At 36.1% G+C, this 72089-nt stretch overlaps 5 protein-coding genes, 1 long non-coding RNA gene and 4 pseudogenes across 10 annotated transcripts in view; 6 read left to right on the forward strand and 4 right to left on the reverse strand.

Moving 5' to 3' along the window:
* The first annotated feature begins 7909 nt into the window (after positions 1–7909).
* Positions 7910–9388, forward strand: LOC125217527 (E3 ubiquitin-protein ligase PUB24 pseudogene; annotated as a pseudogene).
* A 3327-nt stretch (positions 9389–12715) lies between these two features.
* On the reverse strand, positions 12716–14164 carry LOC125220048 (E3 ubiquitin-protein ligase PUB23 pseudogene; annotated as a pseudogene).
* A 4631-nt stretch (positions 14165–18795) lies between these two features.
* LOC125219776 (putative receptor-like protein kinase At1g49730) lies at positions 18796–20933 on the forward strand (annotated as a pseudogene). Its single transcript, XR_016137647.1, has 7 exons — positions 18796–18982; positions 19297–19550; positions 19792–19844; positions 19913–19980; positions 20138–20227; positions 20323–20383; positions 20449–20933. The product of XR_016137647.1 is annotated as a putative receptor-like protein kinase At1g49730 (transcript).
* A 12563-nt stretch (positions 20934–33496) lies between these two features.
* LOC148933291 (uncharacterized) lies at positions 33497–34753 on the forward strand. The gene is made up of 5 exons (XM_089059805.1): positions 33497–33576; positions 33655–33835; positions 33962–34084; positions 34160–34303; positions 34379–34753. Exons 1-5 carry the CDS (start codon positions 33497–33499, stop codon positions 34751–34753), a joined length of 903 nt encoding a protein of 300 aa, XP_088915931.1.
* A 927-nt stretch (positions 34754–35680) lies between these two features.
* Positions 35681–37096, reverse strand: LOC148933292 (protein FAR1-RELATED SEQUENCE 5-like). The gene has a single exon (XM_089059807.1). It carries the CDS (start codon positions 37094–37096, stop codon positions 35681–35683), a length of 1416 nt encoding a protein of 471 aa, XP_088915933.1.
* A 3514-nt stretch (positions 37097–40610) lies between these two features.
* On the forward strand, positions 40611–41597 carry LOC148933293 (uncharacterized). Its single transcript, XR_016134581.1, has 2 exons — positions 40611–40738; positions 41363–41597. It is a non-coding gene; the product is annotated as an uncharacterized LOC148933293 (long non-coding RNA).
* Positions 41598–42775: 1178 nt separating this feature from the next.
* LOC125219621 (glycosyltransferase BC10-like) lies at positions 42776–44800 on the reverse strand (annotated as a pseudogene). Its single transcript, XR_016137767.1, has 2 exons — positions 43643–44800; positions 42776–43167 (listed from the first exon to the last, which is right to left on the reverse strand). The product of XR_016137767.1 is annotated as a glycosyltransferase BC10-like (transcript).
* Positions 44801–47502: 2702 nt separating this feature from the next.
* On the reverse strand, positions 47503–50290 carry LOC125217935 (protein IQ-DOMAIN 5-like). Of its 2 annotated transcripts, none has more exons than XM_089062389.1 (8): positions 50153–50290; positions 49982–50057; positions 49256–49837; positions 49070–49165; positions 48744–48971; positions 48545–48676; positions 47917–48412; positions 47503–47809 (listed from the first exon to the last, which is right to left on the reverse strand). In XM_089062389.1, exons 2-8 carry the CDS (start codon positions 50045–50047, stop codon positions 47682–47684), a joined length of 1728 nt encoding a protein of 575 aa, XP_088918515.1. In that variant the 5' UTR covers positions 50048–50057; positions 50153–50290; the 3' UTR covers positions 47503–47681. The 2 variants fall into 2 exon arrangements, with proteins under 2 accessions (XP_088918515.1, XP_047975473.1); XM_048119516.2 differs by having other exon boundaries at positions 47917–48418.
* A 4706-nt stretch (positions 50291–54996) lies between these two features.
* Positions 54997–63410, forward strand: LOC125221884 (serine/threonine-protein phosphatase BSL3). Its single transcript, XM_048124196.2, has 21 exons — positions 54997–55658; positions 56273–56333; positions 56423–56501; positions 56597–56676; positions 56808–56902; positions 56984–57083; positions 57626–57695; positions 57839–57940; positions 58297–58378; positions 58468–58647; positions 59174–59441; positions 59528–59762; positions 59835–60005; positions 60365–60603; positions 60940–61024; positions 61170–61268; positions 61340–61539; positions 61618–61693; positions 62231–62366; positions 62478–62617; positions 62742–63410. Exons 1-21 carry the CDS (start codon positions 55268–55270, stop codon positions 62823–62825), a joined length of 2973 nt encoding a protein of 990 aa, XP_047980153.1. The 5' UTR covers positions 54997–55267; the 3' UTR covers positions 62826–63410.
* An 8590-nt stretch (positions 63411–72000) lies between these two features.
* Positions 72001–72089, forward strand: part of UBP8 (ubiquitin-specific protease 8) — a 15068-nt gene continuing 14979 nt past the window's right edge. For both annotated transcript variants that reach the window (XM_089067789.1, XM_089067788.1), the window contains exon 1: positions 72001–72089. This exon is cut by the window's right edge and continues 199 nt beyond it. The gene's annotated coding sequence lies outside the window, so the exon portion shown is untranslated.

Consider the following 72089-nt stretch of genomic DNA (forward strand, 5'->3'; position numbering starts at 1 on the left):
GAAGTGGGACAAACTATCTAGGACGGAGGGAGTACTACTACCCCTCCGTTGTATAGTAATAGAGTCATTTTGCCAATTTGGTACGTTCTATAATAATGGAATCATTTTTCTTTTTAGTAAAAGTAACACATATCTTCTCACCTACTTTTCCCCATCTCTTATTTTATTTTTTCTACTTTTTCCTCTCTCTACTTTATTATCTTTTTATTTAATACATTACACACGTTTTTCGTTTTTCTTAATCTTTGTGCCGAAAAGAAATGTCTCCACTACTATGGAACGGAGGGAGTACTTTTTTTGGTGCTAATTAGTACTTCCACTATCCCAATAAGTTGAGTCGTATTCCTTTTTAGGATGTCCCAACTAAGTTGGGTCATTTCCTTTTTGAAAAAAAACAAAACATTTAATCATTCTTACTTTATTTCATCACCTACTTTACTCTTCTTTATTTACTTTATTCATCTCTTTTACTACTTTTCAATATAATTTTTAATCTTCATGCCCAAAAAGTTTATCTCAACTAGACTTAATTGAGAGGAGGAGGAAGTACTGCAATGTTACTTTAATGTCGAGAAAATCGTCTTTTTGTCATTCTATTTTGAAACGTGGTCAAATGATTTTCGTGATCAAGTTTTATTTAATCAAGCTAGTTCAGTACATGGAAGCCATTTTTAGTAAAACAATGGAATGCCTGGTAATAGGACGAAACTAGGAAATTAGTGGAGTGGCAAAAATACTAGTAATATACAAATAAATATTAAACTAGGAAATTAGTGGAGTTCCATCGAAGATGTCTCACTTTTTTTTTTTACTTGTCCCAATTAAATGATCCTTTACTAAAAATGGAAACACCTTTCTCTCTACTTTATTCATTCTCTCTTACTTTACTCTCTCTACATTACACACAAAATAAAGTTGCTTAAATTCATATGTCGCCCAAGAAATGGGTCATCTTTCTTGAGACGAAGGGAGTAACAAAATAGACTAAAGTCCAATTTTAGTCCCTTACATTTTGCCCTAAAATTCTTTTTGGTCCTCCACATTAAGTTTGTAACTTTTTGGTCTTTAACATATTGTTTTGGTACATTTTGGTCCCAAACAAGGTCACAAACTTAATGTATGAGACCCGAAAAGAATTTTATGAAAAATATACGGATCAAAATTGGAGTTTAGTCCTAGATCATAATTAAGTTATTAAATTGATAAAACATTTGACTGTTAATTCTAACAAAAAATGATTATTTTAGACCAAAACAATATGTTTGAGACCAAAAAGAACTAAAACAATGTATTAGGGACCAAAAGATCGCAAACTTAATGTAAGGGACCAAAAAGAATTTTAGGACAAATATAAGGGACCAAAATTGAACTTTAGTCAACAAAATATAATACTCCCTCCGTCCACAAAAAATAGAGCACATTTACCATTTTTGGCTGTCCACAAAAAATAGAGCACATTCATTTATGGAAATTTTTTAACAAATAATAACTCTACACATCATTCCCACTAACACTACTTTTCACTTACTTTTTCTCATTCTCTCTCACTTTTTTCCCTTCTCTCTCTTACTTTACCAAAAACTCGTGTCATACATCAATTGCTCTATTTTTTGTGGACGGAGGGATTACTATATTATAAATATAAGAGTGAACTACATAAATGGTACCTGATCTTTCACTTTCGCACGTAAATAGTAACTGATCTTTATTTTATATCGTTTTTGGTACCTATAAATCACATTTTTGGTACCTGATGCAATTTTCTTCCCAAAATGCCCTTTAAACAAATATATTTTCTCATTTATGTCATAGAGGGTATTTGGGGCATACATAAAATTAGTACCAAAAGTGATATTATAATATCTTCTCTCATTCTCCTCATTCTTTATATTATTATTATTAATCAATATTAATATTATTATTTTGATGTTATTAATTAATAATTAATTCATTTTTAATATCATTCAAATATACTTAAATATAATTATATTTAATTATTATTTTTATAATACTAAAAATTTATAGTAATTAATAAATAATTGTAGTATAATTATATAAATTATGAATCACATAATATTATGTAATAATAATAATAATAATAATAATAATAATAATAATAATAATATGTAATAATAATAATAATAATAATAATAATATTATTATTATTATTATTATTTTACATTAAATTAGTAACTAATCAATATAGCCTTAATAAAAATTTAACATTGTGAATTGTATTCAATGATATAAAAATTTTAATATTTTTAGTTATGTGTTTCAACCTTAAAATGAGTATAAAATAATTTAATAAAAAAAATATTCAATTGATTTAATTATTTTAAATAATTAATTTAATTAGGTATTTTGTTTTTTATTTATATTATGAATGCAATTAGATGTATGTATAAAACACTAAAAAGAAAAAAGAAAAAGAAAAAAGAAAAAAGAAGAAGAAACATAAACTAAGAAGAAAAAAGAAAAAAGAAAGGAAGATAAAATACAAAAAAGAAAGGAGAAAATGAAGAAAAAAGAAAGAAGAAGAAACTAAAGAAGAAAAAGAGAAAAAAGAAAGGAAGAAAAAATAATCACATATTTGGTACTATTTAATTGAAATTTCTAAAAATATCCTCCATGAAAAAGAAATCACATATTTGGTATCTAGGGTTATTTTTGTCATTGGTTACCAAAAACGATATAAAATAAAGATCAGGTACCATTTATGTGCGAAAGTGAAAGATCAAGTACCAGTAGATAACTTTAAATATAATGGAAAAAATTTAGGCCTTGGGAATGAAGAGAGCCTCCACCTCCGCAGTTGTCTTAAAAAGGAAGACAAATTATATTCCATCAAGAAGTTTTTTCTATTTAACTAAGGTTTTAAGTATATTTTAATTTGGGCCTTTTGTTAAGTGGATTGGTGTAAGGCAGCATGCATATTTGTTTTCAATGTAGAGGTGCAAATTGGTGTGAAGAAATAGTACGTTAGAATAATATAAGTTGTATGGAAAATTGAGGTGGGCATTTGCCCAATCTAGTTATATCCGTCCCCGCCTGTTATATCATAAAAATATCACGAATTAATTAATTGCAGAATATATTTTTATTTAGTATATAATCCATATAAAAGCATTATAACAAGGTTTGGAATTTTTTCAAAAAACTGACGTCTCCTGAAGGTTTATAATATTAGAAATGAGTCACTTACCTCTTAAAAGGCCTCATAAGAGGGAGGGTTATCCACACTTATATAGAGAAGCAGGGTTACTTTTGCGCATTCGTTTTGTAAAAATGATAAATACTGTACTAGTTAAAATTGAAAAATGGTAAAGTAAGAGGGAGAATAATGTTGAGAAGGAGTATTCTCAACATTATTCTCCCTCTTCTCAACATTATTCTCCCACTTAATTTACCATTTCTCCACTTTACTCTTCTCAACATTATTCTCCCTCTTAATTTACCATTTCTCCACTTTAACTATTTATTATTATTTTTTACAAAACGAGTGCACAAAAGTGACCAAGACTTCTAATGGTGGACGGAGAGAGTATCTCTTAACGGACTAATAATGTATATATACCATGTTTCTATTGATTGCAGTTTTACCCCACAAATTTTTATTAGAAGTTTGTGGATTTTATAAAATCAACCCCAGTTCTTTAATTAGTATATACAGCACAAGACTTGAATTGTGGGGAAGTTTTCGAGGTCATTCAATTCCGAAAATAATGTGGTGGAAAATTCATAGTGTTGAATGATTTATGAAAATATGATAGTTGAAATCGGATCATTCCAAACTGACCCGCGAACAGGAAAGGTACAAAATTGGAAAATAGTAATATTAGTAAAGAGGAAAGAAATATGACTTTGAAAATAAAATCAGATCTAAAGTATTAGATGCTTTACGTGTCACATTGAAAATAAAAATCTGATCTAATAATAAAATCGGATCTAAATTATTAGATGCTTCCAGTAGTTATTATAATTATTTGTAGTAGTATTATTGATCTACATATTTTTCTAGAAAGATGGCAGCGATTCAAATCAGGCATAGTAGTTAATGGGAAGGTCATTATCATTTACCGTTACAAATATGTTAATGAAATACGAAATCATGTTTGTTGACTCGAGTCACTATACATGGTAATCCACGAATAATTCAAAATTAGTCTATTTTGGATCCATGCAGAAAATTTACAAAATTTGAAACATTAATTTTTCGCCTCAATGTGTTGGTTTGGCGTAAATTGTGGTCCAAATGTGTTGGGCAGCCTTGAAGACCAACGTGACAGCCATGAACTCCTTTTCCATCACATATTACAAATAATTTGTCAATTCAAATTACGTTACTCATCCACCATAAATGCTTGATTATCTTTTTTTATATATTGGAAATTGTTTAGGAAAATATTTGTTGTGCTCAACTAATTCAACTTAATCTTGTGCGACTAAGATGGAGATACTGATCAGACAAAGATTGTATGTTATTTGTAGAAGCTATTAAAAAAGATGCATGTTTATCACATTTAAATAAGCTAGTACTCCTCTGTCACAATTAAATTTGTCACAATTAAATTGAGTCGTATATCTTTTTTAGACGTCCCAATAAAATTGAGTCATTTCCTTTTTAATAAAAAACAAAAACATCTAATCACCTTTAATTTATTTCACCGTCTACTTTAGAGCATCTCCAATGGCAGACTTCCCGTCGCCCTTTGGATGGACTTCCGGGTAGAGGTCTCCACGGTTCAAGAACCGTCGGTTCCCGGTTTGGAAAAATTATGAACCTGAAACGGCCCGCCATAGCTTCCGGCGGTTCCGGTTCTTGAACCGGACAAACACGGTTCAATGCACGGTTCAAGACCGGTGGTTTCCAGCCGGTTCCGGATTGGACCACCGGTTCAGTTTTTGGTTTTTTTTTTTTTCTTCAAAAATTTATTCATTTATAGTACTAATTACAAATTACACCTTGTAGTCTTGTACTATTGAATAAATAAAACGAGAATGACAATTGACAAATGGAGTGGACATTGGACAATTGGAATTTTATTGATACAAATTTGAACGATATGTCGATATTACAAATACAAATGTTGAAAATTGAAATATACAAGTACAAGTTACAATTTATCTATGGACTTATTAGTTATATACAAATTGAAATTACAAAAGACTCAAAAGACTTAAACAATAATAATTAATAAATGAATGCTGAATGTAAATATACATGCTTGTATAACAATTTAAATAAAAAAACTTGAAGTAAAGAACAATAAATGTAAATAGATAGTATATATATATATATATATATATATATATATATATATACTCCTAGTCGGCGAAGGAGATGTTTCTAGATAACTAAATTGAGGATACCTTTAGCAATTCAACCTTAATTGTTGAGTTTAATTTAACCATCAACAATCATGGTAGAATTGTCAAAAGTCTCCCGGATTTAGTCTTATAGAGAAGTCTTATTCACCGATTAGAGTATATACAAATACAATTATATAATTGTATTTGTATATTTTAAAGTTGAAACAATTGAAAAAAAAAAAAAAGAAATAAAGGAAAAGGACCTGAACCGGTTTCTGACCGGAAAACCGGCGGTTCCGGCGGTAAACCGCCGATTTTCTGACCGTTCTGCACCCCTACGCCTGCCACCACCTGCCACTTGAAAAAGCTGCCGGAATCGGCAAACCGCCGGTTACGGTTCTTCATTTTTTGAAGACCTGAACCGGCCCGTCGGAACCGCCGAACCTTGTCCTGGTTCCGAACCGTCACCGCGGTTCCGGTTCACGGTTCCGAACCGCCGGTGACGGTTCCGGGCCGGTTCGGTTTGGTGACCTCTACTTCCGGGAAGTCCGTCGGGGAAGGGCGCCAGTGTGGCTCGGAGAGGAGGACGCGAACATCCCGTGAGGACACGGGAAAGGCGGGCGTAAGTCCGCCATTGTGGTGACACGCGGACGTCCGCCATTTTTAATTTTTTAAAAAAAAAAAAAAAAAAACTCTATATATATTTTGTGAATATTTGTGAATTTTTAAAAATTGAATATTTGTGAATTTTTTTTATTTAGGGAAGTCCGCGCGGGAAGGGCGGATTGTGCAGTGGGAAGTCCTTATGACGTGACAGTAGGTGTATTTCGGAAGGGCGACGGGAAGGGCGTCGGGGAAGTCCGTCCATTGGAGATGCTCTTACTCTCTCTTTATCTCTCCTACTTTGTTTTCTTTCCTATTTTATTTTACTTTCATTTAATCTATTCAACACAATTTCTTAATCTCCATACCCAAAAGTTTTATATCAACTTAATTGAGACTGATGGAGTACTACTTTTTAGGTTTATTAGAATTATTGATTTTGGAATTAATTCCTAAATACAATTATGAATAGCTGACACAACAAAAGCTAAAAGATAACCACATTATACACCAGAGAATTATTCATACAAAAATTATAGAAGTACTCTTCTTAACATTATTCTCTCTCTTACTTTACCATTTCTCCACTTTAACTATTTATTATCATTACGAGTGTACACAAGTGACCGAGACTCCTAATGGCGGACGGATGAAGTATTAATTTTATACTCCTTTTGTTCCATAGTAGTAGAGTTATTTCTTTTCGGCACAGAGATTAAGAAATATATACAGAGTATTAAAAATATATTAAGTGAAGAGGTAATAAAGTAGAAAAAAGGGAAAAGTAGAGATAGTAAAGTAAAGAGAGGAAATTTATTAAGTGAGGGAAAAAGTTACCTTTTGCTAAGTAGGGGAAATGATGGTGAAACGTCCTGAAATGGAAATGTCTCAATTACTATGGAACGAAAGGAATAATAAAATGTGAGTGAATTGAGTCAGTGGAACTTGAGTTCCATTACTAGAAATAGTAAAAAGTAATGTTGCTAATTAATAGGGGACGGATGAGAAAGAAAATTGGCGTTGATTAATTGAGGATGGAGGGAGTAATACATAAAATAAAACCTTCAAAAATCGCATGTCGTCCTTCAAATGTGACATCTTTTATGGAAAAAAGATACTACTAATTTTACTTCCGCTCAGCAATTTCACCAAACAAATTATTGTGCGCCGTCAGCGGCCATTGTTACCAATAGAAGATTGATACGTATTCATAAAGAATGTCAAACTCGACGTAATTTACACTGTTCTTCATGCGTTGACCAGAGAACAGGGCTAAATAAAAGTAAAAACGTAAAAATATATGTATGCTGTGCATTCTATTAATTGCATCATTCATTTATGGGAAATACTTACTCTAGAATTTCAAATGGGAATGCCTCTATCATATTCTGTAAATTATTTCGATCTTGTCAATTTAATTTAATATAGTAGTAATGTTACAATGTACTCCCTCCGTCCCACAAAGATTGTCCCATTTTTTTATTTCGGTCCGTCCCACAAAGATTGTCTCATTTCATTTTTTACCATTTTTGGTAGTGGACCCCATATTCCACTAACTCATTCCTACTCGCATTTTATTATAAAACTAATATATAAAAGTAGGACTCACATTCCACTAACTTTTTTAACTTACTTTTCATTACATTTTTTAAAATCCGTGTCCGGTCAAAATGGGACAATCTTTGTGGGACAGAGGGAGTATATACATAATTACATACATTAGTGTATGTGATATTTACCAACAATTTAATTATAGCACTAATTACTCCTATTTCTAGGATTAACTATCGTTAAGTCAGCATCGTAGATTCGTAATGAATCACATGTCGTGTATATATAATTATATATATACAAAATCAACGACAATACTGACAAGGCATGGTAGAATATTCATGCAATACATTTCTTCAAATTTCATCTAGTCTTTATTCCATTCAAAACCACCAATAAATAAAACAGCCGCTTTCTCTTACCACTTTTTGTAATACTAGAAAAACTCCTCATTATTTCATTCCATCCTCTCCCACACGTTTATATCAATATCTCTCCAATCTTGCTTTCTATATAAGTATAACATTCTGATTTCATTATTTCTTCTAAGATAAGAAAAATAAAAATGGATGAAATCGATATACCTCAATATTTCCTATGCCCAATTTCACTGCAAATCATGAGAGACCCCGTCACGACCGTCACCGGCATCACATACGACCGCGAAAGCATCGAGCAATGGCTCTCAACGGCGGAGAACTCCGTGTGTCCGGTGACGAAGCTGCCGATGTCGAAATCCGCCGGTTTGACGCCGAACCACATGCTCCGGCGGCTGATTCAGGCGTGGTGCATCGCCAATGCGAAGAGCGGGATCGACAGGATCCCCACTCCCAAGTCTCCTCTCCACCGCTCAGCCGTGCTCAAGCTCATCCGCGCCGTGGGCAGCCGCCGGAGCAGCGCCGAGAATATGGAGGCGCTGAGGAAACTAGACGGGCTCGCCAGCGACGTCGACGATGAGAATCAGCAGTGCTTGGCGGAGGCCGGCGCCGCGAAATCGATGATATCTTACGTGATGAGACGCTTCGACGACGGAAATCTCGCCGGCGTCGATCTCGCGCTGAGGATCCTGCGGCTGGTGTGGTCTCCGACGGCCGAGAACAAGCAGATCGTGGAGGAGAAACCCGACGTCCTTTTCCAATCGATTCTATGGATTTTGAATAGCAAATTGGAAGATTCACAAAAAACAGACGCGCTAATTCTGTTAAAAAACGCAGTAGAAATATCGAATTCGAGCTTTTTGGAGAAATTGAAGCCGGATTTCTTCAAAGAGATGGTGAGGATTTTGAGATTGAAATCGACAGCAGCGGCGGCGAAGAGAGCGGTTCTGAAAATCCTGATCGGGAGCTGCCCGGCGGGGAGGAACAGAGCGAAGATAGTGGAGGCGGGGGCGGTTTTCGAGGCGATCGAGATGGAGATGGGCGGCGGGGAGGAGAAGAAGACGACGGAGCTGATATTCAGCTTGCTGGCGCAGGTGTGCACGTGCGCGGAGGGGAGGCAGGAGTTTCTGAAGCACGCGGGGGGCGTGGGGATGGTGGCGAAGAGGCTGATGAGAGTGTCGGCGGCGACGGATGACAGAGGGATGTGTATATATGAGAGTATCGCGAGGTACTCGGGGACGAGGGCGGTGGTGGGGGAGATGCTGACGGTTGGAGGAGTCACCAAGCTGTGCATGATGATGCAGGCGGATTGTGATATGTATTTGAAGAAGAAAGCGAGGGAGATTTTGAAACTGCATTCTAAGGTGTGGAGTAATTCGCCTTGCATACAGCTTTATCTCTTCACAAGGTATTCTAGGTAGCTAAAAATCAAACTGTATATCTTCATCTCCAATAACTTTTTGATTTACTATATAATTTTCATCACTTTACTTTTGATTTTTGGATTTGTATGTTTAATTACTAGTACTACTCCATTCCCTCCATAGTAGTGGATGCATTTCTTTTCGGCACAAAAATTAAGAAAAAATGATGTGTAATGTATTTAGTGAGAGGAAAAAAGTAGAGAGAGAGAAAAGTAAGTAAAAGGAAAATGTATTGACTTTTACTAAAAGGGGAAATGACTCTAGTACTATAGAACATATCAAAATGGCAAAATGACTCCACTACTATCAAAATGGCAAAATGGCAAAATGACTTATTTGATGCGGCTAGAGATGGATTTGTAACTTCACCAATTTCCAGATATTGGTTATTTAGCCTTTTCAACTTCATTCATTACCAACTTTAATCATCTGAAATTTGGCTACAGTGAGTTCGAATAATTCAAATTATAAGATATTGAAACATTATAAATATTGTTAATGAAAAATGACACTGTCTCAATAATAAATAGTGTAATGTATGGTAAAAAAGTTTATAAAAATAATAATTAACTAAATTTGTGATACAGACTAAATAGTAAAAAAAATATTTATTTAGAGTATATCAATACAATTAATTAAATATGTCAACACAATTTAGTATTGACATTATATATGTATTATATTGACATAATATGATAGCTCCATTGACATTAAGGTGATTCTTGAAAAATATGAAAATTTAAGAATATTTTTCAAATTTTGACATCGGAACATATGCAAGTGAGATCTCGTTAGAATCCTTATAAAATTATCTTTAATTTGATATATGTTGTGTAAAAAAAATTAATTTAAATTGAGATAGTTGTAATCATTTAAAGTTTTCATATATTTTTTGAAAGTTAGTTAAAACAAACTTTTGGTCAATTGACATTAATACCCCTAATTGACATTTCTTGTGCATTACATTGATACTCATGGATGAATGATCTTGTGCATTGATTTCATGATCCAATGTCTATCATTTAGTTGTACTTAGCAATTTAGGACTGAGTTAGCAACATAACACACCCCGCTATAAGTATATGTCAAAAATTACTATTCGCATATATATTTCAAAACATATACGGAGTACAGGGCGTGATCAATTGCTAACTCAACCTTTAATTGCTAACTACAACTAATTTAAAATCATAAGATTTGTAGAGATCTAGTGGTGATAAGAAAACTACCAAATTAATGTTTTTGATCAAAATGTCAATATAGCGTATTAAACATGCCAATACGATTCATTGAATATGTCAACACAATTTAACATTGACATTGTATATGTGTTATATTGACATATTATGATAACTACATTGGCATTAAGCTGCTTCTCAAAAAATACATAAATTCAAGAATTTTTTTCAAATTTTGATATTGGAACATATGCAAGTGAGATCTCGTTAGAATCCTTATAAAATTATCTTTAATTTGATATATGTAGTGTAAAATAAAATTTAAATTGAGATAGATATAATTATTGAAAGTTTGGAGATATTTTTTAAAGTCAGTTATAACTAACTTTTGGTTAATTGACATTAATATCCTTAATTGATATTTTCAGTACATTGTATTGATATTTATGGATGAATGATCTTGTGCTTTGATTTTATGATCCAATGTCTATTATTTAGTTGTAGTTAGCAATTTAAGAGTGAATTAACAATATAACACACTCCTACATAGTACTATATAAAAAAATTACTCTGTGCGTATTAATTTTGTTTGGATGTATGTATTGAAGAATGTAAGATACTGATCATCTCTCTAATCTTATAAATTTTTTTCTGTAAAATAATTCATGCAGTAGAAAATAAAAATTAACAATTAATTAATAAAAAAGTTCGCAACAAATGAAGAGGAAAGGTTCATGAAATTATGCTGTGGATTCATCGTTTACTCACATTCAGGTCTTTTTTTCATATTGCAATTAACTCACAATTAATCTCTCACATTCAGGTCATAGTTTTGTCAAGTGTATATAGTCAACATTCCAAATATCACGCTTCCTCTTTTTGTTTATCAATTATCTTGATACTTAATAAGAATTGAATGTATTTCATAGCATAATAGGTATGCATTAGAAATTAAGTAAGTTCTAAAGGAATAGTCTTTGACGATGATGGCATTAACTGAAACTGAATAATTTTCTTCATCTGTCATTATGATGGCCCGTGGTGTTTTTAATATGACTAATTAAATTATTGAAAGTTCGATTGAGTTTTTCTTATGGTAGTACACAAAATGTGTCTATCCTATTGTGTAATATTTGTTGCGAACTCGCGACCCTTTACTATAGGAAAAACGAAAATAACATATGATGGATTTCCCATCTTAGACTTAATTTTAGTCTTTTATAATGAAAGCCAATATTTTAAAAATCCGACCGATATCAGTTCACGTTTCAACTGGTGCGACCGGTTAGGCAACAGGACACTAGGCTAGCTCAAAACCGAACTTTAGAGTTACGGTCGAATATTTATAACTGGATAAAAACCACAACCCGAGTAAGGTCCGAAATCCTCTGGGTTGATCTTTTACGTTGAGTGTGGCTTTTTTGTCTCACAACCATATCACATTTTGCGAAATTTGGGTCCATTTAATTGATCTTACTATTATATATGTCTCACTACAATGGGCTGATTTTAAAGCTACTAAATCACAAAGAACAACATTCAATCGAGGCTAATCTTTTACGTTGAGTGTGCGCTTTTTTGTTCCGATTTAACAACAGGGTGTTCAACTTCATTTTACTTTTAAATCTAAGTGAGTTTTCATATCACTGTATTTACGTTTCCGGAATTATATAGCCCAAATTTCATTACTCAATTTTAGGAAGCAAGGATTTTGTTGGATTTTGCAGTGTACAAACACACAATTTATGTTGTCCTTCAATAAGACTATGCTTGTTTACTTCACGCCCTCAAATGTTTATGGGCAATTACTTGGGCCGGATTGGACCTCTCCCATCGTTGTCTGGCCCCATTTCATGCCACCAATGTCCTCATATTTCAATTGCCATTTTGAAGGTTGGAGAGTGGAGACGATGTAAAGAGAACTTTCGGAGGAAAAAAAAATACAGTAATGTTACTTGTAATCAACATATATAGGCGGTGTTTGGTTTATAACTATATAAAATAGTAACAAGATATAATCTATGCTTAATTATGAGATTATTTAATATGAGGGGTTTGGCTATAACTGATTATCTCATGTTATTCAATTTCATGAACCAAACATAATAGTACAAAATTTAATCATATGATATAATCTTGCAAACCAAACACCCTCTGCTCTTTTAATAGAAGAGGTTAATTTATCATCATATGTTCGAAAATGACAAACTCATCATCAATCAGATAATTAGAAGACTTGAAGCGATCTAACTTGTTATAAGGGTATCGATTAGCACCAAATTCATAGTGCATATATGACGAAAAACATGCATATATTCATGTATCACCAACAAAATATAAATTTTTAATTACATTTGTTTACTTTAGCCGAAAGAAATGAAAAGGCAGAAGAAAAAAGAAGCTAAGAATTAGGATAAGAAGAGATCAAATGAGAAGGAATGCAAGAAGAATTCCTCCAAACCCTAGAATGCAATCTCAAAATGTCAGTAGCTCTCTCCTTGTTTCTATGAGTAGCCTCCAGCTGCAACACCAAGCACAGCTTGGCCACCACCCCAACCTCCAGCATCTCCTGCACAACCCTCCCACTCGCCCCATGCCTCGCAATCGACCCCAATATCTTCACCGCCCTCTCGCTCGCCGCGTTGGACACCCTCAGAATCTTCTTCGACACCACCGCCACCCCCGCCGCGTGCCTCACCACCTCCGCCCGCCCCTCCGCGCACCGGCAGATCTGCTCCAGCGCCGCCAGCGCCAGCTCGCACACCCTCCTCTCCCTCGTCTCCAGCAGCAGCTCGATCAGCACCCCCGCCGCGCCCCCCTCCACCGCCTTCACCCGGTTCCTCCCCCACGGGCAGACCTCCACCAGCAGCTTCAGCGCCGACCTCGTCGCCTCCGCCGAGATATCGTCGGCTATGATCCGCGACACGTGGCCGAACAGCTCGGGTCGGATCCCGATCAGGTGATCCGGATCCGCCACCGAGAATGCGGATTTCATTAAACTAACGGCATGGGAACGGGATTGGTAACTGCCGTTATCCATGACCTGCGTTAACGAATCTAAAAATCTGCCGTCGTTAAACGCCGTTAGTTTTTTCAAATCGGAATCGGACGGCTGGATCTTGTGTAGGATGTCGACGGCTTCGTCTCTGGCGGCGGCGTCGGAGTTTTCTCTGACGACGGCGGAGAGGAAGTCCACGGCGGCGGCCTGGAGGTGGAGGCGGCTGCTGTCGTCTCTGTAGGCGATGGATCGGAGGCGGCGCAGGCAGTGGAGCTTTGAATTAGGGGAGTTTTCAGCTTCGTCGAGGAGTTTGAGGATTTGGGGGCGGTCGACGGCGGGCTTGGGCGTGGGGATTCGGTCGACGGCGTTGAGAGTGCACCAGCCCTGGATGAGGCGGCGGAGCGTGTGGTTTGGGGTGAGGTCTGGGGAAGCAATGGGCTGTTTGGTGACGGGGCAAGTGACGTTTTTGCATATGAAGAGCCATTTCTCGATGTTTTCACGGTCGTAGGTTATGCCGCTTGGAATCGTCACCGGATCTTTCATCAGCTGCATTGAGATTGGACAAAGGAAGTAGCATGGGATATCGATCTCCATTTTCGGATTGAAGATTTTTGAAAATTGGATGAAGACACGAAGATGATAAGGTGGGTTATATATATATATATATATATGTGTGTGTGTGTGTGTGTGTGTGTGTGTGGAGAAGTGAGGTTCTGACCATCTCAAGTTGCGCTATGAGAGAAATTAATTTATGGGGATTAAGTCAATATTTAAATAGGAGAGAGACATATAGAGTTGATAATGGACTTTTTCCAAGAGAGTTGAAGAACTCAATGAAATTGAAAGAGGAGACTTTTTATTATCTTATGGGGTGTGAATTGTGATGAGTTAATGCATGATCGGTACATCGGTGTTGGTGTTTTTGCGTGGTTGGGCATGGAGGGATCTTCATTATGGGCCCTTTTTGACTTTCGAATTATTGTCTCACAATAATGATAAAGAAAAAAGATATAGAATAAACTAGCAATAAAATATAGTACTTGTAAATTTTAGTAAAACGAATATAACAATATTAATGATTTTATTTAATACTCAAATCACTTTACATTATAATTATTGGTATTTTAGTACTTATTCTAAAGAGAGATAATTATTTGATTAAAATGAAATGTACTCAATCTATTGATGATTTGACTCAAATTATACATAAGAAAAAAAAAATATTTTTTAGATAAATTCGTAAATGAATAAAATTTTATTTGAACGGACATCACTCAAAAAAATTATAGTCCTAGCATTATTTTCAGCACTTAAAGTAGCGTAGTTATTAAAAATCACGTGGTGGCAGCCGACACCCGCGGAAGTTCCGCGCCTTTCCCACCTTGGTTGCTTCGTTTTGGGTACCGGCTCGCGTTGACCTCTTGTGCTGCTCACATATTCTATTAAATATTTATAGAAATATGATTTATATTCTATATTTTACCTTCCTGTCAATATAGTATTCTTTATTAAATTCAAATACAAAGATGTCTATCCATGCACACGGAAAATCCTATATTATATTTATAACTTAAATTTTATTTTCTATATCTCATATATGCATGATCTAATTACTTACTGGCATCATAATTAATATGTACTCTAAAGTTTTATTCTGATTCTGTTATCAATTTAAGCAAAAATAAAATTGTTTTCTCAACAATATTTAATTGCTTTATTTGAACTGGTCGAACTCGATAAATTGAACTGGTGGCTGTCCCATTAAGATAAATCAATAGTATGATCATATAGTATATTCCAATGTTAAATCCATTAGATTATATACTCCCTCGGTCTATGATTAGGAATTTCATTTTTCCATTTTAGTTCGTCTATTAATAAATGTCTTATTTATTTTTAATATAAATAATAAATAAGTCCTATATCTAAGAGTATTAACCCTTTTCACTTACATTTTATAAAAAAGTGGGACTCGCATTCCACTATTTTTTTTTCTACATATATTCTTTTATAGAGTCTACACCGAATTAGAATGAGACTTCTAGACGGAGGTAGTATAAAATTATCAAGCTAAACAGTTTGTTTAACTAGTCTAAGTTTATTTACATGATGCACCAATGGCGTATCTAAAAATTGTGATTTTGAAAATGGTTCTAACTTAAAAAAATGTCTGCAAAAGTAGAAATAATTGGGACTCAATTACTTTATAGTTGGTGCATCTAAAATTTGTGATTTTGAAAATGGTTCAACTTAATAAAAAATTGTATGCAAAGGTAGAAATAATTGGGATTCATCATAGCTATAAAACTGCATTTCTTGATACACATATTCAAGGCTCTTGAGTCATGTGATATAGGACAAGGAGGTACTTATTTATTCGCAATTTTATGGATTATTATTGTATCAATGAAACTGAAATTAATCAAATTGCAACTTAATTGTAGGATCCTTCAAAATATGTTGATGTAACAAATAATTGAAGTGATCACCTTTTTTATGAGAAAGATTCAAGATTTCTAATAGAACTTTTTACCGGCTCCACATCTCGTTTGACTGCCGCGGGAGATGGACAGCAGTCATATTGATATGATATTAAACAACATAATTTATGACGGTATTGAAAGAGTGACCGACCAAGTAATTCATTGATCATATAAATAATTACTTGTGTTAACATATAATTCACCCACTTGCGAGATGTATTAAGAATATAGTAGACTTTGCCACATACAAGAGAGATCAATTTGAATCACTCCAAGTCTTATACGCTGACTTTTTTTAATTTGTATTTATATTTTGCATTTTTACATAGTAAAACACAAATAGCTTACAAGTTATGTTGCTAATACGGCCGGCAAAATAAATTATCACTACTAGTTCTCGTTCTCATTCTCGTTCACGTAATTAATTGTCAAAAACTGCTCAGGCCAAGGGAAAGGGACACAAATAGCTTACAAAACCGCATAAAATCAAGCCAACTTGTCCCCACATGGCCCTTTCCAGTAATCGATTTTATGCACAAGTTTTGGGTCGGGCTGGCTTGATTTTTGGTCCCTCGACTTGACTGGCGCCCTTTGGTGCCGATGGTCTCATTTTATAGTTGAGTCATTTTTCGAATATTCCACTCACAATGTATTTAGTACTACTAAGTTGTTGTTCATATTTTGAATTAGTCAGTAATTTGTTATCCAAAATTTATTGGATGATTTTTTTAAGGGGGTGGATGTTTAGAAAATGTCTTAAGTAGGTTTATTAGTCATAATTTAGATGTAGTTCTTCTTAGCTACGAATAATTCTTTGTGTACAAGAGCCAGAGCCTACTGCCCCGTCATTTTTATATGAACTATATATGATTATTTAGAGCATCTCCAACTGTGTTCTCCACGTGCTATTCATAGTTGTGGACCCGGCCCGGCCCACTTTTATTCATACTTTTATTATCTGCTCTTAGCTAAAGCAAACACCCACAACCCAAGCATTTATGGGTACCACTATTTTAAAATACAATTAATACAAACATTTCATTTATAATAAAACTTCGTCAAAAAACTCAAAAGTGGCATTACAAATTCTTAAAACATTAAAATTTATATAATTTAAATCCTAAAAATTTTAAAATATATAAAAAATTACACGATTTCAAATTGAGAAAAATGTTTTAGAGATAGTGTGAGTTTGATTTAAAATTTGGGGGATGAATGGAGGTATTTATAGATAATTTAAATGAATATGGGATAAAAATAAAAATTTTGAAAAAAGGGTCCTAAGCAATTCAATTTTTTGAAAAAAATTTCAAATTTTTTGAATTTTTTAATAAATTTAAAAAATTAAAAAATCCATTATATCGATACCCACTCGCGAAAGGGGCAAGTGGTCCATCGCAGATCGCGCTCTCCCCTGCAAGAGCACGTCTGTGCCGTCGGCACGAGTACAACAGCGAGTTCGCGCTTGGCTGTACCGTCGGCACGAGCATAGCTCTTAACTAAAGCTGCGTCGGAGATACTCTACTTATGTGATGCACTAATTTTCAGCCGAAATCGGAATATCTTCTTAACAGAGAGGTGGATTCTTATCTTAGGCTTAGTAAATTTGATTGAAATTACACTTTCGGCCGGACAATTACTTATAATAATAACACCACTATCACTCAAGAATGAAGAGTCAAATTACGCAGCTTAGCACACTTTTCATTTAACAGATAGTAGATCGAAATTGTGGATACGTTGAGATGTGATTTTAGAAGAAAAACTAATTACTGCCTGTCTTAATAAAAATGAATCGTTTTTTTTTTAAATTATCCTACTAAACATAAAATATTTCCTAAAATGTATATAACATCATCTCTATTTTTTCCTCTATCCATCGTATTTTACTCTTTTTTCATTAACCAAATGTTTAAACATTTATTAGGACGGAGAGAGTTTTTGATTGATGACACGGTTTTATCTTGCAATTGAAAAATATGAAATGGACCTAAAACGGATACTACTAAAATAGGAGTATGCTATTACTTCACACGGGGCCGGATAAAGACCGTTGTCTCCAGATTCTGCGGTATCTACAAGAACAACATCCGCTGATGGATGACGTCAAAGAATTGCCATTCTAGTAGTACTCCCAGAACGGTCTTTTCCTGGTTTTTAAGTACTGGGAGTCCTTTCTGGTCTTGAAGGATTCCACTAAGTTCTAGCAAAGGAGGGCTCGGATGAGGCTCGGTATCCAAGGCACCTAAAGTAGCAGCAGCGGTTTCATCGATCCCAGCGACGATGTCGATGAGGTGCCTCCCCCAGCTCCCCGCCACCGGCATTCGATGGGCCACAAAACGGTAGTGCGGATGTCGAGAGGAGCTTCCAGTGGGTCCATGGAAGTCCAATCGGGCGCCGCCAATTCGGATCTTTCCCAAAGCATCGAGATGCAAGCGTTGGAGCGACGCAACCAACCCCAAAGTAAAAAATGAGTTATTTATCATTGTTCAGACGATGAAGCACCTTATGGGGTTGCCAGTGGATGACGATGCTTAGGGTTCTAGGGATGCCGCTGGAGATGTTGTAGGGGATGATGGGGAGGACTCCGACGAGTGGGTCGGGTGGCATGTTGAAGCTTGAAGAATGTTGTTTTTTTCTTAAATTGTAGGGGAATTTTTTTTTATTTTTTTATTTTAATGAAATATGTTTAAGTTTTCCTCTTTTTTTGTTCAATTAATGTCATAATTGTTGCTTTAATTAAAATAAATAAAATGGGAGGCGTACAAACTTATCAATTGAAATTTCCAATTTTCTAACCGAACAAACGGAAAAGGTGACTGCTTACGACAAAGTAGAAACTTCCATCTCTTATCTTATTGCAACTACAAAAACTCAAAGCTGAAACCTTTGTATCCTGTGATCCACAGTCGTCACATTTAATTATTCTTCCCACCCTTCTCACTCCACCTTTAAAATTACAATACACAGTAAAACAACAAAATGGCCACCGCGAATATGATTCTCAAGATCAAGCTGCTGCTTCTCTCTCTCTTTCATCTCCGATCCCAACCCAGTGAGTCCACGTTTCTTCATTCTCGATAATTTTCTGGGCTTTTTTACGAGTTCAATTCTGACGGGTTTTAAGAAATTTGGCTAGTTTTAGGGTTGAATTTTGGAAATTTGATTAGTTTGAGCTTATAAAAGTTTGAATCTTGAGAAGTTTATTGAGAGCTACGAATGAACAAGGGCTTTAGATCATTTTAGGGAGTGGTTAATGTGTTTATTGGAGCATTAATGCTGCATCGTAGCAAAGAAATGTGTATGTTTAATCAATAATTTGAGCAATGAGTGAAGTGAATTGATCTCCACTTATTTGATCGAATTAAGGTCCGCCCTTTCTGCTGAAACGCTACTCGTATAAAGATATAAAGAAGGCGACAGATGGATTTAGGAGAGTTGTCGATAACTCCTCTCAAGAGGTCTTATAAGGCCAAGTTTCTAAATGGGCGTGTTGGAGTAGTGAGAGAGGTCAAGTTATTGGATGATGACCAACTTTCCTTTTCATATGAAGTCCAACTCTTGGGGCGTCTGCATCACCGCCACATTCTCGCGCTTTATGGCTTTTCGACTGGACCTAAGCGGTATTCACCTTCATCACATTATTGCTTGTATCTATTTAAGAGTAGCTGACTGTTGATTTTAAATGAATTTTTGAGTCTTAGTATGGAAAAATGTATGTATGTCTGTGTTGAGAGATTTAATCTTAGTTTTTGGTTGGATATGTATGGATGGAATGAGTTCTAGATTGTGAAGGCCTATATAGCTAATTGCTGATCTAAATGAAATTTTAGAGTCTTTCAGCATTACCTCGTATCGTTTCAGGTTCCTAGTGTTCGAAAACATAGAAAGTGGAAGCTTAAAGGAGCACCTCTCTGGTAATTTTGCAGCAAAATGATTCTGTTCTTCTCCAGTTCTCCCTTTTTCATTTTGTCATCCTTTTCAGATCCATTGAAGACTCCCTTGAACTGGCGAACGAGGCTCAAAATAGCGGTTGGCATAGCTGCTGCTGTGGTTTGTTCTCAAAATCACATCACCTTGTGTTACACCTTTTAAACCATGGTTAATCATCATAGACTGCTCGCAAAGAACTTGTCGTTCTCGACAAGAGCATCGTTCAAAAGTATTGGATCGCATAAACCTTATTGCATTATCTCACATCACTATGCAGGAATATCTGCAATTTTTCTGTGATCCACCAGTTTATCGCGTCTCTATAAGCTCAAGCACCATAATGTTGGATGAAAATTTCACACCAAAGGTAGCTAGCTACGCACACCTTCTTGATAGACGACTGCACGAGAGAAACTAAGTCAGATCAACAAAAGTAACCATTGATTCCACTTGTTGCTGCAGATCTCAGACATTAGCCTATCCAGTGCTGCTGAAAATCCGACCTCTTCCCGTGGTCCAGAAGGTACTGCTAAGTCTAGTTGCCTACACAGCTCAAAATCTTGAGTCCCTGACATTCTTCGAGTGCAGAGTGTAGAGACGAGTGCTGCAGAAACGTCATCTTCCAACTCGGGCTGGTGATCCTGGAGCTCATCACGGGCCAGTCATCAGATAAGGGTGGTGTTGATTTGGCACAGTGGGTTCAAGAACCGTGTTTCTTGAGTTCGATACACAAAATGATAGATCCTGATCTTGGTAATAGCTATGATGCAAGAGAGCTCAATGGCCTTCTCAATGTTGCAAGATTGTGCATAAGATCTATAGATGAGACTAGAATATACACCCCTCAAATTTTGTGGTATTTGCAGAAAAAGATAGGCATCACAAGAAAATGAAAGCATGTGATTTAGTTTAGCATGCCATATTCATTTTTTTACATTGTAAACTTTTTTCTTTATATTCCTAGGCTATATACTATCGCTCACCACTCTTCAAACTAGACTGTCAACATTTTGTATACACCCTTTGTAGTTTGTACTTCATCCGTTCCTTGTTAATAGAAATATTTCTTTTTAGCATAGAGTTTAAAAATAATATGTTAAATGGATGGTGAATAAAGTAAGAGAGAATCAAGTAAGAAACATGAAGAGAGAATAAAGTAAAAAAAAGAGTTATTTTTTGCCAAAAACAAAAATGACTCATTTATCTTGGAATTTCTAAAATAGAAAAATGACTAATAGCGTGGAATGGAGAGGGAGTAGTATTTAATTTTGAGTTTTGTGGTCAAAATCCAACTGCAATATTGGAAAGCCTGAATTTCATAAAGCCATCCGCATCTCTGTCTCTTATCCGTTTCTTAACCGTCTCATCTCTTCACTATTCATGGGCTCCACTGTACTTTTCACCTCATCTCTTAAACTAAGAGACAACATCTGCATCTCTCCATCTCTTAACCATCTCATCCCTTAACTATTCATTCAATTTCATTTTTTATTTTTATTTCCAACAAATTCAATTAATATTTCATTGAAATATTAAATTAATACTAATAATTCATTAAATCATTAAAAACCACAAAAATTACAGCATCCGAAAATACGAAAAATACATAATTGAAATCCTATGGAATATATTTAATTTTAATTTTAATTTTTTAATTTTTTATTTTTATTACAATATTGAAAAATACAAAAATTAAAAATTACAATATTTTAATTTATTTTAATTTTAAATTTTCCTAATTTAAAAAAAAACAAAAAAAAAACATTTTAAACGGATATAAACGACGCCCACTAGTGGGCCGGCGAGTGGGCGTCACGCACGAACCGAAGCACGCCACGTCGCCAAGGAGCGTGTCTCGCCAGCTCGAGGCCGGCCTCTTCGGGACGCGACACGCGACGAGACGGCTCGTCTCTTCGGGACGAGATGCATGCCGCATCGCCGTCTCGATGCGGTCTCGTCTCGCTGAGACGAGATAGGGACCGCATCGAGACGCGATGCGGATGCCCAATAAATGCTAGCACGGATGCCCAATAAATGCTAGCAAAGGAGTACTACATAATTGGTCTCCGATTGTATGAAAAAATTTGGTACTACATGAAATAGGTGAACTTGACTTTTGTGGCCATCTATATCATCCTATAGGCTATAGTTAATGATACATCCTTGGATCCTCTTTGGTACTCTAGATTTAACATCGATATTTATACAATCAAAGGCATTACAAAATTAATGATATAGTACTATCAAATAAATATTTATTTCACACATCAACCCAAGTATGTCGAATAAGCACATATTTATATGTTACTTATGGTAATAAGTTAATAATAGTTGCTATGTCTCTAGTCTTCATTTTCGTTTTATAGTCAACAAATGGCATAAAAAGTTCGCTGTTTAAATAACTCCCGACTAGCTACTACACATTTATATGCACCTCTGACTATCTGAATCTATAATTTGTTTTTTATGGTGCTGAAAATGAGATTGATGTCTGTACATATATCGCCTTATTTGAGCATGATATTATCACAGGAACAAATATTCATTATACTTGGGATTTGTTTGAACTGGAGTTTATATTTTATTTATATAAGAGCATAATCATCTTGCAACAATATTTTTCATGGTTTTTTAATTCCATTTATGGTATTTGAATTGATAATATATTATCTTAGTCTTAAATAATATATGTTTGATATGCTATATACTACTTTCTCTATCCACGAATAGGAGTTACGTTTACTTTTTTTGCACTTGTTTTATAAAGTAGAGTGAAGTTCAAAAATGGTCCCTGGACTATGAGTTTATCTCGAAAATGGTCCCTGGACTTTAAAAATATCACCAATAGTCCATGGACTAAGGGTTAATATCAAAAACGGTCCTTTTACACTATTTCGGGACGAAAATGCCCTTCTGAGGGGTTTTGGGAGGGTTTGGGCAGTTTGACCTTTTTTACAATTTTAGCATTTTAAATCTGATATTATTCCAGTTATGTACTAAATCTGATATTATTTCAAAATTATCATTCTTCTTCCCTTTTGTCATCCTTCACTTTGTTTCTTTATTTCAATATTAGATTAATGTTACAAAATTAAATTTTAAATTTCAGTTTTTAAATATCAATAATTTTTTTTTAATTATAAAAATTATTAAATAACAAAAATTAATAGTCATAATAAATATTTGATAGTGTCTAATATTTAATCAATAAGATATGGCAACGCCTTAGTTTTAATCAATATTTAATAGCTTTATTCATAAATAGATCATTTAACACGATTTATTCTGAAATAAATATGCATCTAATGTAAGACTAATACTCCATAATTTTCGTTTATTAATTTGAAAAAAATCAAAATGACTAGAAAATTTCAACAAAAATACTCCTATATAAAATTTTTAGTCAACTTCATAATATTCAATCACAAGCAATTATAACAACCGAACGAAGGCTAAATATAATAGCTCTTATTTTTCCATCATGATTAATATTATTTTTTTGTACTTCTTCAATTCAGCTGAATATTATATTAAATAATAAAAATTAATAGTTTTAATCAATATTTACAGTTTCCATGAATTAATAGTTTTAATTAAAAAAATTTATTGATATTTAAAAATCAAAATTTAAAATTTAATTTTATAAATTAAATCTAATATTGAAATAAAGAAACAAAGTGAAGGATGACAAAAGGGAAGAAGAATGATAATTTTGAAATAATATCAGATTTAGTACATAACTGAAATAATATCAGATTTAAAATGTTAAAAGTGTAAAAAGACCAAATTGTCCAAACCCCCCAAAACCCCTCAAAAGGGCATTTTCGTCTCGAAACAGTGCAAAAGGACCGTTTTTGATATTAACCCTTAGTCCAGGGACTACTGGTGATATTTTTAAAGTCCAGGGACCATTTTCGCGATAAACCCATAGTCCAAAGACTATTTTTGAAGTTCACTCTATAAAGTAAGAGAGAATTCTTGTCTACATTATTATCTCTCTTACTTTACCATTTCTCCACTTTATCTATTTATCATTTTTATAAAACAAGTGCAAAAAAGTAAACAAGGACTCCTATTCTTGAACGGAGGGAGTACCACATTATAGTGTGAAATTCCAAAACTATCCTCTGACATTTTATAGTGTATTGAATCTGAAGGCTATTGTATCGCTGAATTTTTGTTAATAGTAATACACCTTTCTCTTGCCCTAATACAATGGGCCTTTGCCCTATGAATGGGCCACACAGAATATTTATATGGCAATTCAAACACTAAATTGGGTAAGTAAATACCTTTTAAATGTTCCTATCTTCAAACACACCCTAAGAGCATCCACAGTGGTGGACGAGCTCGCGGATGAGCGACCGGCGAGCCGCTCGTCCGTCGCGCTCGTCCACCATTAGGCGCGGCGAGCGCCTTGCGGACGAGCGCTCGTCCATCGTTTTTTGCGATCATCCTCGCGCTCGTCCACCACTGTGGGTCCCTGACGGACGAGCGCACGGATGTCCGTGAATTTTTTATTTTTTTAATACTCTATATATACGGCTCATTGCACTTCATTTCATTTGCACCACTTATTTTTACGAGTTTCTCTCTCTACTTTCATTTCTGATCAAGATAACATGGCTGCATTTCCTTTGTATTCGTGTCGAAATTTAATTCCGTATTTGTGAATTTGTGAATTTGTTTGTTGGGATGTCCTAGTGTTTGTCCACTATTGCGCTGTTGATGTCCTTATAACGTGACATGAGGTGTTTTTGGAATGTTCTGGTGCTAGTATGTGGGACATCCATAGCACTCTGGATGCTCTAAAAAGTAAAGGGCTTTTATTATCAAATATAAAGCGATGGCCTAATTTCTTGATTTGGCAAACTAAATTCTCTTTCATATTTGAAAATCATACTTTTGGCAGAACAGCTATTTTTTCATAAATAGATAAATACTAACAGTCCTTAATTAGATTCATTAGCGGTATATTTGAATGTACTTTCTAGGTCTAATAGGACTAAATATGCAACAACATTGAAGTATATATAATGGATTTCAGAAATATGTAATATTGGAAGGATAATGAAATTCAAGTGTGGATTAGTTCACATTCATATAAGTTCAAGAACTGGTCTACGCTACGGTCTACCAGAATTAATTAAAATTGACTCATTTTGTGGCGTATTAGAGCATCTCTAAGAGCATCTCCAAAGAGAGAGGTAAATAGAGAGGTAAACTAATATAACTACCATATTTACTTCTTCTTCATGAAAAAATATTCTCCAAGGAGAGAGGTATTTGAGAAGGTATTATACCTTTTTTTTCATTTTGAAGAGGTATTTTTACCTCACCATTGATGGAGAGGTAAAATCGTATAACCACCATATTTACCTTCTTTTCATAAAAAATCATTCTCCAAGGGGGAAGGTATTTGAGAAGGTATTACACTTTATGTTTTTTTAATGCTTTTATACTATTATTTTATTTTTTTTAAATGATATACCTTTCTATATACCTTTTATCTTTGGAGTTGATTGATTTTTAGAAAGGTATATTGCACTTTTTGAGAAGGTATAAACATGATATACCCTTTTTATTTACGTTCTCACCTTGGAGTTGCTCTAAGGGAAGAGGGTAAATGGAGATGTAAACTAATATAATTACCATATTTATCTTTTTCTCATGAAAAATCATTCTCCAAGGAAAGAAGTATATGAGAAGGTATTATACCTTTTCCTATTTTGAAGAGGTATCTATGGAGAGGTAAAATCTTATAACTACCATATTTGTCTTCTTTTCATAAAAAACCTTCTCCAAGAAAAAGGTATATAAAAAGGTATTACACTTTATATTTTTAATGCATTTTGTACTACTATCTTTTCTCATTGGAATGTGCTACTTTTTAGAGAAATATATTTTACTTTTTAAGAAATAAATACATAATTTCCTATATACCTTCTCACCTTGGAGATCCGTAGTCAGTTGGTACTTAAAATTAAAAAGTCACTCCGCTCGGTTTCAAGAATATTTATAAAAACAAGTTGATATACCGTTTTTTTCTTTTTGGGTACAGTTAGCATTTTGTATAATTGCTAAAGTGATTGCCCACCAAGTTCATTTTATTTTAGTACTATTAAATTAAAATAACGTCATCGTCTTCGATTTGTTTTCTGTTTTAAATAATTTATACAGTTTGCTTGTGGTCTTTTCGTTGCCCAAACTTCCCACCCAAGATTAGAATACTTATTTTTGTGATGTCCTGATGATGTATTCACAATCTTTGCATTTTATTTTTCATAGTTATAATGAAATCTTACTAATCTAAAGTGACAGTTTGGTGAAAAGACTTTAATATCCTTTTTGGAGGGAAAATGAAAGATGATGTGTAATAGACTGATAAATAAAAAATTGTTCCGAAAACATTTTCTACAGTTTGAGATGACCTTTCCATATTCCCAATTGGCGTATGCGAGAAGTTTTGTAGTATCTATCCCTATATAGTCATTCTAAGAGGTTGAGTGGAAGAAAAAGAAGATAAATTGTTAGACAAAATAATTGTCCAATACAATTAGAGGCAATGAATTTCCAAACAAGATTTACATCTCTATAAGCACCATTTACAAGTTAAAAGAAGAGTATTACAACAACAAAAAATTAAATCTTGAAGAAAGTTGAGTCAAAGCCAAGACGCCGGTGGAAGGATTGTCGGCGAGGTAGGGAGGTCGAGAGAGGAGGCAGGTGGTGCGGGCGGCGATTCAAGGCCGGCGAGGCAGGGCGGTCGAGAGAGGAGGCAGGCGTAATCGAGAGCAGGGAAGGGGAGAGTATTGCGCTGGGCCGCCGGCGTGGTTCCTTGAGGGAGGAAGAAAAAGATCCACCTCGATCTGACGACAATTTTTTAGAAAATTTTGAAGCCTAAGATTACGTTTGGGCAATTGTGATAAATTTACAGAAAGAATAATTGGGAAGGAAGGGATAAAGGAGGCGTGTGAAATGAAATGTTAATGTGTGCATTTGTAATTTTATTTTCATTAATTGTGCGTTTATTATTGCATATTAATGGGGTGGGTGGATTGGTTCATGCTTCAAGATTGTTTAAATTTTAGTTTCATTGGTTATTATTTTTATTAATAATTAAATTTTTTATTGGAGTGAAAATAGCAAAATATCTAAATTAAGAGTATTTTTTGATGGAATAAAAATAAAACATCATTAATAAAAAAATGAAGATGTTTATTGATTTTAAGCGTAAACGAGTAATACTAAATACTACTCCCTCCGTCCCAGATTTATAGTCACATTTAGTTATGACACGAGTTTTAAGGAATTGGTGGAGTGTGTAATTAATGAAATGAGAGGTGGAGTGTGTAATAAATGAAATGAGATGGTGGAGTGAGATGCTGGAGTGTGTAATAAATGAAGTGAGTTGGTTGAAGGTGGATTCCTTTTTGACTTTTTTGTTTTTTATTTTTGTTTTGATTTATTTTAATGTCGATAATGGCATTTGGGTGTAATTTTAGTGAATAATGGGGTAAAATTTTATGTCCAAATATGGAAAGTTCTAAATGTGACTATAAAGGTGAGACGAAGTTTTATAGCAAAATGTGACTATAAATCTGCGACGGAGAGAGTACTCCGTATGGTCTAATAGAAGAAACTTATTCGATTGTCCCTTGCCACTTCAATTTAATTTTGAAAAGACCAAGATTGACCATAAAATTATCACGTGGGGTGTGACTATATAGAATTAGAAGTTGTAATAGTAGAGATTATAGAACAGATTTTTTAATTGATAACATAGTCATTACTTTTTGAATAGTAGTAGTGTGTTTTAGTGCAAAAAGTCAGTTTTATAAAATATTACTACAATAAGTTATAACCATTGAAATTAATAACCATATGAGATCATAATTGCATATTGATAGTTACTCTATTTTATTATTATCATGTTGTTTTATCATAACCGGTTTTATGTTATTGAACATTAAGAGTGATTAATTATTTTATGTTAATATTATGAATATATAATTTTTAAAAAATGTGATTACTTTGTAGTAGGATCCAAACATGTTGTATCCAAACTTATAAATTTTGTATAACTTCTTAATATAAAGAATAATGTGAATTGTCACATTATTATTTTTACTCTATTTAGATTATAAATTAAAATTTTATATGTATTTCATTCATTAGAGAGTAGTAAATTTTTTTTTTGAATGAATTCATATTTTCTATATATTTATTATATTTTGTATCAATTATTTGAAACTCTTATGTCCTGTGCATAGCACAAGTGTAAATACTAGTACGATATAAAGACAAACTACATGATGGCATACTTTTTGATTAATTAAATCAGGACAATTGATATTGGTAACTTTTCAGTGTTTTTGTCCACGTAACAACAAAAGATGTTTTGTGATTAGGATTTGTCGCATTTTCATAGTGAAACTGTAACTCCATCGATTCGATCACTTCGTATTAGGGGTGACAAATCGTGCATATTGTGTCGTTATCGTGCCGACACGATAACGACACGACACGATAACAACAAACACGAACACGACCCGTTAAGAAAACTCCAAATACGAACACGAACACGACACGCTACCCTCGGACACGATGTGATATCCTAACCCGAATCATACATTAATTTGTATAATTGTATAATCTTTATTATTATTAGATAGCAACTGAGAATTATAGAAGAGTTACTTAATAAATTACGAGATATCTTCTTATATAATTGAAATGTACAACGTACATATACGTAAGATTAGTATTTATTAAGTATATAAATATAGGTATGTACTCCATTAGACTTTATAATTATGAAAATATATATTAATTAGTGAATGTGTGACTACGTGAGTAGTATATATATATATAGAGTAGTGATATGTGGCAAATGCCCCTTAAGTATATAACTAGAGAACAAATCACAGCCACAAGATTAAGAAAATCAAGGGCTAGTTTTAACACATGTGATTTTCGAATTTAAAGGAGAAATCAGTTCACTCTAACACAAATTTACTTCACTATACAAGGCGGGGGTATAATGGACATTTCTCTAATAAAATTAGGTTAACAATTTTAATTACGCAAATCAATCGATCCCGCCTTCACTGTTCTTCCCGTCGTCTCCATCCATCGTCGCCGTCTTCTCGTTCCTGCAATCGCCGCCGTTTCCATCCATCGCGTCTGCAATCGCCGTCGCCTTCATCCATAGTCGAACAATGAATCCAAATCAGAAAGATTTTTCAAAATGCAAGTTGTTCTACTAGTTTATGATTTAGATTTCTCATTCTAATTTAGATTTAGTTTTAGAATAAAAGTTAGTTTTGAGAATTCTGCAAATTCAAACATATGAACATCTGCTTACAGTTAATCACTACAGTTAACTACTTCCATTTTTTTGTGTAGGTTTTGATCGAGAGAAAAAAAGAAAAACAACAAGCGTAGACTCCGATCGTGAGTATTACATTATTAGTGAAGTATTACATTAACAAATACATACTCTGTTTTTCATTTAGTGAAGTATTACATTATTAGAGTGAAGTGTTTGTGAAGTATTACACTATTCTAGTGCTATAGTGAAGTGGTTGTCATCTATTCTTGTAGTGCTTTGTTTTTCCATTTCAGTGAAGTAAAACATGGTTAGAGTGAAGTAGTCCAGTGTTAGAGTGAAGTGTCTGTCATCTATGCTTGTAGTGCTCTGTTTTATCAATTCAGTGAAGTAAAACATGGTTAGAGTGAAGTATTTTAGTGTTATAGTGAAGTTTCTGTCATCTATGCTTCTAGTGCTTTGTTTTTCCATTTCAGTGAAGTAAAACATGGTTAGAGTGAAGTAAAACGTGGTTAGAGTGAAGTAGTCCATGGTTAGAGTGAAGTGTTTGTTATCTACAATGAAGTAAAATTTTTTGTATTATGCTTGATATTTCAGTGGAAAAAAGGTTGGCAGAAATTGCGGCTGAGATTGTACCAATCGACATACTTAAAGGTTTCATGAAATAATTTCAGTCTTTTGATTCTATATGCATATGAAAAGAAAGAATATTCTAATTTTATGTATTTCTATAGAACAAATGAAAGGTCATAAAGATTCAGCAAATGAAGCAATTGTTGTCGAGAAAAGAATGAAGAATCGGGAGGATGAAACACTTAATGCCGAGAAAAGGATGAAAAATCGGGAGGATAGACCTTCCAAACAAAAAACTACAGCTTCTACTACAAATGAAGCAGATGTTGCAGATGTTGCAGAGAAAAGGATGAAGAATAGGGAGGATAAACCTTCCAAACAAAATACTACTGATTATTCTGAAAAGAGGTCGAAGTATATTCATGATAGACCTCAATGTGAGTTATTTAATTATTTAGTATCTTAATGAAATATATTATGTATATGGCACAAATTAGAGTTAAGTGTCTGTCATCTATGATTGTAGTGCTCTGTTTTTCCATTCAGTAAAGTAAAACATGGTTAGAGTGAAGTAAAACAAGGCTAGAGTGAAGTATCCCAGTGTTAGAGTGAACTACAATATTTGCTTACAGTGAAGTGTATTGTGCATGCTTGTATTGCTTTGTTTTTCCAGTTCAGTGATGTAAAACATGCTTGTAGTGAAGTATTCCAGTGTTAGAGTGAAGTGTCTGTCATCTATGATTGTAGTGCTCTGTAATTACATTTCAGTGAAGTAAAACATGGTTAGATTGAAGTGTCTGTCATCTATGATTGTAGTGCTCTGTAATTACATTTCAGTGAAGTAAAACATGGTTAGAGTGAAGTATTCCAGTGTTAGAGTGAAGTGTCTGTAAACTATGATTGTAGTGCTCTGTAATTCCATTTCAGTGAAGTATTCCAGTATTAGAGTGAAGTGTTTGTGATACAGTACAGTGAAGTAATTTTTTTTGTATTATTTCTTCTAGGCTCAAAGAGAAAAGGTTTAAAAGATGACAATGAAGAGTCTGCTGCAAAGAAGCAGAATAAGGCTAAAGGAAAGAAAAAAATGGTGTCGGATGATTTTGAAAATATTAAAATCAGGAGACCGAAACTTGTTGTCAAGGTAGGAATTAAAAATCTAGTTGATGCCATAGAGAAGATGAACAAAAGACAACTAGCTGCGCTGGAAGAGATGGGATTCGGGCAGCTTGTCCATCTAAAGATCAGAAGTATTCCTGCGGAAATGACATTTTCACTCCTGGAGAATTTTAATCTAGACAACTGCACAAGAATCAAGTTAATTGATGATGAGCCGTTGCATATCACTGAGGAGGATGTGCATGCGACCTTAGGATTGCCAAGAGGGGAGTGGAAGATAAATATTGAAAAGAAGTATTACATAAACGATGATATGCAGAACATTGCAAAAGCTTTGAAGAAGGACAGAAATTCAATCTACGCAACTGATTTGCAAGACCAGCTTGATACTGATGTAGATGGTGGTGAGTTGTTTAAAAAAGTTTTTCTTGTACTGTTGGACTCTGTGCTGATCTCACCATCTGCAAATGGGATTTGTGATGGAAGAATATTGGACTATATAGACAACATTTCCAATGTGAGAAAGTACAACTGGTGCAACTATGTTTTGAATGTGCTAATCACAGCACATGATAGCTGGAAAAAAAAGAACAAATCCACTCCATTCACTGGACCCATCACTTTCTTATTGGTGAGTTTTCTAATTTAAGCACAACTTATAGTGAAGTAAAACATGGTTAGAGTGAAGTGTCTGTCATCTATGATTGTAGTGCTTTGTTTTTCCATTTCAGTGAAGTAAAACATGGTTAGAGTGAAGTATTCCAGTGTTAGAGTGAAGTGTTTGTCGTCCCAGCTTATAATCCATGTTTGAACCTTTTTGCAGGCATGCTATGTTGATAGGGTTGTCTACAGGACGAGGATGGTGGTTCGAAGATTTCCCACTGTCTGGAACTGGACAACCACCCTTCTTAGGGAAAGAGGTCAGTTGGAATTCAAAAATGGTGGTGTTATAGGCCGAGGAAGCATAGAAAGCATTATTGACCCGGTCTCCATTGAAGCTTTATATGTCAATAATGATTCAATCATTGTCACTGCCCCTGTCCCTTCTACCACTGAGAATACTCTCCCACCAAATGATGAAGCTCCTGTGAAAACTCTTCCAACAACCGAAGCTCCTTCAGCTAATGAAGCTCCTGGGAATACTTTGCCAACAACTGAGGAAGCTTCTTCAAATGATGAAATAAAAAGTTCAATAAGGGAAGCTACAGCTTCTATTAAAAAAATGATAAACTGTATAAAGAATGCTCCGGCAACTAGAAAAGACATCAATTGCTTCAAGGTTGTAGCAGTAACTGCCCTTAGAATGGTGGGTGTCGAGGTTGCTCGAGTAGAACAAGCTGTGTCAAATCCAATTGATAATATGACACATGCTATGGAAGTCGATCAAGAGGATAATCCAGAGTGGATTGATCTCATGGAAAAGATGATGGAAATCTATGATGAAAAGAGCAAACTAGTGGCTGAAGGCACATCAATTTTTCCTGATATTAACTTGGAAAAGAAAGATGTAAGTTGAAGTGTTGTAATGATGCAAACAATTTGATTTTGATTTTGGTCTGTTGTGTTTTAAAACTTGACATATGATTCAGGGTGAACTAAAAAAATTTCTATGATGTTGTATTTTAATTTATAATACTTTTTTACTTCTTGTTTATATCTACCTTTTAAGTTTTTGTATTTATGATTAAATACATATCACTATATGCAGGTGACAAAAGAATTTTGTGCTGATCTAACTAAAGGAGGATTACAAAACACACAATTGAAGGTAATACAGATATCTAGTACATTTGTATTGTGGTATTTATATTTGATATTCTTTTCTTGTTATGAAAATAGGATGACAATGTGGATGCCCAAATTGCGTCTGCATTAGAAGCGTTCATGGGGATAGGTGGTGATGATGAATGCATTCAGTCAGAATTGAAAGAAGCTGAACAAAATCGTACAGCCGAATTAGTAGTTTACGATCCGGATATTGTAAGAATTGATAAAATGCTTATTGTGAAGTAAAACATGACTAGAGTGAAGTATTCAAGGGTTAGAGTGAAGTGTTTGTCATCTATGCTTGTAGTGCTTTGATTTTCGATTGCAGTGAAGTAAAACATGGTTAAAGTGAAGTATTCTAGTATTAGAGTGAAGTCTCTGTCATCCATGCTTAAAGTGCTTTGTTTTTCCATTTCAGTGAAGTAAAACATGGCTAGAGTGAAGTATTCTAGTGTTAGAGTGAAGTGTCTGTCATCTATGATTGTAGTGCTTTGTTTTTCCATTTCAGTGATGTAAAACATGCTTGTAGTGAAGTAGTCCAGTGTTAGAGTGAAGTGTTCCAGTTATAGAGTGAAGTGTCTGTTTATCCATGCTTGTAGTGCTTTTTTTCCATTCCAGTAAAACATGGTTATTGTGAAGTAAAACTTGCTCTATTTTTCTATTTCAGTAATGTAAAAATACACATCCAGTGAACTATATGTCTTATAAAGTGAAGTATATAAACAATATAGTGAAGTTTTCATCTCATTCTTGCCCTGACAGGCAAGTGCTAGGATTGAACAAATGGCAATACGTTCAAAAGCCGAGAAGAGAAAAGCCGCTGCTCTGTGATCTCCATTCTATGAAAGAATGGTTCAGGCAAAAACAAAGTTTACCTTGCTAGAGTCACAAATATTTTTTTGGATTATGACAACACCTAAATTAAATGAGTAAGATTTATATTATAGTTCTTATTTAGAAGAAAAAATATACAAAAGAAATCTTAACACACATACATGTTTGAATAGGGACAACATATTGTATGATGATGATGTTGTAATTGTAACAAAAAGAGAATTTTGTTCACTGTTGCCGCATGAGCTAGTAGAAGTGGGTGTGATCAACGCGTGGGCATCTTATTTGAATAACAGGGAAGAATACAGGGCTCTATCTTTATCGAGGCGCCTGTTTTTTACAACATACCTATGTGTAAGAATAGTATAAATTTTGAAAAATGAACTGATGGTATATGTTCATTATAAAGCATGTTTACTTCACTATATGTTCACTATAGTGAATTATTTATATCCAGATTTGACTTGTCTCATCTTTCAGCTGTATACAGTTGCACAACGGCCTGATGGGGCGGACATCAACACCACAATTGATAGATTCTGTAGCAATCTAGAAGATGAGATTAAAAAAATTTCGTATTTCAAGTGGGTCAACGTAGATTTGGTAAATATTGAATATAAAAGATTCTTTGTTATATTCACTGTTGTTTTTATTCTGAAATTGTTATCATCTTTGTAGGTGTTCTTTCCAATTTGTGCTGCGGAACATTACTACACCATATGCTTTAGATTTAGCACTAAAAGCATAGTGGTGATTGACAATTCAAAGAATGGTAGTGATGAGGACATCACAATCAATTATGGTAGCATACCTGAAACTGTGGTAAGTATACATGATATATAGTGAAGTATTTTGTGATTACAGTGAACTAGAAATATTCATGATAATATATTGCAGAGAATGTATTTTTGTCATTATTTGACAAAAATGGGTTATCACGTGCAATGCAAATCAATAAAGGATGTTACCATAAAGAGGCTAAAAATGTCTTGGAGAACAACATCAAATGCAGAAGATTGTGGAGTTTTTTTGATGAGACATATGGAATGTTATTATGGTGAGCGGGAACAAGATTGGAAATGTGAATTATCTACAAGGAGCAAGGGAATACTCCAAAGACTAAGAGCAAAGTATTGCAGCGCATTAATGTTGTCAGAAATAAACCATGAGTCATTAAAAAACATGGTAACAACATCAAAGCATTATAAAGAATGTGAGAAAAACATGGACATAGATGTGGAAAACATGATTGTAAACTTCAAGCGTTCATGAACTATTGTACAAAACTTCATTTAAATTCAATAGTTAGTTCCTATTTACTGTCGAGCTATTTACTTCACTATATGCAAAATATAGTTCACTATATGCACAATATACTTCACTATATACACAATGCACATCATTGGAGTGAAGTAAAACAAAGCTAGAGTGAAGTATTACAGTGTTAGAGTGAAGTGTCTGTTTATCCATGCTTGTAGTGCTCTGTAATTCCATTTCAGTGAAGTAAAACATGGTTAGAGTGAAGTACAACATGGTTAGAGTGAAGTAAAACATGGTTAGAGTGAAGTGTCTGTCATCTATGCTTGTAGTGCTTTGTTTTTCCATTTCAGTGAAGTAAAACAAGGCTAGAGTGAAGTATTCCAGTGTTAGAGTGAAGTGTCTGTCATCTATGATTGTAGTGCTCTGTAATTCCATTTCAGTGAAGTAAAACATGGTTAAAGTGAAGTAAAACATGGTTAGAGTGAAGTGTCTGTCATCTATGCTTCTAGTGCTTTGTTTTTCTATTTCAGTGAAGTAAACCATGGTAAGAGTGAAGTAAAACAAGGCTAGAGTGAAGTATTCCAGTGTTAGAGTGAAGTGTCTGTCATCTATGATGGTAATGCTTTGTTTTTCCATTTCAGTGATGTAAAACAAGGCTAGAGTAAAGTATTCCAATGTTAGAGTGAAGTATTTGTCATCTATTCTTGTTTATTACACGATAATCAATATTACATCACTATAAATGAACCAAAACATGTAATAAGCGAACTAAAGACTTGTAAGCAGTAAAACGAACACAAATAAAATTGAATTTATTCGCAATTGAGCTTAACATAAAAACAAAGTTTGAATTGAGATAAAAATCACTCAAAAGTGTAATAAAAATGAGTCATTGGTGCTCTAAAAAGGCTACAAAGTGAACTGTTTCTTTCCAAATACTCACTGCCTCTGTTTTGCCTTCTCATTCACCTTTTTGCAGTTCCTGGAATCATGGTGTCCAATCACATGACAATTTCCACACTTTCGGCCTGGTTTCATTGCTAACTTCATTGCCGACTCCTTCTTGGATTTTCTCCTACTACCACTTCCCTTTGTACTGACAACATTAGGAGGATGAACTTCAATAATGTTTGGAACTTGTGAGCCATAGAAATTCTCAATCAATGCTCTCTTCTCTGTCGAAGACATAACAACACTTCCGAGAAGCTGCTTCTTACCTTCTTCAATAATTGCAGTAAATGCATTGATTTGGTCAATGTTCCCTTCAATACTTTGTGCTATTTCAAAGAATAATGCATACAAGTTTTTAAATGCAATCTTCTTCTCGTCCACAACAGAGAGTATTTCTTCATCATCACAAAAGCCTCCATGTATTGGCTTCACAAACTGTGACTTCAACCATCTCCATCCACGCAAATTCTCGGGTATCAACTTAACAAACTTATATTTCAACACACAAAGTATATGGCTGCACAATAGACCAAGTCTCTCAAACTTTTTACATCCACACAAATAGGTGTCATCGCCAATGGAGTAAGTCACTGTCCATGAGTTTGAATCCTTGTCATTTATGTTATATACTTCATTCTCTCTATTGGTAGACATTCCTAGAGTTGAACAAGACAAAGAGAAACATGCATAAACTATCTCCTCTTGAATTGCATTAAAAGCACTACCACTATATATTGTTGACGCATGTTTCTCAATTTCCAATTCTGTTCGCAATATAGGCACTTTTGTTGAATCATAGTATTCAAGCTTTGCGCTATTACTTCTCTGAGCCTCCAAAGCATGGTTATAGTTCATATAAAATAGTATAAGGTTAGCCCGACACTTTGAGTACCTTTTAAAGAAGCTATTCTGTGATTCAGACAAAGATGTTGTCTTTATCAACGAGCTCATCGGAAAATCACGGAAAAAGGCTGGAACCCAAAACTTTCTAGATGCAAACATTGATGAAAACCAGTCATTATTGGCCAGCCCATATCTTTCCATTATAGCATGCCAAGATTCTTCAAATGCATCAGGCTCTATCAACTCCGACCAAACACATGCATTCAATTCCTTCTTTAGTTCTTCACTACCAAGCATGTTCTTTGGCAATTTGTCAGCAACTTTATTCATTATATGCCACATGCACCACCTGTGTCTCGTACTAAGAAGAACCTCTGCAATAGCAACTTTCATTCCTAAATCTTGGTCGGTTACGATTAGCTTTGGAGCCACACCCATACATTTCACAAATTGTTTAAATAACCATGAAAAGGAGTCGGCACTTTCCTTGGATAAAAGGCCAGCAGCAAATGTCACAGGGCGACCATGATTATCCTTGCCCGTAAATGGAGCAAATATCATGCAGTACCTACATGTTAAAATCACTATAAGACATAAATAATAATCACTTCACTCTAACACTGGAATACTTCACTCTAACACTGGAATACTTCACTGAAATGGAAAAACAAAGCACTACAATCATAGATGACAGACACTTCACTCTAGCCTTGTTTTACTTCACTCTAACCATGTTTTACTTCACTGAAATGGAATTACAGAGCACTACAATCATAGATGACAGACACTTCACTCTAACACTGGAATACTTCACTCTAGCCTTATTTTACTTCACTCTTACCATGTTTTACTTCACTGAAATGGAAAAACAAAGCACTACAATCATAGATGATAGACACTTCACTCTAACCATGTTTTACTTCACTTTAACCATGTTTTACTTCACTGAAATGTAATTACAGAGCACTACAATCATAGATGACAGACACTTCACTCTAACACTGGAATACTTCACTCTAGCCTTGTTTTACTTCACTGCAATCGAAAATCAAAGCACTACAATCATAGATGACAGACACTTCACTCTAACACTGGAATACTTCACTACAAGCATGTTTTACATCACTGAACTGGAAAAACAAAGCAATACAAGCATGCACAATACACTTCACTGTAAGCAAATATTGTAGTTCACTAAATGCTCATTATACTTCACTAAAATGAATAAAAACAGTACAATATAAGCCATGCTCAATATACTTCACTGTAAGCTTATTGTAGTTCACTAAATGCTCAATAAAGAACAAGGCATGTGAATGTTATTAGTGTGCACGTACCTATTTGTTGAGTATGTCGTATCAAAAGAAACAATATCACCATACATATGATAATTTCTCTTGGCAGTTGGATCACACCAAAACAAACGTGTCAGTCTATCCTTTGAGTTGACCTCAAATTCATATGTAAATGCTCCACAAAGTTCCTTTTTCCTGCGCATCTCATTTAATAGCATTTGTGCATCAGCTCCTTCCACGTATGCTCTAAGGTCGCGTCTGTAGTTGCGTACTTCTAAAACAGTACACCCTACATAATCTAATCCACCAAGTACTTCCTTGAGTAAGCTAAAACTTAAAGTTGGACCGATATTTGCATTAGCACAATCAAGTATGAATTTCTGATGGACTAAATCCAAATTGCGGTTCAACTTCATAAAACGCTTATGGCGTTCCTCAACCATCTCGTGATTATGTTCTTCAACAAAACTTTGTATAACATAACCAACACCCATAAAAAACTTCCAAGACACTTTAGCATTACAAAAGCACTTAATAGAAGAACGCTTGCGTTTCACCTCATGTTGTTCATTTTTTCTTTGCTTTGTACCTTCTCGGCTACACACCACATAAATCCAAGTAATGACATCTTTTTCCTTTTTTTATCCCTTCTTACGGGTGTCAAACCCAACATATCGAGCATAATTGTTGTAGAAGTCCAATGCACGATCAAGGGTCATGAAACTTTGTCCAATTTTTGGTTTCAAATCATCGGGACATTTTGGTACGTAAACCACTGTAAGAAATATATACTTCACTGTGAGCAAAAATATACTTCACTCTAACCATGTTTTACATCACTGAAATGGAAAAACAAAGCACTACAAGCATAGATGACAAATACTTCACTCTAGCCTTGTTTTACATCAATGAAATGGAAAAACAAAGCACTACAAGCATAGATGACAGACACTTCACTCTAACCATTTTTTACTTCACTCTAACCATGTTTTACTTCACTGAAATGGAATTACAGAGCACTGCAAGAATAGATGACAGACACTTCACTCTAACCATTTTTTACTTCACTCTAACCATGTTTTACTTCACTGAAATGGAATTACAGAGCACTGCAAGAATAGATGACAGTCACTTCACTCTAACCATGTTTTACTTCACTCTAACCATCTTTTACTTCACTCTAACCATGTTTTACTTCACTGAATGGAAAAACAGAGCACTACAATCATAGATGACAGACACTTCACTATAACACATGAATACTTCACTCTAACCATGTTTTACTTCACTTTAACCATGAATCACAAACACTTTACGCTAACACTGGAATACTTCACTTTAATTATGTTATACTTCACTGTAATGAATAATATACTTCAATACAAATAATATTTACTTCAATATAGAGCATATTTACTTCACTGTTCGTCACATATAGTTCACTCTAACGTTTTTTCACATCATACACGATCTAATCATGCTGAGCAACAACACTTAATTGATAATAATTGATAGTTACCTTTAGATTCAGTTTCTCCTTCCTCTCCCGATGAAGAGGAATCAGAATCGAAATAATCTTCCGATGAATGTATCGGAATTGAATCCATTTGAAGGAGTCCAGACGTCGCGATGAAGGAATCAAATTGCGTTGGTTAATCCGGAGCGAATTTGATCAGTTGTGATGAATTCAATCAGAATCAAATCACGCTGATCGATCCAAACTAATTCGTGCTGATCGATCCAATCAGATTTGAGAAAATCGCACTTGAATTCAATCAGAACGAAGCTGAATTTGGTTCAGATCTGAGAAATCGCGCTTGAATTTGATTCAGATCGGGAATTTCATATTTTTGGAAGAAATCCTAAGCTAAATTTGGTTCAGATTGGAGAATGATTTGGGAAGATTTTGACGATAAACTCACGATGGATGATTATAAATTTGATTAATTCATGTTGAAATATTGAATTCCCAAAATGCCCTTAGACAAGTATTTTCTCATAAAAATTGCAAGTTTGTTTAAACCATAGGATTAATTTGGAGTATTAAGATGTGTGGCTGAGATTTGTTCTCTAGTTATACACTTAAAATTAGTTAGACCTTGATCACTTCTATATATATATATATATATATATATATATAGGGGTGCACTAGGGTGCCACCATAGTTAAAATAACATCATACCACCAATATAGTCCGTTAGATCTCATATATGGACGCCTAGGATTAAGTTTCGTGAAAAAACACGGGTTTGCAGTTTACTGTATTAGATATTGCAGTCTACTGTATTAGATATTGCAGCCGTGGTAAACTGCAATATTGTTGTGGTAAGACTGCAATATTCAATAAACAGCACTGCAATCTGGTAACGTAAAATTAGAAATTTCCTATTTTACCCCTCCGTGTTTTTACACGTGGCAGCATGACAAGCACACGATTTTCAGATCCAATGGCCTAAAATGGTGGTATGGTGTTACAATAAAGAGGGTTGTCATCTTAGTACATCCCTATATATATATATCCTAAATGAAATAGTATAAGTAAATATGGCATCCATATACTAGTAACAAGGGTTTAACTTATATTAACAATAAAATAAGGAATATGTTGTAGTTATAAGTTAAAAAAATCATGTATATACGTGGCCTTGCATGCATAAATATACATATAGGAGTGCCACTTGTATTATTTAAGACACGTGGCTAATTATAAATCTTCCATGCATAGAGTTAGAGAAATAAGAAACTACCGAGGGAAAGAAAAATAAAAAGGAAAGAGAGAAACATTATTCATACAGGAGAAATTTATAGAACGAAGGATGGAAATTAGGGATTCAAATAACTGCAGTCAGGATCGAGGGTAATTTAAGAGACAGAATCGGGAGTTGACTTGATTATCTATCATTTTCAGGTGTGTATAAATCACACTTTTAGTTTTACATATTTTATGTGATTAATTGCTATGTGTTAAATTGGAGTGAATATTTGAATTATATGATGTGATACTTATATGATATGTGTTTAATTATGATGATGTGGATATATGCTTGCTGCAATAAATAGTATATTAAATTGGAATTATTGAGTGGAATATGATATGGGTATGTGATTGGTGCAATAGATATGTTTTGCATATGGTATTGGAATTAATTGAATCATTTGATTAAAGAGGATCTGTGATAGTCATGTCTTGAATCTGAAATCATAGTGGACATATTGGGACCTTCGGGTCAAATCATATTGGGACCTACGGGTCAAATCATAGTGGGACCTACGGGTCAAATCATAGTGGGACCTTCGGGTCAAATCATAGTGGCATATTGGAATTCCCGGGCAGATACCATGCTTGAACTATCACAGAATAATAAACTGAACAGAGTGGCACGTGCATATGTATATGGAATTAATTTTAATATTTGTTGATTATTGTTTTATATATTGGTTAAAGAGTATGTTTGATATATGGGATGTGGAATTAAAGGTAAGATTTATATACACTGAGTTGTGGCTCATATAAACCACTAATATTTTTCAGGAATAAGATATCAATAATGCGTGGGTTGATGTGAGTTACAGTTATTATAAGGGTCGGCGGCTGACGCATTTTGGCAACCTTCTCCTCCTCATCATTTTTTTGCATGTAGATAAATGTATAGTATACAGAGTGGTGAGAGGGTCCCATTACGGTTTAGAATGTTTGAAATATGTACTTGATAAATGTGCTCTTTGAAAATTATATAATATGTGTGCTTTTGAAAATTTAGAATTTATTTATAGTAAGTGCATACGTCATAAGGGTTGAGGTGTGACACACGAACACAACACGAACCCATTAACGACACGAACCACTTCGGGTCAACACGACACGATAATAACACATATGACACGACACAATAACGACACTATAATAATAATATTATAATATATAAATATTATTTCTAATATTAAATTTTAAATTTTAATTTTAAATTTTTAAAATTTTAAAATAAATAAAATAATAATATTATTATAATATATTAATCTTATTTCTTAACGTGTAACACGAACACGACACGAAGTTTTCGTGTCCTTATCGTGTTGACACGATAAGGACACGAACCCAATAAGCTTGGGCACATACCCAATAATTTCATGCGGGTTCGTGTCGTGTTATCGTGTCGTGCCAAAAATTGTCAGCCCTACTTCGTATCATGAAAGTTGACCAATATGTTTTTTTCACTTTGCAGGGTTGCCTAATTCATGTGAACTGATAAATAATTTTGAACTATTTGGATTATATGCAAGTATTTTTTAAATTAAATCAAGGCGGTACAACATGAAGTATGGTCCAATAACGCACGGAGTTGCTTGTCAATAGACCTTAATTCGAGATCCGAAGTCGATAAAATAGAAAAGTGTGAGTAGCATGAGATGGGGGTAATTTTGAAGGGTTGCCTAATTCATATGAACAAATGAATAATTTTGAACCATTTGAATTATACGTAAGTATTTTTTAAATTAAATCAAGGCAGTATACATGTGGTCCTATAACGCGCGCAGTTGCTTGTCAGCAGACTCTTAATTCGGAGGTAGTATGATATTTCAGTTACAAAATCCAATTAACAAGTGCCAGTACTTTTATCAACCCTTCAATACAATACAGAGTAGTGTCAAGTAAAGCATCCATTAAAATAAGCAATATGTAGGAAAGGAGTAAGCTTCAATCATCCTTTCTTTTGATGTAAAGCATCCTTTGCTTTTCAATCCTTATGAGTGCTTATTCAATTCAAGAATTTGGTAGATTTGGATAAGGGATAACCTCATATTCCAATATCAACGAGGGAATGTCAAATGTCAAATGTCAAATGTCAAATGTTAAATGTCAAATGTAGAAAAGGGTAAGATAATTGAGGCAAGAATTGCTCCTTCTTGTAAACAAGATCACGGTTCACCAATGAATCACCTTGAATAAAACGAAATAGGCAATTAGGCATTGCTTCATTATGTTTGAGGCAAGAATTCTCAGACTTTGTCATCCCACACCATTCATACACATATTTACAATATAAACAAAAGGAACCAAACGTCCCAATCACAATTCCAACCACTCTCTTTTGTTGGATGTTTACAAAGCCCTATTCAACCACCATTCAGAAGCATCACACCACCAAATTACACCATAGTTTGCAGTCCTAGATTTAAATGGCACTTAAAATTGCTTGAGTTGGAATTTGGAAACCATGGGGTTACTTAGGTTTAGGGCATTTATTTTACCAGCCACTCAAAGAACCCAATCCCACTGCAGTTTCAACATCATTCCTTCCAAAAGACTCTCAAAATTAGCCTTCCATGTTCCTTCTTCTGCAACAACAAACGAAAAGGGTTCGATCATATTGCATTTATCTTTTGACCCCCCCTCCAAGTTTAGTATAGTTCATAAAGCTTAAAGGAGCATATCAAAAGGGCAGAAAGGAATCATATAAAGCTCTCCAAGATATCAACCAAATTTTGTATAATGCCACCTCTACATTGAACCATTCCATGAAAGATAAGAATTTGAGGTTTTTGGTAATCCATCCAGTTCAGTCCCTAACTCTGAAGACTCTGAACTATCACCACCTATATAAGAAACAAACAACAAACGACTAAACAAGGCCAATAAATTACCACAATTTCTTAACAATCAACAAGTAAAAAGACAATCACAGACAGCTATATAGACCAGACCACATGATCAAAATACTGAGTGAAATCATCCAAGAACTAGCTAAATCAAACAAGTTGAGAATACTGAGCAGAATATAATTAAAGTAATTAAATAAAGCATCTAACTCACCAATGGCAAAATGATTAGTCCTTGAAGATAACCTCGTCCGCCATTTCCATCAGAGGCTTCAAGCAATCCGGAGAGAATTTCCTTGCGAACATATGCGAATAGCTCGAATTCGACTCCCGGAGAGTGTAAATTAGGTCAGCCGACAACTCGGGAGGGTGATAAGTGTGGGGATGGCCATTAACACTATCCGTCCAATTAACCCTCGTGAGTGTATAGTGGCTGCAGCCATTAGGGTCCTGCATCGACAAAAGCGTGGGAAAATAATGCTCTTCTGGATAACAAGACTCCACATTCAAGCAAGGGAGCTTGAACTTCCGCCATAGCCGCCTTTCCTCGATCACCATCAATGCGTGCCTCCGTGTGAGCACGAAAAACTGCGATCCGACGCGGAATTGATCGAAATTGACCTCGGGAAGCATCACATTAGGCCCCCTAGCGTTGTAGCGATCCCACAGAGTGGACTCACTGTCTAGAATTTCAATGTAGCTGGAGAATTGCAAATTCCGCGACAATCTGCGTAAATCGAAGAGGAAATTGTAGAGGTAGTTGAAGGAGTGGAGCGGGATGCAGTGCTGCGAGATGAGGGCGAAGTAGGCGTTGGAGGGGTCGTCGAGGATCGCGGTGGCGAGGAGGCGGCACGCGGCGGAGATGAGAGTCGGCGAGGATCGGTGAGTTGGCTTGGAGGGGATGAGCCTGTCCTTGAAGACGCCTTGGAAGGGGGCGATTTTGATTTTGATTTTGAGTGAGGGGTCGGCGTGGATGTAGATGTTGTAGTGGTTGAGTGGCATTGGAGAAGAAGCGGTCCCAGAGGGGGGCGAAGTGGAGGTTGGAGTTGGTGAGGAAGAGGAAGGCGATTTTAGGGCGGAGGGAGATGGAGATTTGGCGCGGCGGCAGGATCCGAGGAGCGAGGAAGAAGAAGAGGAGTGGTGGAGAGAGGAGGAGGATTAGCAGTGGGGAGGAAATTGCCATGGCTGCGGATGAATTTCTTCTTCGATTACTAGAGAGAAGAGTGTGATTTCATGGATGATGCTGCGGCGAATGGTGTTTTTCAGATTTATGGATTTTGCGTTGCAACAATCCCGTTATATGGATTGCTTTCTCTTCTTTCGCCATTTTCTTTCCCTTTTGGAATGCTGCTTTCCATTGCTTATAATTCCAATTTTGTAAATTTACTACTCCCGTATTTATATTTTTTAGAATTTGTTGACCTGTTAATGCCTCGAAAGAATCAAAAGGGAACCGAATTAATATAATAGTCCCTCCGTCCCTCCGATTAAGGGTCACATTTTTCCATTTCGATCCGTCCTCAATTAAGAATCACACTTCATTTTTATCATAAATAGTAAGTAGTCTCACATTCACTAACTCAATTCACTCGCATTTTATTATAAAACTAATATAAAAAAATGGATCTCACATTGCACTAATTTTTTCAACCAACTTTTCTTTATATTTCTTAAAACTCGTGCCCAGTCAAAATATGACTCTTAATCGAGGACGGAGGGAGTAAAATACAGTTAAAGGATCTTTTGTAATTATAACTTTCAACTTTCAAGTATCAATAGTGGATTGTAGCTTCTCAATTCAGACAATATTCTCCAATCGTAGTAGAGGATTATAAATAAATATTATGGTAACGAAATACTCCTATTTTCGAATGGTGCAAGTATATGAATAGAAAAAATATTGCACTCCCCTGCTGCTGAAGGTAATGTATGTGTGCCCGTAAAAGGAAATGTATTTAGAGCACTCCCAATGGGGGTGGCGAAAATCCGGCGAAAAATTGCCGAACATCGCCGGATTATCGCCGGATTATCGCCGGCCGTTGTGGTGAAATCGGCGACAATTCGGGGATAATCCTACCGTTATTTCGCCAAGCGGCGTTTTTTCGCCGGATTATCGCCGAGCGATCGCCGGCCACTGTGGGCGACGCTCGGCGATATTTAAATTTTTTTTTTTTTTTTTTTCGGCCCAACGGCTATTTTTACATCCCACCCCTATAAATATTTCCTCCACTTCCTCCATTCATCACCCACAATCTTCATTCTCTCCATTTTCAATCTCTTCTCCCAATCTTCAATCTTCATCAATCTTCCAAAAATTATGAGCTTTTGGAAGAAAAATTCCCGCTCGGGTAAGGGTAAGGGTAAGGGGAAAGAGTCGAGTTCACAAATTCCCAACACGGATGAAGCAAACGAGCAGTGGATGCACTCGTTGTTGGCGATGGGTTCTCCTCCCGGCCAACTTCCATACGCGGGTCCGTCTCCTTTGCAGACTCCTCCGGCGCGGAGACTTTCTCCGTACTTCAACTCCGCCGGCAGAATGCCCTCTCCAGCCGACGATGTGTATCGGCCCCAGTTCGACACCCCCGGATCAACCCCAGGCGACCAAGAATCTCAGGCCGCGACACTGAGCGCGGAGGACTTCGATATGGAAGAAACGCCCACCGAGCTGCCTTCTAGGAGCGGGAGGGGGAAGGCGCCGGCGTCGTCGGCTGCGACTGATACGGGTTCCGATGAGAGGCCGAAGCGGGTAAGGACTACTTACACTCTGCAAGAGTCCGAGCTGATAGCCACCTGCTGGGCGGACATGTCACAGAACGCGGAGCGCAGCAACTACCAGACTGAGATCATATTCTGGGAGCAGGTTGCCGCGAAGTACAGGAGCCACAAGACTGCCTCAATGAAGGACCATGGCAGCGAGGCGATCCGTCGGCATTGGGAGCGCCTCATGAGGGACTGCGGCCACTTCAACGGTATTTATTCTAACTTGTTGGCGAACATGCCCAGTGGCCAGAACGAGCATATGGTCCGAGATGAGGCCATGAAGAGGTATTGTGGCAAGTACTTGTCGAAGGGGTTCAAGTATTGGAACATCTACGATAAGCTGAAGGATCTCCCCAAATTCCGGACGGGGATGCACGTCGCGCTGCATGGGAAATCGGTGCACTCGCGACTTAGCGTTTCGGAGAGCGAGGGGAGCGCGACCCACATCGACTTGAGTGGGGATGGTCCGCACGAGCGCCCGGAGGGAGCGAAGAAGGCGAAGGGGAGGCGGAAGGGGAAGGGCACAACGTCGGAAGTCGAGTCGGAACCCCACATCGACTTAGAAAAAGCCACTTATTCGAGCAATGTCGCCAATCTGACGCAGATGTACACGCTGTACTTCACCGGCAGCGGGACCCCTGAAGAAAAGGCGGCCCTCTGGAAATGCATCCAAAGCCTGCAGATTACGATGGGCCTCGATCCCGACGTCCCTCCGGCCCCTCCGTCTTAGTTTTTTTTTTTTTAAATCTTTGTTTATTTGCGTTTTTTATTTGTAGTTTTTTTTTTCTCGTTGTATTATATTTTCCAATGATTAATACAACGATGAATTGTTCATTATTAGTCTATTTATTAAATACATTTGTAGGAAAAATTAAATAATATAAAAAATAATGATGTAAAAATGAAATGTTGAGTTAGGGAGAAATAAGGGAGAAATAAGGGAGAAACCAATGTAGCAGTTGGCTAAAAACTGGGGATAAAATGTGATGCTGATGTGGCGCTGATGTGGCAGGAGTTAGGGAGAAATAAGGGAGAAATAAGGGAGTGCCATTGGGAGTGCTCTTATACTCCATTTACACCACAATCTAGATACTGCTCGAGATAATCAATTAGTCCGTATTTTTAGAAAGAAATACTGCAAAATATACGATATTCATATGACTATGCACCATTTTATAAATAATTGAAGATACTGCATGAACTCATAGACGATACTGTAAACATGGGTGTCACACAGAGATACTGTAAACATGGGTGTCACACAGTCGTGCAAAGTTTAGAAATAATTGAAGATACTGCATGAACTCATAGACGATGGATAAACTACTTAAATAACTCATTTTATAATGATTGTAGTGTACAATGCAAATACTGCTGAACTGAATACAAATCCTTTCCTGTACAAAATAGTTGTTGAGTCCATGCATTTCATTCGTGGCTCTGTTGTGTTTTGTGGCTGTTTCCGCTCCAAGAATGTGTGCTTTGTGGGAGAGCTAACGGCTGAGCTTCGAGGGCCTCACATCGTTCCCGTTCTGTTTGCTTCTGGAACCCCTGGGCTTCTGAGTGCGGGGGCGGCTGCTGACAGCAGTCTGAGCAACAAGCTTAGCTCCATGCACTGTCCCTGTTTCAACCAAATTCGTCAACTCTATTTTGACACATCCAGAATTCATATACGGGACCAAATATGACAAGGATTTGTTTGTGTGTGTGAGTGAGAGAAACCTTTACCAGGCAGAGACAATCGCTTCCTGTCTTGAATATCTGAAAGGTTGGATCGCTCTTTAGGAGTACTGAACGATCTAGAGCCAACAGCTGACCTCGAGGTTGCTGAATTTTTTATAGGTGTTTTCGGATTCCTACTCGAAACAGGGGTTGGAGTTACCAACGCAGCAGCTACCTTCTTCGATGAAGGACCTTTCTCAGTGGCGGTGTTGAAACGGGGGATAGGTTTTCCGTTACCTGTACTTGACAATGGCTTTCTCTCTGTCGATGAAGGAACATCCACTAGAGCAACCTGTACTTTTGTAGGACTCTTCGTCCCATCTCTAACACCAGCATCATCTGAAAAGCTAGTTTCCCATGGGCGAACAGTCATCCATCGCTCCGACCAATTCCATCCCCACTCACTTTTAACTGTGGGGAAACCAGCAGGTGTTGCCTCCTCCTTCTGCTGAGGAGGCTGCCGCCGCCGCTGCTGCTGCTGAGGCTGATGCCTTATCCCAGCCTGCCACTACAGGATAATGATTTTTTTTTTCATTTCAAACATAATCATCATATCAGAGATGTTTCTTTTTCTTGTGCACTACTCTCTTACAGCCACAATTTCACAATTGAGGATAATTAAAGAGACGTTTACCTGACGAGCTAAGGCATAAGCTCTTGCTTTTTCACGCTTAGCAGCGGCCTCCTGCCTTTTCTGCGACCTGGCTCGGATTTCAGCAGCAGAGCCAACCTTGTCACACCACCCATTCTGTGTGTTCTGTACAAGCTAGATCGGCGAGAAAGCAATTCATGTAAGATTTTGAGCTTAACAAAGTAAATTGCAAATGACTTACTTCAGGTTTTTTAGCTGGAGCCTCAACTTCAAGTTGTTGTATCAGCTTCTTTTGTACAGATTGATTTTGTAATGTAGAGCGGACATGTTTAGCTCGGGAATGGACCTGAACTTTTACCAGAGCTTGAATACAGCGAAGGGCAATGGCAGCTTGCCTTTTCACAGTATTACCTTTCACTAGAGCTTGAAGCCTTGCCATTCCTTTTCTAGGACGAAAGGCTCGTCTAGCCTGATGTATAACAAAACATAGGAAGCATAGTTAGTGCTCATTATGGTAAACAAACACTGCAAACATATTGTTTCCATAAATGAATGAATTCTCTATACCATGAATCCTCTATACACAGTTTGGATTCGTAAGGCAGCCAATTCTTCATTCATAGGCGGTCGAGTTTTAGTTTTAGTTTTGGCTTCGTTTTGCACCTGAAAGCAGAAGATGGATTAAGGATAGCTCTCCAAATCCCTTATGCTAGCAAGGAAGAAAACAGTTTACAAATTCAATGAAAGCTATACCAGAAATCCTCTAAATGCTGTTTGGATATGCCGGGTTGCCAATTCCTCCTGCATATTCTGGTCCTCCTCTAAATTAGATGTATCGTTTGCATATTCGGCATCTGGAGCTTCATATTCCAACTCGAGTGAGCCGGATAGTGGACTAATTGGATCTGGATCAGGATCTGACTCAACCACCTCTCTGACATCCAGCGTTGCCCATCCTTGTATAGCATCATCTTCAAGCTGAGCTGCACTTTGCTCCCCCGGTGAGTTTGGTGAATCCAAAGATGCCTTGAAGCTGCCTTCCTTCCCCTTGGCATATTCATCCAACCATTCTTCTCTCCAATCCTCTTGAGGTTGCTGCTCAGATGCATTTTCCGCACGTGGTGAAACAGAAGGCGGGTGGTCCACAGAGGTTTTCGTCTCAAGGGGAGTCGAAGGCGCACCGGAGTGGTCCATCTCCCACTGCCAGAATGCATCTTCAACTTCTGTGTCCACATTTTCATTCAAAACGTTTTCAAATCTGCCTCTCTCATGTTCAACAGAGCTCTTGCTGTGGCTGCTATTGCTATGGTTGCTCTTTCTACCATTTCTAGAAATCTGCACATTGAAACCCCCAAATTGAGATTTACGATCTTCATACAAATCTGCACATTAACTATCTAAAGGTAGGCATCCTATCTCTATGTGTAACAATACACAACAATGATGAATTTATGATAGAAGAGAATATAAATCACCAACATTTTCGCCCTTCTCTGATTTCTTTTTGCCAAGCAATTGTTTGATCCATCTCCTTGGAACACCCATATTGTCAGAGCTACAGTGGAAAATTAAGAAAGATGGATCATAGTCATTAATCCACCAATATTTCAACAAAACCTCTTCACAACGCAAAACTTGAAGAATTAATACCTGCAGGTGATTTAACCCATGCAAATGCAACTGCCGCTGGAAAATATAAATTGGAGGATGCTCGACAAACGCACACATTAAATTTCCCAGGAACAAGGAAAAGATTGTATGCGTCTGCACAAATGAATAGGTAAACAAAAAATTCAAATAAAAAATTCCAATAGAAAAATGTGGTCTAGAGCATGTACCGGCCTTGCACCTTTTTGTAACCACACTCTAATTTCATTCATTATTATTTAATTCTCATTATTTTTTTTAATTACCAAGGTATCCATCTGCAGACCCACTAACTATTCCCCATGCTGATTTGTAGACACCTCTAACTATTTCCCATGCTGATTTGTAGACACCTCAATGGGTGGGATAATTGGCCCAAGGATTTAAAATTGCTCCATACCCAAAGGTAATGATTGATCCCCTGACCATTTGGTTTTACTAGTACTTTTATTATACAAAAATACTTTTTTTGTCTTTGATTATTTTCTTGTCGTCCAAAGAGTGATAGATTTCGGAAAAAGAGTCTCAATTCGCAGGCCTTTCGAAATTGAGCATCAAATTCGTTGACCTTTCAGAATATGGGATCGTGGCATGCGAATTTTTGGAAATAAGGGATTTTTTATACTTTATCTATTTTTTCTTCTTTTTCCTTATTATTTGTCCAACAATATTTATGAATCGACCAAATTATCCCTAATATTTTCACCACAATTTTGATAAAATATCGTGCGACAAATATTGTGTGACAAATAATAAGGGAAAAGAAGAAAAAATAGTTAAAATATCGAAAATCCCTTATTCTGAAAAATTCGCATACCACGATCCTATATTCTGAAAGGTCAAAAAATTTAATCCTCAATTTCGAAAGGCCTGCAAATTCCGAATTGAGACCATTTTTCCGAAATCTCTCTCCAAAGAGTTGAGGACTACGGGTTCTGTATATATCCAAAAAATTGAGGTAATCATGATAGGTACACTTTTTTTCTTCATTGATTTTTTGTTACAAATGAAATCAACAAATACAAATACATGGTTCAAACTTTTTAAAACAAAAATAATAGCCTATAAATACACAAATGTTGATTTTTTTTTCCCTATAATTGTATGCGATCTAATTTTTCATCATGAAAATTACATACTCCATTTAACAATTTATTAAATATGCACACGACACAAAATTGAAATTTTCCCAATAACATTTAATGTGTAAATCAAATAATATCCTTGTGATTGCATTAAATCTAAAGCAACATTAGAAATAAAATTTGCGTGACATCATATATTATCAATTATTTAAGTAATCGGGTAAGAGGTATTAGACGGTGAACTTTCTGACTCTAATTGTATCTTCGCTTCAACATCCGGTAGGCATTCCGTCGGCTGCACTTCGCCCAACCGGGCAAAACTCTCTGGAGTGTCATAGAAAACGCCTGGTCAGGCGTTCCCGCTGCCCGACTCGGGCAAACTCTCTGGATTGCCAATGAAAACGCCCAGTACGTCGTTCAGGTCGCCCGACCAGGCAAACTCTTTGTTCTTGTCTTCACTTCGCTTTCCGGCCTTTGTGTAACAAAGACTCTAAGAGCATGGTCTTCACAGAAAGGACGACTCCAGGCTTTGTCTTTCCATGGATCTCGTAACGGGCCTCCCAAGCACCTTCGATGAATTGCGCTTCTCGGGTCCGGTTCCCTTGATCGTATCATTACTTCATATTTTAGATATTGATAGCTCGTTAGTAAATTTACGTAGATTACTTCTACTTGGGTTGGATATTGTTTACTTTCGGTTTATGTTTGATGTTTAAGGATTTATTTGTGTTTTGGAAATTATTGCAAGTTTATTTTGGTTAATCATGAGTCTTGTTACATTATGTTTGGGGTTTGATTTTTGTTCATTTGTTTATATTTTCGAGTGTTAGATCTAGGAGTTTTAAGTGCTTTCATGTTGCTTGTTGGTTTATTTCTTGCAAAAAATGTTTAGATCTGACTGCTTAGGTTCACTACGTGTTTCTCATGCATGATGGTCTATCTAGGTCCAGTTATATATCTTTCGTTTATATTTCTTACGTGTTCTTAGTTTCGGTTAAAGCTCTGTTTTTGTGTCAAGCTTTTGTCAATGACATTTCAATCCCTTGGTTTCAGTTGATTACTTGGAGAAGAAGAAGTTGTGAATTTGTTGGTTGAATGTCAGATCAGGATTTTATTTTATGGAGTACTACTTTTGTACTGCCATGCAGTTTACTTTTATAGCTTTTAGCCCTTTTAGTTAGTTAGGAAATTGTGGTCCAATCTATTTTTTGTTTATGCATTTTCTTTTGGTTTTGCTTAATTTCTACTTAACTCTGGCATTAGTTTCGAGTGCTCTTCGAATTGTTCATGTTATTTTACAAGTCCAAATTTATTTGCCTTATTACATTCTTTTTTTTGACAAGCATGTCTGTTCTAGTGGTTATATACCCTGACCAATTGACCAGTTTAGTAGAGTATTGCCTTAGATTTCATATTTAAGAGTATTTAGTTAAATTATCACATTAGTAACTAAACTTAATCCAACCTAAAGTGTGGTGGCATTGCTAAAATCCTTTCCAAAATGTCTAAATGTATTTGAAACAGACCATTTTTCTCGTGGGAACGATCTTAATTTAATGCCCTATACTAATATGTTGGGTTAATGTTTTGAAGCGAGAATTGTGTGTTCAATGATTAGTAAATGTCTAAAGTGTCCAAATTGATCAATACGAATCATTGTATAAAAGTGCATGCATTACTTTTCAAATGATGTTGTTGCCGGGGAGCATGGCATTGTTTATTTATGTGTTATGATATTTTGGCGTACATAGTTGTTAATATTTTTACATTTTCTTTGTTTTGCAGTTTATGAGACGAGGCTCAAACTTTGAGCGTTGGATTACCGACTCATCCAAAGGAATACCGAGTCTGATTGACAAATGAGAGAAATAGTGACTCATGTCACCATTCGGTCTGAATTAACTACATCAACACCGGTGGAATTGAGCTCGGAAAGCGAGGATGAGCAAGAAACACCAATCAAACGCGAGCCAGTCTTTGAGTCAGTATTCAAAGAGGGGCGAATTATGGACGCACATGAAAAAGTCCCTGTTATAAGGCAGCTATGGCCCAGTTGTAAGGGGATCCTTCCACAACCATCGTTCAATATCAAGCTGATGCCGATGTTTTACGGACTCAAGAACGAGGATGCATACACTTTTCTGCATGAGTTCATCAAGATTTTCCGAATTTGAAAGACGCCTAACGGAGCTTTGGAGGAGGACTTCCAGTTGGCCACTATTCCGTTTATGCTCACGGAAGAGGCGAATATCTGATTTCTTGGTTTGAAACCCAACTCCATCCAGACGTGGATCTGAAGCTTCTATTTTCATGTGATAAAGACTAATTCTATTTTCATGTGATAAAGACTAATGCAATAGAAAAGAGATAAATGAGGCCACCCAGGCATTTGATGAAATACTTGGTCAGTACTTGACACGGTTTAAGAAGATGGTCAATTCATGCCTAAACAATTGCATGTCGAAAGGCGAAATTATTTAGACCTTTCATGAAGGAATGGCCGTGGAAAATAAAGAATTAATGAACTCGTCAAGTGGAGGTGATTTTTCACATTTCTGAGTGAGTGAAACATGTTGCGAGACTAGTGGATGCAAAACGAGCATATCACAAGTCCTGTTCGAGGATATCGAGGAAAGCGGCATAACTTTAATTTTGAGTAAATAGATGAGAAAAAGTCATAACTCTCCAATCATCAAAATTTTCGTCTCCCTTTGACGAGATTTGTCTCCTATTTTGACTAGGAATTCAGTCTCTTCTCTACTAAAAACGCACTAATATATAAATTATCTTAAAATTTTAAATGATTATAATTTGCTTGTTTTAAATTTATTTTCAAATATCATACTTGTTCTGTTCACGAAAAATTATCTCAGTTTGCCATTTTGGAGTGTCCACAAAAAATTGTCTCATTTCAAAATAGAAACTTACTTTTATACTTTATTCATTTTTTCTCCTATCTCTCTTTTATTTTTTATATATCTCTTATTTTACTAATTTCTCTTTAAAAATCTTATAGTTCACAAATAAAATTAATATTTGTAGATCCAACGTGTATATATTAACTTTCATGATATTTCAATGAAGACACATTATAAAATATATTATTCCAAACATAATAATTACATAAAAAATGGAAAAAAGTGCTTTGTGTGCGAAATTAGGAAAAAATAAATTAAACGAACAACTTGAATTACTGCGCAACCGTAGGCTTTAGAAACAATGGTCGGCGATTAATTTCAATTTTGAGTATGGATTCGCGGTTTGTATTTGATTAATTTAATTTCAATTATGCCCTTTATATTAATCTATTTTCCAACTATTTTACTCTTATGTACTCTCTCCATATAAACTTTTAAAACAACACTTATTTAATATAAAATTGATAAAATAAAAGATAAAAAAAGAGTGTTAATAATGTCTCTCACCTCACTAAAGAAAAATAAATTTCTTAAATTTTTTTTTTTTAATTTTTTGGAACCAAACTAAAAAGATTTTATTTTTTATTTTTAAGAAACATATAATCTTCTCAAAATTGAACCGGGATACAATTTAGTCATTTACACAATACTAATGTCATAACTTTCTCTTTACGAATACCTATCTTGCAAATTTCATATTTACGAATTTAAAAACTGTTTTAGTTCAGACAACACTGTCACTAACCATTTATCGAAACAATTTAAAAATTTTAATGTACGTTCATAATGAATTAATGATTGAAAGATTACCATAATTAAAAAAAAGTAAGGACATTTGATTCTCTCTCTAGATTTGTTTATTGTAGAGAGAGAAAGAGCGTGTTTGGTTTAGCCGTCCCGTTTGTTTTCCTCGTCGTCGTCACCTCTTCAAAGATAGGGAAATAAAAAAGCGAAACTTTGAAGAAAAAGGTGGAATTCGCCACTGTTGGGGGAAAATGTTTCAATCGATCGGAGCTAGGGCTTTGTTCACAATGAAGATTCAAAATGCCCATTTCTGAGAATTCCAGCTCCGCTCTCATTGCCAAGCTTCGGAATTTAGGGGTTTTTTCGCATAAATGGACGTCGATTCCGCTATGCCCGGCGAGCCCGATCAGGATCCGTCGGCGGACTCCACCACTGCTAATACGGTTGCGCTTCTGTCCAACGAATCTCAATCCTCGTCGCCGCAGCTGCAGCAGGAACAGAGCAATAATAGTACTAGCGGGGCGATTGTGGGCGGACCACGCTGCGCACCGACCTATACTGTGGTGAACGCGATAATTGAGAAGAAGGAGGATGGTCCAGGCCCGCGATGTGGTCACACGCTGACAGCGGTGCCGGCGGTTGGGGAGGAGGGGAGTCCTGGGTATATTGGGCCGAGGTTAATTCTTTTCGGAGGGGCAACGGCGCTCGAAGGCAATTCAGCTGCATCGGGAACTCCTTCTTCCGCGGGAAGCGCTGGAATCCGTATGTTCTCGTATATCTTTTAAAATTCATAATGCCTGAGATTTTAAGGATCTTATTCACCTCCCAAGTCTTGTTTTGCTATATTTGAGTTCCCTCCTCTTGATCATCAAGTTACCTTCAGTTGACAACAATGCCGTTTGTGCTTCCTTTTAAAGTTTAAGAAACAAAGATTTGCATGAGACTTGTATCTTGATATTCTCGAGTAATTTCTTGCAATCTTTTATGCTGAATCAATTGGTGGTACAGATTGAAAGGTGAATGATTTTTTGGTACTATGAAGAACTTATAGTTTTTGGTGCTATTATCTCGGGATCTGCGATACTCATGAGATGAGATTATAATGTCACCTGCTTTGCAATTTATCTTCCATGTTACTTGCTGAAATTTATTCGAGGGTTCTAAGCATGTAGTTGGTAGAAGAATTTGCTAATTAAGATTTAAAACGAGTTCTATACTAATATAAATGACAAGGAATCGATGAAGGCCCCCTTTTAACATTTTTTAGTGCCTATAGCAGTTAAAGATAGATTTTCATACTGAAAATGGGAAATATATCACTAGATGATCTTAATCATACAGCTACAAATTCCAATATGGAAAACATGTAATTGCAGGGTTGGCTGGGGCTACGGCCGACGTGCATTGCTATGATGTATTGGCAAATAAGTGGTCTTGGTAAGTTAAGATAACCTTGTTCGTATGGTCTGGTTGTTGGTCCATTAAGTTTTCACTTTTCGTTGATGAGGCAGACTTTTATATTGCAGTGTTACCCCAATTGGGGAACCACCCACACCTAGGGCAGCTCATGTTGCCACTGCTGTAGGTACGATGGTTGTTATTCAGGTTTGTTGCTAGATGCAATGTTTTTTTGTGCAAGTTGCATAGTTATCTTTCTATGTTTGGACGATAAAATGAATTGTTACTCTTATCTTTCATAGGGTGGGATTGGTCCTGCTGGTTTATCGGCCGAAGATCTTCATGTTCTGGACCTTACACAGCAACGACCGAGATGGCATAGGTAGGCTTTTATGTAAGAGTTGAATGCATTGTTGTATAGTTTGCTCCAACTACTGAAGTGATTACTCTCTAAAAAACCCTTTTAACTTCATTGTTGTTCTTATCACTGAGCTAGCATCTTAATTTCTTTAGGGTTGTGGTGCATGGTCCTGGCCCAGGGCCACGGTATGGGCATGTAATGGCTTTGGTAGGTCAGCGGTATTTAATGTCAATTGGTGGAAATGATGGTTTGTCTTCTTAAATTACTTTTCCCTTTCTATATTTGACATTTGTTGGTTAATAAATTGACAGTTCAATTTTTTTGGTAGGGAAGCGGCCTTTAGCTGATGTATGGGCATTGGACACTGCTGCAAAGCCATATGAATGGAGGAAACTAGAGCCCGAGGGTGAAGGGCCACCTCCATGCATGTGAGTTTGTGCAACTTTCTTAATAACCTTGTGGTACTATTGGATGACTTTCATTTTGGCCTCAAATTACTTGTTAAACTTGAGAATGTAAAATCTTTGTCTTCTATAACCTAGAAACTATAATTATCCTCTGCAAAATTTGCAGAAATAATGGAACTCAAAAGTATTTTTGAACGCAAATATACTTATCAATGAACATAAATTAGAGAATGTGTTAATAACGATAATCGACTAAGTATTTTTTATTTAAACAAATTGATTTTATTTCTAATTTTTATAGTTGTTGAATCCTACCACCTCATTTCTATCCAATTTCAAAATATTCTGTATTGGTCTTAAATAACCCTCGTAAGTAGGTTAAATAAATAGATAAAACATAAATCGTGCTGTATTTTCTTAATTTTACAAGTAAAGGTATATAAATAAGCAATAACAAGAAAGGGAGAGTATGGCCAGCTTAGAGTTAATGGGAATTTAGAGGTATTTTTTTTATGAAATAAAGTAAAGATCTTAGGTTGTGCTAACATGGCCCAACTTCCCAGGTACGCAACTGCAAGTGCACGCTCTGATGGTCTTCTTCTGCTTTGTGGTGGAAGGGATGCGAATAGTGTTGTAAGTCTGTCATGCAAGCATTTATGATGTTGACGTTGCTTGAGTCCTCTGCTGGCAATTGGCATTCTCTTCAATATTCATGGGTAAAACTTCCATTTGCTCTCTCTGTTTGACTGTTTTCCTCCAAATGACATAATTCACAGCCACTAGCTAGTGCATATGGGCTTGCTAAACACAGAGATGGTAGGTGGGAATGGGCCATTGCACCTGGTGTCTCACCATCACCAAGGTATCAACATGCTGCGGTAAGTTATTCATTAGCCTCTCACTAAGTATCGGCCGCTATAATAACTACTCCCTCCGTCCCATAAAAGTTGAGACAAAACTTTTGGGCACGGAGGTTAAGAATTTAAATTAAACAAATAGGAGAGAATCGAGAGATGAAGAAAGTAGGAAAGATAAGAGAGAGTAAAGTAAATGATGGAATAAAAAAAGAGTGATTAGATGTTGTCTTTTCTTAAAAAAGGAAATGACTCAACTTTGTTGGGACGGACTAAAAAGGAATACGGCTCAACTTTTTTGGGACGGAGGGAGTATTAGTTTAGTTGCATAAAACAAAGACAGCTATTGTAAAATATAATGGTTTATGTTACTTATTCAGGTTTTCGTTAATGCACGCCTTCATGTATCTGGAGGGGCACTTGGTGGTGGACGCATGGTAGAGGACTCCTCAAGTGTTGCTGGTACTGTTCATTTGGTCATATAGTATGTGACTATCCATATTTACATATACTAAATGATTGGGATTGGCATCAATTTGTATTTTGTGTAGTTTTGGATACCGCAGCTGGAGTTTGGTGCGATACAAAGTCTGTTGTCACAACACCAAGAACAGGTCGATACAGTGCTGATGCTGCTGGAGGAGATGCAGCAGTTGAATTAACAAGGCGTTGTAGGCATGCTGCTGCTGCTGTTGGTGACTTGATATTCATTTATGGTGGTCTACGTGGTGGTGAGACATGATACATTTACCTGATAAAAATCTACTCCCTCCGTCCCATAAAAATATGGGCAATGGGTATGGCACGGGAATTAAGATAAAATTGGTAAAGTAAGAGAGAGGAGAATTGTAGTTAAAGTAGTGTTAGTGGATAGTGGGACCTACATTATTAAATTGATATACCTTTTTAAAAATGGAATGCACATATTTTTGTGGGATGGATGAAAATGGAAAATGCACATTATTTTATGGGACGGAGGAAGTATTAGTTAAAGGCTTAAATTTACAATGATAATTATAGATCTTAATTTGTATCTCTGGTCCCTTCAGGTATAGTGGTTTTTGAATTCTGCATTGAGGTATCTATAGCTTGTACTTGTCTACAATGTTGGAATGGATGTGTTTAGGTCTTAAAAGGCGATCGGAAGCTTTTACCACTTTTGTCCTCAAAGTGTACATCTTTGTTGCATTGTGACAATCTCTGCTGTTACTGTTAATAAACCCAGGCTGTGTTAACTATTGAAAAACAATGATGTAGGGGTGCTTCTTGATGATTTGCTTGTTGCTGAAGATCTGGCTGCTGCTGAAACGACTACTGCAGCTTCTCATGCTGCAGCTGCGGCATCCCATTTGCAGCAAGGGAGTTCACAAGGCACATATGGATATAATGATGATAGAACAAGGGTTCCTCTAACTGAATCTGCCGCTGATGGGGCTGTTGTTGTTGGAAGTCCTGTTGCCCCTCCTGTCAATGGTGATATCTATACAGATATAAGCACAGAGAATGCGATGCTACAGGGTTCTCGGTTAGCTGTTATCTTTAACCATACTGTCTATCTATCTGATTAGTTTGCTATGTCTGTTGCCTCAAGTTCTGGTGTTTTGTGCACAGACAACTAAGTAAAGGTGTCGAGTACTTGGTTGAAGCTGCTGCAGCTGAAGCTGAGGCTATAAGTGCCACATTAAAAGCTGCTAAAGCTCGACAAGTTAATGGAGAAGTTGAGCTGCCAGACAGAGATCGTGGGGCTGAGGCAACACCAAGTGGAAAACAAACTACATTGATTAAACCCGACTCTGCAATGTCAAATAATTCTATCCCAGCTGGAGTTCGACTTCATCATCGTGCTGTCAGTATCAGGACAAGATATATAGTACATAACCGTTGTTAAATGTTTTATTTACACAGATTACATGTGCAGGTGGTTGTAGCTGCAGAGACTGGTGGTGCCTTAGGTGGTATGGTTAGACAACTGTCAATTGATCAGTTTGAAAATGAAGGCAGACGGGTCAGCTATGGAACTCCAGAAAGTGCAACAGCAGCTAGGAAACTTTTAGATCGACAAATGTCAATTAATAGTGTACCTAAGAAGGTAATGTTTCTCCTCTAAAGATTTCAATTATGTTGACACCAGAGTAATCAAGAGAACGGCTAATAAGTAGAGGTGTAGATTGGAGTTCAAATGGCTAAGTGTTGTTTGTTTCCCTTTAATTTGATTTAAGTTGTCTTGTAGCTGAAGTTGTTAAGCAATCATGTTGTGATAGTGGCAATTAAGTTAGTCATATTTTTCCTCTTTCCTGTCCATACCGTCAAAGTCCAATTCATTAATATAAACTTAAAATCAAAATTTTTAGCCTAGTCAACTAGTTGACACAACTAACTTGGGAGATATGTTGTTAAGGTCTCTCCCTATTTTTCAAATTTTCATCACAGCCCCTAAATGTGTCTCAGGTTATTGCTCATCTTTTGAAACCTCGTGGGTGGAAGCCTCCAGTTCGAAGACAATTTTTCTTGGACTGTAATGAGATTGCTGATCTTTGTGATAGTGCTGAGAGAATATTTGCAAGTGAACCAAGTGTGCTACAGCTGAGGGCTCCTATTAAGATATTTGGTGATTTGCACGGTCAATTTGGAGATCTTATGAGGCTTTTTGATGAATATGGATCTCCTTCTACTGCAGGAGACATCTCGTGAGTTTTCAAATCACCTTATCTTCCTGCATGCTATGGTCATTGGTCCATTTATGTTTGGGTAGGTTCTGTTTATACATATTATTTTCAAGGGTAGATGCATCTTGAACTCCCATTGTATGCATCTTGAACTCCCAGTGTCCACTACACTTAAATCCCTTGTACTCCTAGGCACTGGAATTCATGCGGAGAACTCTGGGTAGCTGAACCAATCGTGTCTTTTTTTTTGCCATTAAAGTTTGTTGCTATGACAACTGATGTGTGGATGCATGTCAGATATATTGATTATCTCTTCTTGGGGCTATGACATTGAACTGATGTGTGAATGCATGTCAGATATATTGATTATCTCTTCTTGGGGGACTATGTTGATCGTGGCCAGCATAGCTTGGAAACCATTACCCTTCTCCTCGCTTTAAAGGTATTTGCTTATCTTTTGAACATTGCTGACTTTTTTCCTAGTTGTTTTGTAAGATTTTTAAACCATAATTTGCTGCATCACTCTGAAGCTATCTGGCGATGATTGATTTTTAATTTCACAATGTTTTTTCTTAACGAATTTGCAGGTTGAATATCAACATCAAGTACATTTAATCCGCGGCAATCATGAGGCTGCTGATATCAATGCCCTTTTTGGTTTTCGGATCGAGTGCATTGAGCGTATGGTAAATACAAAAATTGTGTAAATGACCCGTTATTTGGATGAAGTATGGGACTTATGAAGCTTCATGTATAGGGTGAGAGAGATGGAATATGGGCATGGCATCGGATAAACAGATTGTTTAATTGGCTTCCTCTGGCCGCATTAATTGAGAAAAAGATTGTCTGCATGCATGGTGGTATTGGGAGATCTATAAACCATATCGAACAGATTGAGAATATTCAACGTCCAATTCCTATGGAAGCAGGGTCAATTGTTCTTATGGACTTATTGTGGTCAGTTCGTGTTATTTTTTCTCCCATTACTCTTATTGTTTCAATTGCTGTATCTTGATCTGAATATTTTCTTTATAGGTCCGATCCCACTGAAAATGACAGTGTAGAAGGTCTGCGGCCAAATGCAAGAGGTCCTGGATTAGTGACATTTGGGGTTGTTTTCCTTCCTCTCTCATATTCTAAATATCTATCTCTATATGATCCAAAACTTCATGAGGCAATTTACATTTATACTTTGTGGGATCTAAATGTTGGTCATGGGTTATGAAACCCTACTTACTGCTATGGATGCCATGCTTCTTCTTACTTTCAATTGTTATGGTTCATTCAAGCTACTCCCTCCGTCCGCCATTAGGAGTCCCGGTCACTTTTGCGCACTCATTTTATAAAAATGATAATAAATAGTTAAAGTGGAGAAATGGTAAAGTACAAGAGGGAATAATGATAAGAAGACTCTTGTCAACATTATTCTCTCTCTTATTTAACCATTTCTCCACTTTAATTATTTATTATCATTTTTACAAAACGGGTGCGCAAAAGTGACCGGGACTACTAATGGCGGACGGAGGGAGTATCATTTTATGCATAAACATAGTTGCGGGATTTTTGATCCCTAATTCATTATACTCATAGAGGAGAATCATTTTTACATTCTATGTTTGTGCCTGATCATTTATCTCAACTGATGCAGCCTGATCGTGTCATGGAATTCTGTAACAACAATGATCTTCAGTTGATAGTCCGAGCACATGAATGTGTAATGGACGGCTTTGAAAGATTTGCTCAGGGACACTTAATTACTCTTTTTTCTGCAACAAACTACTGTGGTATGTCCAACCTTTTTAAGATTACCAATGATGGTTAGTTAATATTTCCAGCATCATGTTACTGGTTCATCATTTGAAGGTTGATTTTAGTTTCTTATTTAATTTCTGTAGGTACTGCGAATAATGCTGGTGCTATCTTGGTTTTGGGTAGAGATTTAGTAGTTGTGCCTAAACTCATTCATCCGTTGCCCCCTGCAATTTCATCTCCTGAAACATCTCCAGAACGTCATGTAGAAGACACGTGGATGCAGGTGCTACATTTATGTAAAACCATAGTCTTTGTATATAATTATCTAGTATGTGGTCAGACTGGTCATATTTCTTCCCTGATATCATTCATTTCTGTTTTTCCTCCAATCGTTGGATCCCATTCAGGAGCTAAATGCTAACCGACCACCTACGCCTACTAGAGGCCGACCTCAAGTCACTAATGATCGAGGTTCTCTTGCTTGGATTTAGAATATAATCCCAGATAACTGTCTACGACATCTTCTGGCCTTATGCTAACTCCCGGGCTTTCCAGCCATGTGTACATAGCATGATACCATCAGGAGAATTATGCAAAGAGGTATGCTTATATGTACTGTGCACATTCCTCTTTGTGGCTTCAAGGCCTTGAGATCCCGATATGTTTCATACGGTTGAGGAGCACTCTGAGGAAAAGGCGACGAGATCAAGCGAGAAATGTGTATACTTTTGCATTTTTTGAGATGTCTTCTGTACATGAGAGATCAAAGTAGTCAGTACTGTCATTTCTTTGTTGGGTGGGCAGGTTACGGCATTCATCATTAGTTCTTATATTTCTCTCTTGTTTCTTAGGTTAGGTGTATCATTTTAGTCTTCTTCTATTTTAAGAGGGGGTGAGGTTTGTATACGTGGTTGGTGGGATATCTCTTGGTCATTCATGTATAATAATAGAGTGAGGGTGTTGCCTTGTATAATTAGTGTCTACTTTTCCTATAATGTTTCCTTTTACAATTCTTGTTTGGAATAGCGATATATCTTTTTTGAGTATTGGCCATATATAATTATGCCATTTCCCAATTGTAGCTCAATTTATTGGGTTTTCATGTATTCATAGTGTTATGAAATTCTTCACAACATTTTGAAATTAGCAAATAAGTAAGCTATATGCAGGGTGTAGGTGAGCTGCATCACATGGGATAAAATCCATGTGGGATAACTTCTTGTTGGGGTATAAAATAGCTCAGCAAATGAATGTGCAGTTGTAACAGAAATTAACATTCAAAAATTGGGGATTCATTGTGGAGAGAGCTCAAGGAAGTATCGGTCAAGAAGAAAGGAGTTCTTGGTGATTGTTGGTGTAGCTCGCTCAGTGATTGCTGCTCGCTTTGGTTAGTCAATTCAGCTACTGCGTTTTAGTTGTGATTAGCTGAGAAAAGTGAGGGATTGTTTGTGTAGTTTCTGCAATTGTATGCTTATGTAATTCCCCTCTCATCATCAATACAATATTGCCTGAGTTCTCCCGTGGACGTAGGCCACATTGGCTGAACCACGTAATTTGGTGTGTCGTTGATTCTTGAGTTCGATTATTGCTTAGTGTAGCCGTCAATTGCATATGTGTGATAACAAATTGGCGCCGCTCTGTGGGAACGACTGATTTTGCAATTGATGATGGCTGCCTCTCGATTTGATTTCGAGAAATTCACGGGTAGAAACGATTTTGGGTTATGGAAGGTAAAGATGAAAGCCATGCTCGTGCAGCAAGGGCTATGGGAGGCGATGAAGTATAAGCAGCCAGATAAAACTGCGGATCTTGAAGATAAAGCGGAAATCAAGAAGCTCGACATGATGGATAGAGCGCATAGCGCGATAATGCTGAGTCTTGGAGATCGGGTTCTTAGAGAAGTGTGCAAAGAGAAAACACCTTCTGTAGTTTGGAGCAAATTGGAGTCGATTTACATGACAAAGTCTCTGGCGAATAAGTTGTTCTTGAAGCAGAGACTCTTTTCGATCAAATTTATTGAAGGGAAAGGGATCATGGATTAGCTGGATGACTTTGTGAAGGCAGTGGATGATCTTGAGTCTGTTGATTGGGAACTAAAGGATGAAGATAAGGCAATCATGTTACTGAATGCCCTCCCTAAAAGTTTTGATCAACTCAAGGATGCGATCTTGTATGGAAGGGATAGTTCAATCACCTATGAAGAAGTTCTTACTGCCTTGAAAGCAAAGGAATTCCAGAAAACTTCAGCAGCTAAGCCAATTGATCAAGCTGGTGAAGTCTTGCATATAAAAGGCACAGATAAAAAAGGTTCCAAGAAGAAATGGAACAAGAAAGGTAAATCTGAGAAGAAGGATGAGAAGGAGACCAGATCGTGCCACTATTGTAAGAAGCCGGGGCATCTAAAGAAGAACTGTTATTCATGGAAGAAAAAGAAAGAAGAAGAGGCAGAAGGGCAGAACACAGCTGATGTTACTCAAGACATTGAAACTGCTCATGCATTGAACATAGGAGATACAGATATCAGTGAGCAATGGATCATGGACAGTGCCTGCAGTTTTCATATGTGCCCGAAGCTCGAATGGTTTCAAAATATGCAGCATTCCACTGGCTCTGTACTTCTGGGGAACAATCAAATATGCAGAGTTAAGGGCATGAGAAATATAAGGCTGAGAATGAAAGATGGTACAACAAAGATCCTCTCAGAAGTGAGATATATCCCTGATATAAAAAGGAACTTAGTCTCTCTAGGAGCTCTTGAAGGAAAGGGATATTCATTTCTGTCATCAGATGGTCAGATGAAGGTTTTCAAGGGAGCTGATGTTGTCATGGTGGCAAAACGGTTTAACAGTCTCGACTATTTGGAAGCTGAGGTTATATTTGATGAACTCAATATGGTGAAGAAAGTAGATGGTGATATTTGGCATCTCAGATTGGGTCATGTGTCCATGGATGGAGTTAATCAACTTATCAAGGCTGGAGTAATAGAGGCAGACAATAAAATGGCTTCTAGAGAATGTGAGGTGTGTGTGCTTGGTAAAAGCAAGAAGCAAGTATATCCGGCTGGAAAACACACTTCACAGTCAGTACTTGATTATGCCCATAGTGACATTTGGGGGCCTGCTCAAACTTTATCAGTAGGAGGATGCAGGTATTTCTTATCAATAGTGGATGACTACTCTAGAAAAATTTGGCTATACATTTTGAAAGAAAAGTCTGATGCATTCAACAAGTTTAGAGAGTGGTGTACAGAGGTTGAGGTGGATAAAGGCTCAAATCTAAAGTGTCTTAGAACAGATAATGGATTGGAGTTCGTATCTCATGAATTTGATGATTTTGCAAACTAAAGGAAATCAAGAGACATAGAACGGTTCCAAACAATCCTCAACAGAACGGTGTGGCTGAAAGAGCTAACAGAACCATACTAGAAAGGGTTAGATGTATGCTGATTTCATCAGGAATGCCTCACAAATTCTGGGGAGAGGCAGCATCCACAACAGTCACTCTCATGAACAAGTGTCCTACTGCATCTATAAATAATGAAACTCCAGATTTTAGATGGTTTGGTCATAATAACAATTATACAATGCTGAGACCTTTTGGTTGTAGAGCTTACTCTCATGTTAGGGAAGGCAAACTTGAGCCAAGAGCTCTGAAATGTGTCTTGTTGGGATATCAAGAGGGAGTGAAGGGTTATAGGCTCTGGTGTATGGAGCCAGGAAATCAAAAGGTGGTGATCAGCCGAGATGTGATCTTCAGAGAGAAAGAAATGCCTTATAAAGAAGCTGAGGGGCAACAGGCAAGCAACTGGATACAATGCTCCAGTTAAGGTGGAGTTACTGGAAAATTCAGATGATCAGCAGCTGGTTGAAGAAGCTAGTGTATCAGAAACTGAGGAACAGATTTATGAAATCAGTGATGATGAAGAGATTGTTCCAGCAGATACTAATCTTGATGACTATAGATTGGCCAGAGACAGAGAAAGAAGAAAGAATGTCAAAAGGCCAACAAGATATAGCAATGCAAGTCCAGTGTATTATGCCTTCTGTGCAGCAGAGGAGATGGGGTCTAATGAACCGGGAACTTACAAGGAAGCAATAAGCTCTAGAGAAAGAGACAGATGGATAAAGGTAATGCAAGCTGAAATAGACTCATTATTGAAAAACAAGACTTGGATTCTAGTAACCAGAAAGATGATGCCGAAAATAATTGGGTGCAAATGGATTTTTAAGAAAAAGGTGGAGGCATCAGAAGGTGATAGAATCAGATATAAAGCCAGGTTAGTGGCCAAAGGATACAACCAGAGGGAGGGAATTGACTACAACGAGATATTTTCTCTAGTGGTTAAGCACAGCTCCATCAGACTTCTCATGGCATTGGTTGCAAAAAATGATTGGGAATTACACCAGTTAGATGTGAAAACAGCGTTTTTACATGGTGAGCTTGAGGAAAGCATATTCATGGAGCAGCCAGAGGGATTTATCAAGCCAGGAGATGAGGGAAAGGTTTGCTTATTGAAGAGAAGTATCTATGGCCTTAAACAGTCCAGCAGGCAATGGAACCTGCAATTTGATCAGCATATGAGAGATATTGGTTTTGAAAGTTCCAAGTATGACAGTTGTGTGTATATGAAGAAGAAAGATGGGAAATCAGTGGCTTTCTTGCTCTTATACGTGGATGATATGTTAGTTACTGGATCAGATATCAACGAGATTGAGATAGTGAAGTATGACCTCAAATGCAGATTTGAAATGAAGGATTTGGGGGAAGCTAAGAGAATTTTAGGCATTGATATCATAAGGGACAGAAAGAGAAGAGTCCTTTGGCTGAGCCAGCAACACTATATTGAGAAATTACTCAAGAATTCCAGATGAGTGAGTCTAGGATAGTCTCTACACCCCTTGGGCATCAGTTTCAACTATATGTAGATCAGTGTCCTAAATCTAAGGAAGAGCAGGAATTGATGAAGAATGTACCATATGCTAACATCATAGGAAGTGTGATGTATGTAATGATATGTACAAGACCTTATCTTGCTCATGCTGTGAGTCTAACAAGCAGATACATGAGTAATCCAAGAAAGGTGCATTGGCAAGCCTTGAAGTGGATGTTGAGATATCTGAAGGGAAGTTCCGAGTATGGGATCATGTACAAGGGTTTTGAAGATCAGACCAAAGATAGTCTTGTGGGATTCTGTGATTCAGATTATGCATCAAATAGAGACAATAGAAAGTCTCAAACTGGATACATATTCACTCTATTTGTGATAACACATAGTCATTGAAATAGCAGATGAAATATTCATTTATTGGTTTTTTGTGTATTCTTAGTCATTGAAATAGGAGATGAAAATTTCTTTGTATCATGATATTCCACTTTTCTCTTTTATGTTATATACTCTTTTTGCCATATTTTGCAGCGCTTAGCTTGTTACTGTTTAATGTTTTGTAAGGTTGACAATCTTGTTTCTTGGATTAGAAGGGTATATTTGCCATTCAGGGCCCATTTAGTACATAAAGTTGAAAATAAAATTTGAAGGATTTAATTCATTTGTTTGGTAAATGAAGCATTTCTTGTGTCCCAATTAAGTTGGGATAACTCTAGGGCATGAAAATTAATAAATTGTGTTGGAAAGTGGAGATAAAAATAAAATAGAAAAGATAGAGATTGAGTAAAACTAGGTGACAAATAAAACAAGAATGATTGGATATTTTATTTTTTTTAAATGGAAATAACTTAACTTTGTTAAGACATCCTAAAAAGGAATATACTCAACTTAGTTAGGACAGAGGGAGTGATTGATATGAAATTGAATATGAAGTAATTTGTCTGCACATACACAATATATACCGTGCTCAGATACAAATATACACACTGTATACAAACACATTACACTACATACGCACTATACCACACACAAAACTTGCAACTACGCACACAATACACAGTCACTTATTATACACACACACACACACACACACCATTATGTTATGTTTTATATTTCTATTATTATTTTCTATTTTTTTACGTCTTACTTACGTTACTCCCTTCGTCCGCTACTAGGAGTCCCGGTCACTTTTGCGCACTCGTTTTATAAAATTGATAATAAATAGTTAAAGAGGGGAAATGGTAAAGTAAGAGAGAGAATAATGTTGATAAGAGTCTTCTCAACATTATTCTCTCTCTTACTTTACCATTTCTCCATTTTAACTAATTATTATCATTTTTACAAAACGAGTGCGCAAAAGTGACCGGGACTCCTAATGACGGACGAAGGGAATACATCTTTGCTCTTTATTATTAAAAATAATCTTTTTCTCATTAGTTTCTTATCATCTACATTAAATTTTATTGTAGAGTTTTAAATATGCATGGAAAAATTTCAAATCATTAATAATAGTTATGTATATGCGTAAAGGAAGATATTATATTTCGGTGTTATGATACTTAGTCGTCGAAGAAAATTGTTACTAGCATTTATGACAGTGTCACTATTGTATTCCCAACATAACTGTTGAGATTGACTTGAGCCCTCATCGTAAATATCATGGCCCCACCATTATATGTTTGTGCGTTTGTATGTACTGTGTGCAATGTGTGTATTGTTTATGCATGCAATGTGTACGTTGTATGTTGTGTATGAACATGTGTGTATTATACTTCGTTCGTCCCATAAAAATAAGGGCAATTTCCTTTTTCATCTGTCCCATAAAAATATCTAATTTCTATTTATGAAAAGTTCTCCCAAATTCACTACTCATATATATCGATTAATTTATAACTTATATCACTAGATGCTACCATTAAATACTAATAATAATATGAGTCTCACTTCTATTTTAACTACCTTTCTCCTCATCTATCTTACTTTACCAATTATGATTTAATTCTCGTGCCGTCTCAAATGTCCTTATATTTTGGGAGGATGAAGTATCTGTCAGTGTGTAGTGTACGTAATGTGTGTGTTGTGTGGAATGTGTGCGTGCAAATCTTTTGTATTTGTGTATGTATATGTAGCGTGTGTGTGTGTGTGCAATGTGTGTATTGTGTTCTTATGAGTGCACTATGTGTGTACACACATAGTGTGTGAATTTTGTGTTGTGTATGTACAGTGTGTATTATATGTTGAACTTATCAAATATGAAATCCGTAGGCTTTGAACCTGTTACTTTGAAAACGAGTAGGTAATAATGTTGTCCATTTAGGACCGAGAAGAAAGTCACGTCAAAATTATTTCAATTGTAGTCTGACATCTTCAATATCTCCTCGCTCATTCTTATTGTGAATTCCCTCATCCCTCTGGTAAGGTCCCATTTTTCATAATTGTCAAGTAATTACAAAGAAATCAATATAGCATGAGGGCATGATATATACTCCTACAAAAGTAAACATAAACTTGTAGCTGACGTGACTTTTTATTAGTACTAAAATAAATTACAAGTATACAATATTATTAGAGTATATGTAAAGATAAGCATGTAATATCGAAAACATGGACTAATAGTCAATCTGAGTACTATAATAAAGTTTTATTAGCACATGTGCTATAGCAAGATCAAAACAAAACATGATCAGTTACTCTCATATCCACTAATCAAATATGAGTAGAAACATTCACTAAACATAATTCAACAAAATGATCTTGGTGCATCACATGAGACATAGCCCTTTTTAACTTAGGATAATTCGTCTTATAATGCTCATTCTCGCCGTATTTGAAACACTTTCTGATTTTTTTTGCAAAGATGCACCCTTTTCTTGTCTATTGCTTTGTTAGGAATCACTGTTTCACATGTTATTTTCTTCTTCTCCTTTATGGGCTTAAGACTTGAGGAAAGTGCTCCGGGTGCCAACATGACTTCATGTGTTTCATCCATAAGGCTCTCTATAGTTTGCAACTCGACCAACAGTTTTGCCAAAACATAGTTCCTTTTGTTCATCATATAAATAGTACTCATCCGTCAGTGGAAATGTTGTCTAGTTTTTCCATTTTGGTCTGTCCATAAAAAGTTGTCCACTTTTTTTTTCTTTCTAGTTTTGGTAAACGGTCTCCACTTTCCACTAACTCTTTACACTCTCATTCTATTATAATATTAATATAAAAATGTGGGACTCTCATTCCACTAACTATTTCAACTTACTTTTCTTCACATTTCTTAAAACTCGTGCCGAGTCAAACCTTGACAATATTTCATAGACGGAGGGAGTACTTGACCTGTTGATAGCATGTAGGTAGACACTGAAGTACGATACTAACTTGGGTTTGGGGTCCAATGTTCCACCCAAAGTTTCAATCTGATTCAAATATGACATCTTCTTGAGGACATGATCCTGCACAAATGTCCCTTTCTTCGTAGCTACGTTGTGATATTTCAGATTGCCGCACATCTTGCAGTACAGTTCTGATGTCCGAAGAGAGTCTCGAAGTTACTAATCTCATAGTGGCTATTGGAACTTTGTGATTTTATAAAAAATGAACTTTCTCTTGTCCTAATTGCATTACAATGCTACTCCCATTCGTCTCATTCAAAATGTCCATATTTCCTTTTTAATTTGTCTCACTCAATGTCCACTTTTATATTTGAAAATAAACATCTCTCATTTCTTCTTATTAAAATATCAACTCCTTTTTTTCTCTCTACTTACTATATTTAATAATTCCTCCTAAAATTTCGTGCTACTCAAGGATGTGGACACCTGAAGTGGGATAAAGTGGGTATTATATTGTTACTCCCTCCGTCCCAAGGAAGATGACCCCTTTCTTGGGCGGCACGCGATTTTATGCAACTTTATTTTGTGTGTTAAATGGAGAGAGTAAAGTAAAAGAGAGGGGATAAAGTAGAGATAAAAGAGTTTCCATTTTAAATAATGAGTCATCTTGGTTGGGACAAATCAAAAAAGAAAGTGGGTCATCTTTAATGGGACGGAGGGAGTACCTTTTTCTTACATTGGAAAAATCCTCGACAATAACTATTCCTAATTTCTAAGATCGTATAGTAGTAGTACTATGATTTAAATTTCGAATTTCACACAAAATGATCATGCTTGAATCATGGCCACCTTTATAGCTGACTGGTCGTCTGATGCAGTTGCATCAATGTATATTACTCCCTCCGTCCCCCATTAAAAGTCACACTTTTCCATTTCGGTCTTTCCCCAATTAAGAGTTACACTTTTCCATTTTGGTCCGTCCCCAATTAAGAGTCACACTTCATTTTTACCATAAATAATAAGTAGGTCCCACATTCCACTAACTCAATTCACTCACATTTTATTATAAAACTAATATAAAAAAAGGGTCCCACATTCCACTAATTTTTTCAACCAATTTTTCTTTACATTTCTTAAAACCCGTGCCCGGTCAAAGAGTGACTCCTAATAGGGGACGAAGGGAGTATGAAAAAGCAAAGTAACAAAGTACCAGCTTTTTTAGAGAAATAAAATGAAACTAATGTAAAATACTGTATGTTGTGTAAGTTAAAATTGGATTAGAGACGTTAATATTTAGACAGCGCAGAACCAGCAAGCACCTTTCTTCGCATATTCCAACCCAAATTAAATCATTCAAAATTCATTTTTATCAAAATATTCAATATTAGCAAAGCAAAAATGAGATTACATATTAAGCCGTGATTTAGGAATATAAGATTTTTTTTATGCAGGTATTAGTTTCACAACTAATCCGGCATCTCTCTCTCTCCTCCCAGTTTCCTGATTCTCTCTCATCTCTCTCTAAAAATTATGTGCGTCTCTGCAAA

This window comes from Salvia hispanica, chromosome 1, assembly GCF_029641045.1.
Source record: "Salvia hispanica isolate PSC_SH4W2 chromosome 1, Shi_PSC_v1, whole genome shotgun sequence".
Lineage (NCBI taxonomy): Eukaryota > Viridiplantae > Streptophyta > Magnoliopsida > Lamiales > Lamiaceae > Salvia > Salvia hispanica.

Bases quoted from the DNA above. Each gene is read 5' to 3' on its own strand.
- LOC125221884 (XM_048124196.2), top strand. From the start codon at position 55,268: ATGGACGTCGATTCCGCTATGCCCGGCGAGCCCGATCAGGATCCGTCG. The intron at 56,502-56,596 runs GTTTGTTGCTAG...TATCTTTCATAG, and splicing joins GTACGATGGTTGTTATTCAG to GGTGGGATTGGTCCTGCTGG. The intron at 61,025-61,169 runs GTATTTGCTTAT...ACGAATTTGCAG, and splicing joins CCCTTCTCCTCGCTTTAAAG to GTTGAATATCAACATCAAGT.
- LOC148933292 (XM_089059807.1), bottom strand. From the start codon at position 37,096: ATGATATTTGCTCCATTTACGGGCAAGGATAATCATGGTCGCCCTGTG.
- LOC148933291 (XM_089059805.1), top strand. From the start codon at position 33,497: ATGGTTCAGGCAAAAACAAAGTTTACCTTGCTAGAGTCACAAATATTT. The intron at 33,577-33,654 runs GTAAGATTTATA...ATGTTTGAATAG, and splicing joins ACAACACCTAAATTAAATGA to GGACAACATATTGTATGATG. The intron at 34,085-34,159 runs GTAAATATTGAA...TCATCTTTGTAG, and splicing joins AGTGGGTCAACGTAGATTTG to GTGTTCTTTCCAATTTGTGC.
- LOC125217935 (XM_048119516.2), bottom strand. From the start codon at position 50,047: ATGGGTGTTCCAAGGAGATGGATCAAACAATTGCTTGGCAAAAAGAAA. The intron at 49,166-49,255 runs GTATAGCTTTCA...TTCTGCTTTCAG, and splicing joins CAGCATTTAGAGGATTTCTG to GTGCAAAACGAAGCCAAAAC. The intron at 48,972-49,069 runs GTATAGAGAATT...GTTATACATCAG, and splicing joins CTGTGTATAGAGGATTCATG to GCTAGACGAGCCTTTCGTCC.